Consider the following 60,000-nt stretch of genomic DNA (forward strand, 5'->3'; position numbering starts at 1 on the left):
CTCCACTGCCAGGTTCAGCAAGGGGGGTGGGGGGTGGGAGAGAGGGAGGGAGGGAGCGAGTGAGAAAGAGAGAGTGGGAGAGAGAGAGAGAGGGGAGAGGGAGAGAGAGGAAAGAGATGGAGTTGTGGGGGCACTCGGGGGGATAAGAAAGCAATTAGAAGGCAGCCCTCTTACTTCCAGACGGAATGTATAATGGAATTAGCTGGGGGTGGGGGGTGGAGGGGTGATGGGTGGGAGGATGAGGTGGGGCTGCCTGCATGCCTGCCTCTTGTGTTGGTGAGTCTAGCACGAAGCCAGTTTGGGTGATGAACGCAAGAGCAGGCGAGCAAATGTGTGTGTGTGTGTGTTTGCATTTGTGTGCAAGCTTGTGCGTTTGTCAAGCAAGCCTCACGCAGTGAGACTGGGAGAGAGAGAGAGAGCAAGAGAGAGAAGGGGGGAAGTCATGCAGAGGAGGGGGTGAGTTGGGACCACCTGCTTTAGCGTTGTCAGCCTCTCAGACGGAGAGAGGGAGGACGCCAGCTTCAAAGGTTGCAGGTTTGCGATCTCTTGCGCTCTTTTTACCCCCTCTCACTCCCCCGTGTTTGTGTCTGTGTCCTGCGAGAGAGCAAGAGTAGCGTATGGATGGAGGGGCTGACGGAGACTTGCTTGATGGTGCTGAAAGAGAACTAGGGACTTCGTCATTGTGTGTGAGTGTGTGTGTACGTGCTCGCGCATGAGAGTGTGTGACATGAATGAAAATAGAGAAGGCGAGAGAGAGACGGTCACACTAATCCAACCATCTTGCTCTCTTGATAACCTGATTCCTCATCCTCAGCCTCACCCTCCAGAGGACGGAATGCACGTCGATGCGTATAGCCGCCTAATGCTACATTCGGTTGTGGTTCCGACAATTAAATTCATCATTACAACTGCTTGTCAACAGTTAATCGTTTCCCTCTAGGCTACGCATTCGCCGGCGCACACAACGTTCACCGTTGCCTCTCACGTATCCCGTCTTGGCTAGTTAAAGAAAACTACGTTTTTAGGAAGTCGGTGGTGTCTGCCATTGATAATTGCTGAATATTAGGCTCAAGTGACCCTAGTTCATTACGTTTACGTTTCGACCTGTAATTCTGACACTTAACTAGCCTACGTCCGGCGTTTTAAGAGAATAAGAATAAGCTCTAACGCGTGGACAAGGCTATCCTTGGCTATATTAATACCAAGATGAAACAGAGCGGCGGCGTTTATAATTTCGGTGACGTTCACATAGCCTACACTTCTGTGAAGCAGGGGCAGTAAAATAGACGTCATGCGTCTAAAGAACAGGCCTGTCTGATAGATGTAAATGTATCGTAGCCTATACCAGTTCTAGGACTGGCAGTAGGCTACTTTACATTTTTCATCATCTGGCCAACGCATATCACTAGTGCCAATAAAGGATTTGCGAGTGCTGGGCAGGGACGTGCAGCTGACAATTTGCGACTGGTAGATTATCTTCAGTGCATGGGCTAGCCTACCCTGGGCGAGATCTAGTAGGCCTAATAGGCTACCGTTAAACGATAACTTAGTGACAATATTTGCATGAGTTATTTATGGAATAGCCTAATAAAATAGAGCTATAGTTTGGGGAAAATGCAGACGGATGTAGGGCTGAACAACTCAGACGGGTGTCGGGCTCAAGTCCGTGCAGTAGCCAATAGCAGGCCTATAACAACAAGCGTAATCAGCAGAAAACAATTTAGGATCAGGATAACTATTAAAAGATAACATAAGCCTAAGGCTATCACACATACGAAATGTTATAGCCTACTTAACATGGGAATTAACAGCAATAATTAAGCGTTTGGACGAGGTTGTTTTGTTTAGGCTAGCCTACTCTTGTAGCCTATAGCCTAGGACTAAAGGGCCCATGTAGAAGGCTGCTTACCAGATCAAACACGACATCTATTTTCCAGAAAGTAGGCCTACTTATTGGATTAGGCTATACTGTAGGCCTAGGTCACTGTCGCCCTCTTTGCGTGTTGGGCTCAATTCCTCTATTTTTATGGCCTTAGAAGTTTGAGGATTATGATGACCTTTCCCTTCTGCTGCATCTAGGCGACAACGACAGCCTGTTCTGTCTTTAGTACTATTTATTATCACTTTGTAACAATCAACGGAGCCTGCCTCTAGATGTTTTCAAAACCATTCCGTCGGGTAGGTACCAAATGTCTTCGGTTGTCGGGGAAACGGCCTATTGAGACACAGTGATAAAAAGGCACCCACCTTTGTGCCGGGTTTATAGTTGATGAGGCTATCTCGCAATTAAGGCTTGACTCTCGCGACTCTAATGTGCTTCTAATGCGGGTGATAAAAGCCATCAGCGCTCAGCTGCCTGGCAGAAACGAAGACATCCTAATGAGGAAGAAGACCACTCCTCAGATCCTATTGAAGTGGACAGGATACCTGGGGTCAGCTACTTCGCTGTAATCAGCGGTGTGTGTGTGTTTGTGTGTGCGCGCGCGTCTTATCTTCCCTTTGTGTGGGTTGGGGACTGGATGGGGGTGAGATAGGGAGGGCAAGAAAGGGGGATACAAAGGGTGTGGTGGTGGGGTGTTCTCACTGTTGCCATAGAGACGGGAGGACAGTGGTCTAGATTGTTGCCATGTTGCTAGGCAGGGAGAAATCCTTACTTAAAGTAGCCTAGGCCTATACTGCTCAAGCCTTTACATGCACAGTCCAATGCATTAATAACATGATGTCGATGTGAGAATTAAAATATATATATATAAAAGCAGTTCTCTGTTTATTTATGTTTAACTGTCACAGTACCATCCCCAACCCATCCCTTATTTTACATGTTTTGACTAGGAAAGGACATAAACAGGTAACTTTATTGGTGACCCTATGTCAATTGTCTGCCTGTCTTCCTGGTTGATTGTGAAACATGCATTTACTTTAGTGGTTGTGAGGGAGGCTGTTACTGCCATCTAGTGCTGACCTGCTTACACTGTTGTTTACCTGAAGACAGGCGGGCCCCCCTAAACCCTCTGTGCTAGTGGTACTACCGACAAAAACAGGAAGGTGGTAGGTTGCAGCATTGTTGTTATTTTTTTATCCTGATTCAACAGACATATTTACAAACACTAGGTTTAGACCTGCACCCAGGAGACAGATAGTCTGTCTGACAAGAGGGTATTGAAAGGCAGCTCATGATTCATTTCTCTTCGTTTTCACAAACAGAATTGTTGGACAGAGGAGTATGGATCTCAGGTAGTAGACCTCCCTAAGATGTACTGGATCTGTAATTTCACAAATATCATCCACGGACATGCTGCATCTAAATAAAACGCTTTGTTTGGATTATTTGGTTGTTAATACAATTATACAGAAATTATGTTCAGTGATGAAACATTCAGTGATGAAATAAAGACATGCATGATTGATGATAGTCTATAGTCATGAATCTTTTTTTTTGATTCTGTGAGGGAAATTTGGTCTCTGCATTTAACCCAATCGGTGAATTAGTGAAACACAAACAGCACACAGTGAGGCGAAGCACACACTAATCCCGGCGCAGTGAGCTGCCTGCTACAACGGCGGCGCTTGGGGAGCAGTGAGGGGTTAAGTGCCTTGCTCAAGGGCACTTCAGCCGCAGCCCACTGGTCGGGGCTCGAACCGGCAACCCTCCGGTTACAAGTCCAGAGTGCTAACCAGTGGGCCACGACTGCCCACTCGAATCCACTCTGAATCCACTCTATATTCACATGAATATTATTTTAATATTCTCCTTCTGATATACCCTTTGCTTCAGAACATAATTCGTATGCATCAGTAACTTACTTTAACATACTAACACACAAATTACTGGAATGACCTGTTATGAGATGGTACTTCATCCCAGTCCTCTGTACATTTCATGGCATTGAACAGTGCCTGAGAGGTGGGTTGCTGATGGCTGATGGTTGATCTGATCTGATCTGATCTGATGAAATAGCATAGTGGGCTCTGAAGGGTAAAGTGTACTTCCTGCGCATCCTGCACCACACAGTGACCTCAGGGATTCATCAGCCCTGCAGGACGTGTCTGCGCCTGTGTGTGGGAGAGACAGAGAGAGGGAGACAGGTGCTCCAGGCGCATGGAGTGGGCTTAGAGTGCCACCCTGTGGCCTGTCTAGTGAAATGCATAAAATCATAATACATCTGAAACACAGAGTAGTGTACCCTATAACTAAAGGCTAAAAGGCTGCACACAGTTGTCTGTAAATGACAACACACCCATGTTCTTTGGAGAGACTAGTTGATATAGAGTGTACTGCATATTTTCTTTAATGTATTTTGTTCAGAAACATTCAGGTGAAGTTATCTTACAGAATGTTAGGCCAACTCCCTTTGTTTGGATTAGTATTAAGTAAAAAAATCTGTAGTAGAAATTAACCTTGGAGTCAATATGATTTAATTCAGCAAACTGTAGCAGGCAAGCTGGCATATTTGGTGTGCATTAATGTGTTGCCAAAAAATATGACACATTTGCTTCCATAAATATTCATGTCACTTGGCTTTTGCCCGTGTTTCTCCCTCCCTTAGCACCATTCTGTCTGGGGGTGTGAACATATGTAAATACATTACAAGAGTTTTCATTAACAATATCAGAAATGACTCTGGCGTGTGTAAAATTATCCACATCATTGTGGTCAGAACATGGCCAGGAGCTGCCTAGGGCTCTGTGTTGCCTAGAGACGCTGTTGGCCATCCGGGGGCTTGGCTCTCCTGCCTTCGGATTTCTCCAGGGGGGTCGTTGGGAGGGTGGGGGGCAGCAGTGAGTCAGATCAGACTTGACAGCCCTGGCGGCTGACTGCATCCAGTCTCAGCCACTGCTCTGCACTCACAACAGCTCACTCAAGCAGAAGTGTGTAGTGGATGAACGTGCGCCTCAAACAAGCATCTGCATCTCTGAACGTGTTTTCCATAGGTTTCAGTAAGCTGATGAGTTGAGGGGGTGTCGGATCAATTAGGTTGGTTGCAGTTGGCTTGAGGCAAGTTTCCACTCTTCCCAATAGTAAAAAACAACATATTGGAAGGGTTATTTAACACCACCTTGTGGTGAAACACATTACAGCAGGCCATGTGTTCCAGTAAATTGGCTTCAGTCTGTATAGTATAAATACTCTTTTGATCCCGCGATGGAAATTTGGTCTCTGCATTTATCCCAATCCGTGAATTAGTGAAACACACTCAGACCACAGTGAACACACAGTGAGGTGAAGCACACACTAATCCTGGCGCAGTGAGCTGCCTGCAACAACAGCGGCGCTCGGGGAGCAGTGAGGGGTTAGGTGCCTTGCTCAAGGGCACTTCAGCCATGCCTACTGGTTGGGGTTCGAACCGGCAACCCTCCGGTTACAAGTCCGAAGCGCTAACCAGTAGGCCACGGCTGCTGTGTATTAGTCCGGGAAGCTCTGTAGTTCTGAAGAACACATAAGGATACAATGATCTCTCTATCTCTCTCTCTATAGAAGACATATGAAATATGGATGTTGAAGCTTATAGATTAGTACAAAGGGGACATAAAGTAGATTAAGTATTGTGCCTACAGCTGGAGGAAGACGCTCTGATAGAGCTAAGTCAAATGGAAGGCCTGATCTGCTCTTTGGGTCTGCCAATGTCAAGGAGGTCCTGGTCAGACGATTCAGCTGTCATCAAATATTACCCCAGATGGTGTGGATGGAGGCTGCTGAAGCTTCCACAACAGACACTTAACTGGCCACTGCACTGTGTGCAGATCTAGACACTATGGTTGATGTCCTGGTCATCCTCTGCTTGTGCCTAAAGGCTGTCTATGCTTTTATCTTGTCACACGTCGGAACACAGGCTGTTGTTGTAGTTTAAGTTGTTTATTTGTCTATTTTTTGTTTTTTTCCTTTTATTGCACCCATTTGGCAAACATGTTTTCACAGTACCAATGCAGAAGGGAAACAAACCATCAAACCAATAAACAAACAAACAAACAAATAAAAAGGACAAAAATAAACCAACAAGGCTTGTGGCTGACATGTTATTTATATATATTTACAGAGTCAGATTCTGCCTTTGTGATCATGGCAGGACTCCCTCTCTTTGACCCCCCACTGTCACTCAAAGCTCTCTCCTGGGACGAGCGTGTACTACAGAACCCCCAACAACCCCCCTGAAAAAAAAAAAAACATTCAAGTATTTCCTCTTGTTGCACAGGCACTGGGTTTGACTGGGACAGAGGTGCACAGAACGCTTTGTGTCATATGTATTCTACGTCCAGCTCTGCACTCTGCAGTATAGAAGTGTTCAGAACAAGGACAGCGTGAGACGGTATCCAAACAAACAAATAAAACAAGCAAACAAAGCAATCTCCATCTCCCTTCTGTCACTGTATTTTGGTACGCAGTTCAATAAATAATTTTCAAAAGCAAAACACAAGACAACATATTAAACTATCATGCTGCTTTTAATCTCAGTGTCACAATGGACATTTTTTAGCAGAACAGTTGGCACTGTGAGATCTCATAACTGGTGATGCCTGTGTGAGAACTCAACCCAAAAACTAAAGGCACTCTCCAGTTAAAGTAAATTATGTTTCATTGGGCACTGAAAATAATAATAATAATAATAAAGTAATTGCAGTAACAGTGACTTGATGAAATACAAACCCACTGAACCCTCTAAAGATTTCCAGTAAGCCTTTAGCTTACTACTAAACTCAACTACTACAAAATCAAAGCTAAAACACATCCATCTATCCCTCTGTAATCACCTGTATGGCCTTAATACCCAAGACTTAACATCTAATGACAGTCCACTAATCCAGCCAGGAACCTCCAAAGGATGGCTCTTTTGCAGTGTATGCTGTTTGCTGACCTGTTCACCAAGACATGGAAGTAGCATGAGGATGACAGATGATGCTGGTCTGCTGACTGGTTAGAAAAGCAGAAGGACCTGGCGGATTGGACCAGGCTGCTGGGTGTGGCAATGCGACACAAACAACCAAAAACCAAACCCAAGCAGATTAGACATCCCAGAGGTGGTGGTGGTGGTATGGGGGTGAGGTGGGTGGTTGTCAGCTTTTGGTCTGATAGGGAACAGATGAGAGAGGATGTCTGTAGTAGGAAACAACAGCTGATATAAGGAACCCGTACATGCAGCAGCTCTGGGTTCACAGAGCTGGGTGAAAACACTTACGGATGGATAACCACTGCACTACTATCTGTCTCTGTGCAGTAAGCTACAAGAGAGACTATGGGATATGAATGAATGACTATGAATGCTGGCTCCCTCATGAGTTGTTGTGAGGCTGAGCATGTAAGACACGCTATTTGTTCTACTCCAGTGGTGACTGCCTCCATCTCATCTCTCTTCCCATCAAATACACATTGAACTTTTTATTATTTCACTATTGTACTGCGTGACATTTTTCCAGTGGATACATGTGCAATTTTTAATTAATTGTGCTGAAATGTTGCTCTCTAATTATAAAGGCATAGTTTAACAAACACACACACTCACAGACACACACACACACACAGAAAAAAAGAGCAGCACTCGAATCTCAAATAAGCTTTCTTTGAACAAACAAAATATACATCAAGGGAGAGTCCTTCCTCCTTCCGGCGGCCTGTGTCAAACCGAAACATCTCACATTTGATTAATCTTCTGTGACAATTTCCCTCTGCCAAGGTTGAGCCACGGTCCCTCGTGTGTGTGCACACACTCAATAGGCACCCATAAGCACCCACCCACACACACACACACACACACACACACACACACACAGTGGCTTTATGGGTAGAGAGGCGGTTTACAGCAAGTCTTGGTCTGGAATTCACTGAATTCAGGATGGAGGCGGAAGGCTCGAGGTGCAAGGCTTCCCCCAACTGGTAAGCAAGTGCTTCCTCTGACACTGACACTCATGCAGTGTTCAGTTTAAGGGTTTGTTGAGAGGAGGAGGGGGGGGGGGTTGTTGAATGGTCGGTCCACCCTCCTCCACAACCTGGTGGCTAAGCACCACCAAAAAGAAAGCCGACCTGGCTGTGTAAGCCCAGTAGTCCCCTCTCGCTCTCTCCTGGGGCTCACTACCTCCCCCGGGCGCCTGGCTCATGATGCGGGGAGCCCCCTCGGGCGCGGTAGCCATGCGCCAGGTCATCCTCCACCACGCCGGTGAAGCCCTCCTTCTCCACGCAGTCGGACAGCACCTTGAGCACCACACGCACCCGGCGGTCCAGAGCGTCCAGGTGGGGTCGGATCAGCACCGGGTTCAGACGGTCCCGCATCAGCGACTCCTCCATCAGACCGCTCAGCTTGTACTCCTCCTTGGCCAGCAGCTGGAGGCGCAGATAGGTGGAGCGCTTCACTCTGTGGACAGGAAGACAGAAGACAGGACATAGAGTCACTATGTGCTAATGATGAGTAACGCTACTGAACTAAATCAATAGCAGACAAGTACCCTCCCTACTTGGGTTGTATAGAAATGCTACTTGACTGTGCATGTCATGAACTGCATCCTCTGCTGTGTCAAATGTGTATCAAACGTGACTCAGAAATGCCCCGTATGTTCAAGTCAAGTCAAGTCACTTAATTTATATAGCACATTTAAAATCAACAGTTGACCCAAAGTGCTTCACAGTTGAGACAGGCAAACTAGAATGATGTAAAATACAGAGACTTAGAGGGAAGAAGACTTAACTCAGCAGATAGATAAATACATGAATCATACGAGAAATAAAAGTAGCCCAGGGAGAAATCTGATAGTACAAGTTATATTCTACTTGACAGATCAGTATTTTACATATTCAATTTGATTCTAGAACCCCCCAGGATGGTGCCATGTTTCTGCTGGAAGATGATAATCACTTTATCACTTAGATGGAGCAAATTCTTTGCTCTAAATCCGCTCAGACGGAAAGGAGTGAGTCAGAAGAGAAGACAGTTACCTGCAGCACTGACTGAGGGGTACCAGGATGGAGAGCTCGTCGTGGGAGTGCTTCCCGAACCTGATGGGGGTTAGAAAACAAAACCAGGTCAGGACGTACGCACGCGGCTGCCAACATCAGAAGCGTCGCGGCGGGGCTGTGAGATGGCATCTCATGATCAAACGCAGCACCCACAGAAGATGCATGTCAGATTCTCTCTCGGAACGCACTGACGAGACTGGGTCAGCACACACAGAGCAGAGAGCAAAAGTTTGGGAAAGTTTTGGCGAGGCGTAGCAGTTTCCACAGAGTAAGCGGACAGCAACGTCTGAATCTAAAGCTAAAGATACATGGGACAGCATTTTGAGCTGGGCAGTGTTCCTCATTTGTGGTTCTGGCATGTTCCCATTGATATTGGGCAACAATTTCTGATGGAACTGGTTATGTGGTTGCCCAACAACATCGCTCAAAAAGTTGCCTCATGTATCATACCTTAAGACGAATCATTGATCTGATGTGGTATCTGGACCGGAGCCGGGCCGACACTCCATCTCAGATGCAACTCCTGTTCTGGGCACGCTCACTGAAGCATGTGCCGATTCGGAGCGTTCGCTGGAGAACAGCTCCCTGAGTCTGGCGCGTTAGCATCGCTGCTGTTGTGTGTATTCGATATGCATTTCCCTCAGGCCCTCTAACGCGCGCAGTGGTCTCCCTGGAACAGTCCGCCGCAGTGTGTCTCTCGCTTTCAACTCAGCTGCCTATGACAGTCAAGAGGGCGAACTTTTAAACTTGTATGAGAGCACATGGTGCCTCACAACGATTCTGTCGCAATGCTTTGAACGTGTTCCACTGCAGTTAAAGACAGCAGAGGGCGATGGGGGAAATGCAGCGTGTCGGCCAAGCTGACGCTCCAACCAAGGCGATGACAACGTGATAGGAGAAGAGATAATGAGAATGCGTCTCACTCACCCTCGGCCATTGTCCAAGTGGATGATAAACGTCTCGTTGCCAAATTTCTCAAAGGTTTCGTAGTGGTGACGATCCATGTTGCCTGAGAAATGAGAGCAATCAGAGTTCTGCTTGGCATTTTTATGACCATGGGGGCCTTTTCCGGTCTTTTTTTATTACGCCTACGCTGAACTGGATCGATCGGGTTGTAGAGAACTACGGTGGCATATCATTTGTAATATGGCATATAATTTGTAAAATGAGTCAGCGACCCACAAATCCTCTGTCAATCCCACAGAAGGTAGGTGCTAATGGAGATATTATACATGGAGATTAGTCTTACTGACCAGCGGTTTATCTGAACACCTATTCTACTCTCCACTTACCCATGAGGAAATCAAAGATGGTCATGTCCATGACATCCAGGAGTCGAGTGCCTTGGTCATACGGGGGTGTCTGCTTCACCTCGTCGCAGTAGTCAGGGTCCACCTCCCACCTAAACAAACACACAAACAAACAGCCTGAATCAGATTTGAACATGTACTTAAAGGCACAGTCTGTTGAAGGCACAGGTTGTAATGCAGTAGTAGAGTTTTGGCAAATTCAGTAATTTTCTCCTACACAAACAGGCTGGGATGGAGTCATACAGTATTCCAGCCAATCAACATGCTGCATCTGGAGCACGAAATTAAGGGCTGTCATTTGATGGCTGTTGGCTGTCAACAACCTTTTGACAGAATCACATGTTCATGCCCTCAGAGAGTTAGCGCTGTAGCTGCCTGGCCTCTAGGTGTTGGCTGTAGCAACTCGAGCTACGTAAAAACGATTGTTTTCGGGTCTGAGATCTATGTGAAAAATCACCGGATTTATCCTTTAAAGGTGAACTTGTCAACTATTTCAACATAATAAACCTGTTTAGAAATCATTTGGATGGTTAAATGACCTGTGAAAATGGTGACTTTCCCTGCTGCCCTAGCGTCCCCAGGCGGAAAACCAACCTTGCAACATTGAGACTAGTATAAGTATATATAAAATACTTTGGTCTCTGCATTTATCCCAATCCGTGAATTTGTGAAACACACAGTGAGGTGAAGCACACACTAATCCCGGCGCAGTGAGCTGCCTGCAACAGCGTCGCTCAGCGAACAGTTAGGGGTTAGGTGCCTTGCTCAAGAGACTGTCCCGGAAAGAGAAGTGAGAAAAAAGAAACTCGTTTTAATTCGTGTTTTTTTTACCTTGTAACATCCACATTGTTCTTCCGAACTTAAGCTAACCGTTACGCTAGCTTGTAAACAAATCCATGTGCTTTATCGTTACCTTTTTCCAGTTTGAAATAGCATAATGCACAATTTCTCCAGCAGAGGGGGAACTATAGCTAATCCCTTTAACAGTGAGTCATGGTAAATTGATGTAGCACAAACAGGAGGTCCAGGTGAGCTGGTTAATAGACCTGAGATGCACAGGGACACTCAGAGGACAAAGTGAATGGGACAGTCACAAAGTCAACGTCTACTCCTACTATAGATAAATAAATCCATCCCACTGATGCATCACAGCAGGAATAATCCGCTGCGTTTTCGAGCTGGCTGTGATAAGTGGCAGCTGGCTAACCAAACTAACTCTAAAATTACGCTAAAATGCCACCTTTTCTGTAATAGATGGGACTGTGTGGGAGTGTACATTTGAATGAAAAGCTAGGGATGTACAGTAACACTTTTTTTTTGTCTCTTGTTTGCTGGAGCCAGCCTGACACAAAGTCTTTCAGCTCCTCAGTCTCACACAGTGAGCTACCGCAGGAGAGACATGGTGCTGGTGCTGGGAAGTGAGTGGTTTCATTCATTAGATATACGTCTCTCTGCTCTTAATGGAGGTTGTGAGGGAGGTTAGGTCTGCCGTAAAAGGGCTCAGAAAGTCAGCAAGTGAGCTCTCATGCACTTCTCCATTTTACAGTGAGACAGCCCTAAGCCCTCACAAACTTACTGGGAACACGCATCAAAAGCCTGTGAGTCTTTGAGTTTGGAGATGAGACAGGGCCAGTGGCGGCTCTGGCTGAAGCTTGCTGAGGGGTGACATCATAGGGAGTGGAGGTGGGGAGGGTGGAGGGGTTAAAAGAAGAGGGGGGGATGGGGGTGGGGGGCAGAGGAACTGTCACTGCAGCTGAATGAAGTCTCCACGTTCTTCAAGTGAAGAGAAAAAGAGAGAAAGAGTATGGCTGAAGGAGAGAAGGGAGGACATGTTCCCTTGCCTATTGCACTCAGACATAATTACACCGAGAGAGATAGAGAGATAGAGAGAGAGAGAGAGAGAGAGAGAGAGAGAGTGATAGAGCGTGGGGGGACCAAGTGAGCAAAATGACAGAGATGGCTTGAGAGAGAAACCTAATGAGATTGAGGGAAGGAGAGAGAGAGAGATAGAGAGTGAGTGAGTGAGTGAGAGAGATTGAGCAAGACACAGATAAAGAGAGCAGAGAGAAGTTGAGTGAATCTTAAATGGGTCTGTTTTTTCCCCTCTCCTTTGAGTGGGGCTGCGCTCCAGGGCAACTCTATCAGCTTTACCTCTTAAGTAACAACGCTCCGGACTGCGCGGGTGGAATGAGGGATCTGATGGGACATTGTCTGCAGTCGCACAAAGATAATGTAATTTCTTTTTTGGCTGCCTCTGGAGGACAAAACTGCAGTGTCATTATTGTGATTGCGCCTGGGCAGCTCTCGCAGGTGAGGGGCTGAGGGAGTGTGTGTGTGTGTGTGTGTGTGTGTGTGTGTGTGTGTGTGTGAAGGTGGTGGTGGTTGAAGAACAAGCTTACTCGGCTTTCTTGCGCTTGTGGTAGGAGCGGCGCCACGGGTTCCTCCAGGTCTTGCGCTTGGCCAGGGCCAGGTCTGGGAGGAAGGCGGCCAGCGAGCCCTCGATCTGGTCCGGTTTGCCACACAGAGCGTGCTCCGTGGAGCAGTAGTAGGAGCACTCGCCGTAGAAACAGATGTTGTTGGCTAAACAAAGAAAAGGAGAGATAGAGAAAGAAGAACAGAGAGAGAGAGAAAGAGAAAGAGGTTTAACCCATTTCACCCCATCGGTCACAATTGTGACCGAAAAAAAAAATGTACTTATAAGCCTCTAAAACTGTAAATGGGGAATATCCCAATACTCTTTCAGTAAATATTGAAACAATAGAGTGTTTCAATGAAATGTGTGCAGTGTCAAATGTTTTGAGTAAATTGTCACATGACCAGAGCTGTTTACTTCCTGGTTGCACCTTGAGAAGAGGATGACGGCCTCACAGCTCCCAAATAAAAGGTTTTTAAAGTATGTTAAAATAAACATAGGACAAATATTTTTTGTACACATGGTCTTTAAGGTGTCTAGTTATGATATATACATTTATAATTATTCAAATGTCTTTGGTGTGTTTGCAGAATGAGTAAACATGTTAACGGTCACAATAGTGACCGGTGGGATAGAATGTTGTATCTAGATGCACACATACTTCTACACCTACAAACACACACACATACACATACTCATTCATACACACATACAGAGACATACACACACACTTACACACAGATACACACACACATACATACTCACACACATATACACACTCACACACACACAGACATACACTCACTCACATACACACTCACACACACACAAATATACACACTCACACACACACATACACACTCACACATACACACACACACAAATACACACATACACACATACACACACACACAGATATACACTCACATACACAGATATACACACTCAGACATACACACTCACACACAGACACAAACACACACACAGACATACACACTCAAACACACAGATATACACACTCACACACACAGATACACACTCACACACACACAAATACACACACACACACACACAGATATACACTCACACACACAGACATACACACTCACACACACAAAGACACAAACACACACACAGACATACACACTCAAGGGGACTTCACATTGCACGCGACATGCACTTTGCCTGCTGCTCACACACCCACCTGCAGATACACACACACACACACACATATATATATATATATATATATATATATATATATATATATATATATATATGTGTGTGTTATATGTGTGAGTGTGTATGTCTGTGTGTGTGTCTGAGTGTGTATATCTGTGTGTGTGTGTATTTGTGTGTGTATGTCTGTGTGTGTGCGCGTATATATATACACACACACACACACACACATATATATATATATATGTGTGTGTGTGTGTGTATATACACGCACACACACAGACATACACACTCACACACACAGATATACACACTCAGACACACACAGAGACATACAGTACACATGCACACACACATATATATATATATATATATATATGTGTGTGTGTGTGTGTATCTGCAGGTGGGTGTGTGAGAGCAGCAGGCAAAATGCATATATATATATATATATATATATATATATATATATATATATATATATATATATATGTATATATATATATATATATATATATATCTATATATCTATATATACACACACACACACACACACAATATGCACACTAACTCTCACACCCCATGCAGATACACACACAGAGACCATATACACTAACTCTCACAACTACATGCAGACACGCACGCACAGACATACATGTACACATTCAGGGTTCTATTTTAACGAGCCGAAGCTCCTAGTAAATAAACAATGTTTACATATTTTTCATATTTATTATTGCCAATGGTGTCAGTGTTCATATCAGTTTGAAAAGTCCTGTCAGAATACCTTTATTTTAACAAAAAAGCAATTTGAGCAACCTTTAATTGAGTATACGCATATTATCCCACCGGTCACAATTGTGACCGGTGGGATAATATGCGTATACTCAATTAAAGGTTGCTCAAATTGCTTTTTGTGACCGGTAATAAAACTCACTTTTTCATCTACTTTTATACATTTAAAAAAAAAAAAAAATATTGATTACTTCAAAGGGGTTGCTAATAACACATGATCTGCATATTTGCATGTCTGGGAAAAATTTGGGCTTAAATGGGTTAACACTCATTTATTGAACCTGTATGCAGGGGGGGGGCAGACAGAGAGAAAGAGAAGGTTTAGCAGGTAGGTTACACACTGCCATTGCCTGGTTAGCTTTTACAGTAACTTCTCAAGCTCATGCAAACCCTCCGACCCCAATGACACCCTAGTGCCTCCTGAAGCCAAACGTCCTGACTCAGACACTCAAGAGAGGTTTAGAGCTCAGCCAAGCAGCCAGCGGCAAACTGTTTCTCTGGCTAGGGATGCCTGTACTAAGCTGTGCACAAATCAGATAACATGAGGGCTGTCTTTGTCTGGGCTCCTGTAGAACAGCATTCTTTTATTTATGCAGGCCTGAGACCTGTTTCTTGAGTCTATTTAGTTTGTGATTTCATCAACTTGTAAATCTCATGCTCTCATCAGCTCTAAGGAAGTGCAACTTGAGAAGATGTTTGGAGCTGTGGTTGGGGCTGGCCTGCTCTGATACAGGTTGTGTTATTGTGTCTAGAAATGTTGGCAGGGTTGTAGTTGACCTTTAGAAACATTCAAAATTCAATGGTCGTATAGTTAGTAGACCAACATCTATCATGGTAAACAAATTTAAGTCATCTTTTTAATGAGGTTGAGCTCACATTAAAATATTTTTCAACACAATTTTTATATAGCTGTTTTCAAGATAAGGGACCTTTCATGTAATATTTTGTGTGAATTATCATTCTATTATCATATATGTCATGCCCTTGAGTTCATGAAAGATGCTTTTAAATTGAATAAATGATGTTCATAAATATTTAATTCTATGTTATACTTTACAGTGTGACACAACCCATGGGGACTGTTGGCGCGGGAATTAAATTTCACCAGCAAATGCAAATCTGCCAGGTTGACTAATTATATCCAATCCAACTCGGTTCCATTTGCTCGGCTGAAACAACTCTACACCCACTTTGTTTTAAAACAGGCCCCTTACAGCAGGGAAGGAACTGATGTGTGTGCAAGTGCTTTCTGATGAAAAGGTCAATGCTAGCCTCGTTCCCTTGGTAACTCTTGCGTGTTTTCACGCTTGACTTCTGCTCCGATTGCTTCGTGCGCGAGAGGAAACGCTTGGCTCCGGGGCAGCCTAAAACAGCCTAGGCCGCTCCGGCTGATGAGATGAAAGACCTTGGGAACGCTTTGGGAATGCCGCGGGAATATTGATACCGGCGGATATGTGGTGGTTCTGCCGCGACCACGGAAAAACTGTTGGTATCTTCAGGGTGTGTGTGTGTATGTGTGTGTGTGCGCGCGCATATGTGAGTGCGCACAGAGGTCCTGCCATGGTTATGTTGATACCTGGGGATATGAAGAAGGTTCTCCACAACTTCTTGTCCCGAGTCACGTCCCGGATTTCCCTCGTCATATTGACAAGGCGCCCGGCAACTGGCGGCACGCGACGGAAGTCCAGAATTCTGAGGAAGTGAGAGAGGAGGAGCTCTTAGTGGATGGGAACAGTGATGAAACACACAGTTTGGATGGTTTAAATTGACACATTTCATGCACAACACACTTCCAAATGTACAGTCCCACTCATAATGGATATTGTTTGTGTATCAATGTCAATGACGTACAGTAATAGAGTATACTGTATGTTAAAGATTGTGTTGAGTGTAACACATTGCAAAGTCACACATTACTGTGTACAGTAATGAGTACAGTAACTGTACTCATTACTGTAATCAAATTACATCTGCCTCTAACACAGTAATGTAACACATTATTGTTCCTAATTCAGTAGTCGCATACATTACAGGTACTCTTACAGAAACTGTACACATTATAGTTAGTACGGTGCTTTTTAGGCTGCTTTCTCCAACTTTGCAGCAATTACACAACAATTAATCTAGTGTAGATTAATGTAACAATCTAATATAACAAGAAGTCTAACAAAATACTTCCCACAGGGACTGAATAAGTAAACTGTAACAGATTACTTTTAATGTATCGACCACAACACTGGTTGTAGCACTGCGTATTTTGTTGCAGCGCTCTGCGGAGTGTAAACTATTGTTCTTTACAGTGTACAAAATGGTAACCCTACTGCACTGTGCCACATGTATGTCTGATGTAAAGTGCCAATAGTGGAAGCCCTTGTGTCCTGCTTTGCCTTGCCTCAAATGCAAACCCATTCATAATTCATTAGAATGAAGCCTTGTGCTCAGAGTAACTGCCCTTTCCACAGCACTACGCTGGCATTTCAAAGTATGGCCTCAGATTCATATACACAGAGAGTTCTCAGCCCACAAGAGATGCAAAAGTGTGATCCCCCCCGATTAACATGAAAAATACATGCTGCGTATCCTTAGGCAAACTGGTTGGCTTAAACGGAAATGTTTTGCATGGGAAATGTTTTAGCTTGCACAGAGCTTGTGGAAACACATTTCCATCCAACTAAACATCTTATTCTCTCTCTTTATTTTTCAATTGCAAACCAATCATGATTTGGTAATAAGTTCATTTATCATCTTAATAATTTGATGGTAGTAAAGATAGCAGATGGCTTGCCTTACTATCTAGAAGGAAGGCTTGGCTTACTATCTAACCAAATACCACTAAATATGAACTCTCTATAGAGTTACATATGAAATTCTCTATCACAACAAGCCTGGAGAAAGAGAGGCTTCTGTCATTCTCAAATTAATCTCTGTTTCTCTCTCTTCAAAATTGAAAGTAGAATAGAATAAATAGAATATTTGTGATGCCTGCACACCACTGAATCATTACTGTAAGGCAGATACTGTATGAAACACGCGGCTCAGTGCATTTTCATATGCTGCAGTCCTTTGTGACTTTACACATGTACTCGTTAATGTGCCGAGATAGCGCTGCTGATGAGCAGGCTGATCAGCTCAGGCGCAGCTCCTCGGTGACTCACGTTGTGGCCAATATGCAGCCGCACAATTAAACCAGATGCTAATTTCCTTCTCTCTCTCTCTCTCTCTCTCTCTCTCTCTCTCTCTCTCTCTTTCTCTTTCTCTCTCTCTACGTCTTCCCTCCGAGAGATTAACCCTGGGGAAGGGAAGCGTGGCCCAAGCCCCCGGGACCGAAACCTGAGCCGGGAGACCAAAGCACCGCTCTTGGGGGCTGGTGGGGTGGAAGAGGGGTGGAGGGGGAAGGAGAGGTGGTGGTGGTGTGTGTGTGTGTGTGTGTGTGTGTGTGGGAGGGGGGGCAGATCTGCTGACTCATGTCGCTGGCCAGTGGCGACAAAGAAAGGCCTTTGTGGGGAGGAGAACGACTTCCTGTAGGACACCGGGAGGGAGGGGTGTATGTGTGTGTGTGTGTGTGTGTGTGTGTGTGTGTGTGTGTGTGTGTGTGTGTGTGTGTGTGTGTGTGTGTGTGTCTGTGTGTGTGTGTGTGTGTGTCTGTGTGTGTGTGTGTGTGTGTGTGTGTGTGTGTGTGTGTGTGTGTGTGTGTGTGTGTGTGTGTGTGTGTGTGTGTGTGTGTGTGTGTGTGTGTGTGTGTGTGTGTGTGTGTGTGTGTGTGTGTGTGTGTGTGTGTGTATGACGTGGGTGAGGAGAGAAGGGGCACGTGAAGGACACTACATCTGCATGTCTCAGAGAACAGGGAGAATGCAACAGAGGAGCACTTACAGACACACACACTGTGCCAGTAGGGCCTGTTCAATGTGTGCATCCACACGCATCTGACACGACTGTCTCAAAAATAGGTTGAAATATTTACCGTTGTATAATAGTATGCATCTGACATATGCAGCACACGTGTCTAGACTGCTGTAGACTATTAAGAAAAACGTGTTCCTGACAAACACATGTCATCGGCTCTCTATGCGCCACATTTAAGGAGCAGAGAGCATGTCTGATGTCTGGTGGACGTGTTTGTACTGCACGTCCAGAAACAATATGTCCACCATATTATTTACTGTGGAAAAATACCTCAGGTTGAAAAAGGCCATAGACATACAATGTGTATATATACAGTGTTCATATAAAATGTATGTGTAGAGTATATACTTTGTTCTGGCGTGGAACATTCCACCCTTGTGCTATGATAAGGCTCAGACTGTGTTCTCTGCAGGCCTTTGTCCAAGAGTCACATAGGAATTACAGGAGGTTGCGAGCTCTGTGCGTAATCTAAGCGTTCCGGGCCTTGAAAGGGAGAAACAAAATGAAATGTGCTCTTTTTTGGACAACTGGAGCCTCCTCCTGTCTCAAAATTGATACCATGTTTGCATACTTTGGGGTTTTTAGGGTGTTTTTTTTCCCTTGACCGACCCACACAAAAATCCTCTGGCCAGACAGACTTGACATGGCATGGCATCTGCATGGGCTGCCGTCTGAGTGCACTTGGCAGCAGGGGAGGTCCGTGTGCTGTTCTGCTCCACCTAACAGAGCTGCGCTGTTCTCACCCTTCATCTGGAGTTACGTCGGCCTGACGTGCCGGCCAGGTAATGCAATATCAACCTCCACTGCTGTGGACTGAGGTACAGCAACCACCTCACGACCTCTTAGGTGCAGAAGGTACAAGCAAAAGAAGTACAGGGTACAAGTACAAGTAAAAATAAAATGCAAAAGTGCTTTTTTGTAGTACACTGGGGAAAGATATTAAATGACGGCGTCTTTGCCCAGTGTACAAAAGAATGTGTTTTAGACCTGTCTCTGAGAAATTCTTTGCAATAAATGAATGAATGATGATTGCTACAACTGGCTAGGTTATTTTTTGTAATCTTTTGAGATATTTCTCAACTGTTACAGTTACAGTTATATTGTGTGTGAGGAGGAGATGACATCTACTGTAATACATTTGAGGTTTAAATATATGTCACGATGAGAGGTTAAGATTTATGGGAAAAACTCACGTCCATGGGTCTCAGTAGACTCTGAACCCTGAAGTGTTTACACCCTTGTATACCTTTATTTTGACAGCTGACTTGTTGCTGTGAGTTAATGGATGTGAATGATATGTTTTTCAGCATTCCCATAAAGCAGAAGTAATGAGGTAGAGCTATTGCTAATTAGCATGCAGGGGACCAGTAGTCTCTTATGGCTGTAGTTCAGGCACCATGGGATCAGCACCAAGAGAACACGCACACCCCTCTATGTTTACACAATCCCATACGGAGGTCACGATGAACACCGAAAGAACGCACCAGGGTGCTCCACTCACCTGTCCAGGTGGAAGGCTGCTATCTCAGCATTGTGTCTCTCAAAGTCGGAGAAGTAGAAGAAGTCTGGAGGGGTTTCTTGTTCCCTTGTCTGCCTGCCAAAGAAAAGGATAAAAAGAGATTTGTTAGGTTCTCCTCTGCAAAGCTTGATCAGTTACTGTGAGGTCAATTCAAAAGGTCTGGTGTTAGGTTTGTGTAGTGCTGTTGCTGCCCCACTGACTGGCCATAGAGGAACACGCTCAAACTTCTATTTTTAACGCCTATTTATTTCTCAAATTAGATATGGGTGCTGTGCACACATATCTGCCCACATTTAATTCAAAACTACATTTCACACACACATCAGCTGTGTGTGTTTCCTGACACCAACCCTCTCTGATCATCACAAAACAAAGAAGCCTTCCACATGCACTAGGGCTGTTTCCAGATCAGTAGTTGGTAAGAAACAGTGTGTGCAATGTGTAAAATATGTGCTCTGTGTCCCGGAACTTAAATGACCGAAACAGAGAAGCACTATTGTTTCAGACTCCATGATGTGAGAAATATGTCATTTTCCCCCCAACGCCGTCATTTTCAGTCCATTTAGGGCTATGCAGATCATTACTCTACAAATGTAGCTAATTTGCTGCAGGGAAGAGCCACGAGAGCGAGTGTAGCTACCAGGCCTTTAGTAATGGCTGATCTGTGCTCCGGGGAGAGGATGAGAGGTTGCCGTGCTGCCCTCTCTACGAGCCAATCATCCGCACAGCCAGCGCCCAGTGCCCATGCAGCTACACCACGCCACCTCCTGCTCCCCACCTCCACCACCCACCACCACCACCACCAGCCTCATTACTGTAAGGGCTTCCTATCTCGGGAAACCTGTAAAAGCTTTCTCTCAGCATCCTGTCTTCAAGCTCTCCCGCCCCTTTACCCCCCCCCCCAACATCCACCGCCCGTCCATCCCCCGTCCATTCCATCCCGCCCAATCCATTAGCCCAAAGAGCAGTGCACAGCCCCCTGCTCTCTGACAGCATCAATGTGGCCTGAGCCGTAATGGAAAGGGCCCCTTCAGGTCTTTCTTATTTATTTATTTATCTAGCAGGGCTTGTCCGGGAAAAAGCAGGCTTTTCTGCGTCAATCCGGCCCCCGTTCTCCATTATGATCCATTCAATTTTCCCCAGCTGAAGGGGAGGCAAATGGGGTTTTTATTAGGACGGGGGGTGGGGATAAAGATGGTGCCGCTCTGAATCAGTGGAATGGAGCAGAATGATGGTGGTGATGGTGGTGTGTGTGTGTGTAGGGGGGAGTTTGCCCCCGGCTCACTTTCAGAGTGAGGCGCACAATGGGTTTTCGTAAAGGCCACCTGCCCTCTTATGAGCTCCACTCTCCACACACACACACACATACACAGACACACACACAGACACACACACACACACACACACACACACACACACACACACACACTCTTGGGGATGCAGCAGTGACTGAAATGCAGCCCTCTCTGGAGCATCAAGTGGCCAACACTGGCCCCCTACAGCTTTAGCTCACTCAGCTCCACAGCCATCGCTCACAGACATCACTGTTCATAAAGGGAAGACACACACACACACATCTGTGAGATTGGCAGACTAGTGTGTGTGTGTGTGTGTGTGTTTTGGGTACATGATAAGGTGTATGATGGAAGAGCGATGAGATGTATGCAGGTGGAGTGGAATGGCCTGCAGCTGTGATGAGGAAACTCTAAAATTATACATATCTGCACTTTATGTCCCTTCTGCCTCTTTTCGGGAGGGGAGAAAAAAACCCCAATGACCTAGAGAACCCGCTGCTTAGGCAGAACTCAGCCCCTGTCACAATGCCTCCCTCTCACCTCGTGATAACACGGAACGCTTTGCTCGGAGCTTTGCACCGCTTCAACTCCTCTTTTTTTCCCTTCTTCTTTTTTCCCTTTTTTCCGTATCTGCTAAACGCGCCAGCGCTGTCTCTCCTCTCCTCTCCTCTCCTCTCCTCTGGCACTGCGGCACTGTCAGCCCCCGCTGTTGCCGCGGTCACCGTGACCCCGTCGCCTTCTTCCTGTCGGCGAGGAAGGAAGTGAGCGAACAAGCATCGCGCGGGGCTCGCTCACTCGCCTGCTCGTTCCACCTCCCCCCCCACCCCCCCCCCTCCCGGCTGCGGTGATGGAACGGCGATGTGACACTTCGGTGCACTTGGGAAGCCGGCGCCCCAGAAGCCAGAGCCTGCGCCGCTTAATGTGCCATTGTGTCGGCAGTGGGCGAAGGCAGGGCAGCGCACAGTCAGGAGCCGGGTAATTACCTCGATACCAATCTATAGAGCGCACGCCAATAAAACTTTGAGACAAGTCGTTTGTGCGCTGTCTGACCCTGGCCCGACAGAGAGGAATGTCAAGATCGCTTCTGGTCGATAGATTTTTGTGAAAGAAAAAAAAAAACAAGGCTATGAAATAGGTCAGCACTTAAAACAGTTAAAAGCCACTTAACTCTGAGGGCATTTGGTGAAGGGGTAAATGAACATGCTGAACAAGACGTGGCCCATTCATTCAAACTCTCCTTATGGCTCTGAGGGAAATATTGTTCTCACATCAATTGACTTTCATTCAGTGTCAAGTGTATGACGTGTACATAGATGTCATATAAGTGGTTACATGCACATACACACACATGCACACATACATGCGCACACACGCACACTCAGACATACACACACGCACACACACACTTGGACACACACACACACATGCTCTCACACACACACACACACTAGGTTGTCCTTTAAATCAGCGCACTTGAGGGCTGGTTCACCACAGGAGTCACAGAGGAGCAGGACGGGAAAGAGGAGATGCTGCGAGCTGCTTTGTAGCCTAAATGTGCTGAGCGAAGCTGTTTAAAGGCAGCATTAACGTTAGCGGCACTCCAGTCTGAGGGGCCAACAGGCCGGCCTACTTGTGCTTTTGTCTTCTACGTGTCCTCCTTCTTACTGAGAATTAGTCGACCTGGTGGCAAAAGAATAAGAAGGAAAAAGAGTCTTCTATTCCCTATTCCCTTTTTGGCAGTGACGTCCTGCCTGTTTTTTTGTATTGAGGACACAGAGGGATGACAATCCTGGCCCACAACAATGCGTGCTCTCTTGGGAGTTTGCCTGGCTCCCCAGATGACAATGCAATAAAAAAGCACGTGTTTTGCATTACATAACGGAGTGGTGTTTAAAACTGTGATGAAGCTTTGCCTTTCTATCTGATCCTCAGAGAGGATTATGGGAGGTTTCTTATGTATAGAGAGAAAAGCCATCAAACGCTGGCATATTAAGACTTATTTTTAAAATAACTTTTTTTTTTATAGCTGCATGTCCCAGTTTTTTGCTGTTGAACTAGGATTTCTGTAAACTACATGTATGGCTGAACACACTGTTTTGACGCAGTGAGAACAACTTGACTCAAGAGTTACTGAGCACTGATGTTCAAAATTGAATTTGAAAAAAAATAAAAAATCTAAAATATCAAAACCAGATGAAGCAAATAATCTGGTAAGAATGTGTAACAATACGATAAAGCTAGAACAAGTAAAAATTCATTGTTTTGGGGTTGAAACAGGCAGCCCAATTCAGTCCAGTTCAGGCACTCATGTTTCAAGGCATGGCAACAGCTGCTAGCCCTCTGTCTGTGGTGCAGATCTGTGTCAGGACTCAGAAGAGAGAGAGAGAGAGAGAGAGAGCGAAAGAGAGAGAGAGAAAGAGAGAGCGAGAGCGAGAGAGAGAGAGCAAACGTGCGTAAGACCAGCACTCAACCAGCAAGCCAGCTGAAATTCCACCGATGGTACTTTGGCTCCTGCCTCTGTGGCTTTCTGCTGCTATCTCCACATCTGTAAGGCAGACAGGACCGCACTTGCCAAGCAGAGCTGCCACTCACTAGAACAAGGTGCTTCCTGTACATGCACACGGGACACCAGTGAACGCAGATGGGCTTTGGCTGATTACAGCTGCTTTCAATTTGGTCTACAGAGACATCAGAAGGAAAAAAGGAATCTGTGTAGCTCTCCCTTCTCCAACTTGTTGGATCTTGTGGTCAGATCTATAAGAGGGTGTGATGTGCTGCGTGAAAGGAACAGGGTGGACACTGGCTACTGTGAGCAGTGCAAAAGAGTTTGTCACAGCTCTGGCAATTTTTTTGCCATAATTTGTGTGTAATAACACGCAAAGAATCATGTCATTAGACAGTGTGTAAATCTTAGATATATGGTTTCCAATTAGTAAGGATGATTGATGATGATATAAGAACCTCTCCAACACCATGACTTTGAAAAATAAAGCAGGAACTTGGAAAGAGTTGATAGGAAAAGAAGACAGGATCTACAGTAGAGATCACCCAGCAATGGCCCCTGGAATTATTCAATGTCTAGCTTCAAGCTACATTTCTACACTTGCATAATTAATTAAACCCGCTTTCATAACACTGCACCATCTCTTTCAAGGATTAGGCAACGTTTGCAGTATATCTGGCGAGAATGCAAAAAAGCATTTTGCAACAGGGCCAGACTAAATTGGATTCGTTCATGGATCTTGATTACCATAGAGGTTGTTTATCTTCGACGGGAAATAAGTGGGTATTTTCAGAGAAACTTGTGTGTGCCAGGCTGCTGTGATAGAGCTTTATGGGGACACGGGAGAAGTGGTGAAGTAACGAGGCCACAAAACAGAGCTCTCCGCCCAAGCTGAAATGATGGTGGGGTAAAAAAGTATCAAACAAAAATAAAACAAACCCGGTCCCATAAAGACACAACTTCCTGTGTGCAAACTCTGCAAGGGGAGATGGGAGTGTTAGTGACTGTGTGTGGGAGTTCAAGTTTGGATTCTAGTGAAAGAAAACCAGAACATTTTCTTACAGAATCCACTGATCCACCCCCCCCCTTTTCTCTCTTTTGCTCCAAAATGTTTTCACACTTCGGTATGAAATAGCCAGCATGTGAAAGCTACATGTGTGGTTCTCAGAGAATGGGAAAGCAGACACATGAATGGTGAATAACACATTGTCCTCCATCTCCAAGGTAGTCACTATTTGTTAGATGACCAACACTTGATCACCTTTCGCCTGCGTTTGCATTGCCTGGAGGTTGTGCTCGTACCAAACAAGACCTTGATTAAACATCTAGCATGGCAAAGGTTGTGTCACTGCAGAAGACGCGGACGAATGCCACCCCTTATCAATTGTGTTTGTTTCCCTTTGCCCCGCAACAGGGTTGGCTGTTAATAAGAAAAACGCTGCGAATTACGACAGTAATTATATCAGTGGGTTGAAGGAATTACCGGTCATTGTGATTTTTAATTAGAACCACCTTAGGGGGCGCCGGCACAAGATTACGGTGCATTGATTCCCTCTTCCACTGCCTCTTCCTTCTCACCCCCCCCATTCCTCTCTTTCACCCACCCCTGCTTGGGACAGTGTCCCTAGGCAGGCTCCCAGTGTGGAGCTGAGAATCTGCTCGCTCTCACTCTCTCTCTCTCTCTCTGTGTGTGTGTGTGTGTGTGTGTTCACTCAGGCATTCTTCTTAGGCGGCCTCCAGCAGGTTCCTTCTGCCACGGCAGAGCATGGTGGCATTGTGCTGGCATGAAACCTAATCCCCCAGCCAGTCAGTCCTCCTCTGTGTGGCTTTCTGAGCAGGTTTCACTGAGCAGGTTTCTGTCTCTTCTCTCTCTCTTCTCTCGCAGCCTGAGGGATGGTTTTCTTTAAGACCGCTCAGCACGCGGAGTTCTCAGGGCATACACACACACACACACACACACACACACACACACACACACACACTGTTCTGATGTAAGTTGATGAGGCAACTAAAGCAACTCACACATAATAATCAAATAATCAATAATCAAAATAAGCAGCGGGGATGGTTCCTCTCATACTAATGGTTCTCAAACCTCACTCTTCCATCCAACATTGTAATATCCATCTGCACCATACTAAGAGGGGTATATTGAAAACACTCTTTTAAGATCCTCCAGGGGAGCTAAATGTCTTTCTTCTGCAGTGCTACAATGTTATCAGTGGTGTCTCAGGAATGGGCTGTTGTGTGGCGAATAAGACGGAACAGCTGAAATCAATACAGTGTGCCATGGCACTATTGATATGAATGACACCATGCCAGGGGATTGAAATAACTCACTTCATTCACAGCTCACTCCTGCCAATGGAGCACTTATGGCTGAGACAAAACTGGATTCACTAATAATTATGAGAGTGGGACACACACACACACACACACAAACACACACATTAGTTCAGCATATACAGTTCTGCCAGTCTTTCTGAGTCTCTGCTTCAGAGACAATGACGGGAATTCGCGACACCGTCTGTCTGGCTCTTCCACTGCTGTGGAGATGACGTTCAGTATATTTTTCGCATGGGTCTTTACATAATTTATAATCCCTCTCTTAAAATGGATTTCTTGGAAGGCGATGTCGGTAAATTCTGGTCTTTTTTCCCTCTTAGCCTCTCTCATCTGCCAGGACATGAAACGGGAAGAGTGGTGGAGCTGATCTGAATGAGAAGTGACACTTTGGGAGGAAGGTGGGGTGGGGGGTGGGGTAATGATGGGGGTGTACTGAGCCTCATCTTGTCATCACTCTTCCTCTGGAACAGGAGGTAGACCATGCGTCCTTCAAACCATTACCAATGAGTTACTGTAGTGAATGACAAATGCTACATGCTGGGTGTCTATGTATCTATCTGTCTATCTATCTATCTATACAATTTTGAATATGATGTCAACTCATTCGAATGTCACTCAGCAACCGTAGGATGACATCAGAAAAATGTGCAGTGGTCTCTTAATTTTTTTCCAGAGCTCTATATCTATCTATCTATCTATCTATCTATCTATCTATGATCATCTCAAACATCTTTTACTTTCTTTTGTCCTGTGGCTGACCACGATAAACAGTACATTACAGTTATAGGACAAACAAAGGTGCTTGGATTAGTCCCAGGAGGGTAACAGCAGCCTACTTTGGCTGAAAGTCTCTATCTGACTTGCATGCTATGCCTGCCAGGCCATATGACCTAGTAGAATGAGGAGCGAACAATGGGAGCCATTTTAAGTGCATAGACTAGGTGCTTTTCTGTTTACCAACAGCGGGGGATAAGCCTCTATCTTTGGTAGGCTTGTATGCCATTGGTTAGAACTGTCAGTAAATGTAAACTTCGTGTGGCACCCTTATGCAGGTAGTCATAATGCATTGACATTTGAGCACAGGCATACAGTAACTGCTTCTATAGAGGATTACATGCCTCTCCCTTTGTTACGTAGAGATGAAAACATCCTAAGACAAGGCACTCATGCTCTGCTGTCGCAGCTGCTAGGCTAACAAAAGAACGAGCTTCGACAGGGTGAACCATAAAGCTGCCTTTCATGTTGTAGAGGTGAATAGGCACAGACTGCTGACAGGAGCATGTGGAATTGAGATGTGATCTCAGACCTTCGCCAGTATGGAAGTAGAGAGAGAATGCATGAAAGAGTTAGAGAGAGAGAGTGAGAGAGAGGAGAGAGAGAGAGTGTGTGTGAGAGAGAGGAGAGAGCAAGAAAGAGAGTGTATGTGAGAGAGAGAGAGGAGAGAGAGAGAGCAAGAGAGAGAGAGTGTGTGTGAGAGAGAGAGAGAGAGAGAGAGAGAGAGAGAGAGAGGAGAGAGAGAGCAAGAGAGCGATTTGGGAAAATGCTGATCGGTCTCTTCTCCACCATCCCTTCATTGCCTTTGTGCTTTCATTGGACAGATGGGCTCAATGCTCTGAGGAGAAAACAGGAATCTGTCTTCAAACCGGGGCCTACAAAAACAATGTCCAGAGCAGCATGATAGATAATGCATTGTTCCCAGCTGAAGGGATGGACAGTGTATGTTACCTGAGTACCATCTGTTACAGAGGGGAAAGGTACAAAAGAGTGCACATCTACCTCTCAGACTTTCTTCCCTTGGTCAAAAAGAATGCATATTACATACCTCTCAAACTTGATTATTTTTCCCTTGTAAAGGGGGCTGTAGGGCTTTTGGAAGTCTACATGGAGAGGTAGAAATGGAATATAGATATGCTTTTGCAAGCCAATGGGCCACCACCAAATGTGCTGAATGCAGATGGAGTGTCTTGAATGAGAACAGACGGTGGCACCTTCCTGTAAAAGTGATTCCAAGCACTTTCCCCTCTGTCTTCCAGGGCTTACAGAAATCAATGGCCATTTATCAAGTCCTTGTTCTGATCCGGCCGCGTGTATCGAGCCCTCACATTTAGCATGCTCCACGCGGGTAGCTGTTCATCAATGGGCAGTGTCAGCTTTAACAAGTCATTACCTCGCAGGATTTGCGAAAAGGTTTCACTGAGGTCTTGTCAGACACGGTGGGCGAGAACAGAAAAAAAAAAAACTACAAGCAAAGCTGGCTCTCCCCAGCCCGTCTATTCATAGCACATATTGAGTGAAAATGACTTCCCTTCCTGCCTCTGGAGGGTGGATGTCTGCACTGCACCATATTAAAAAACAGCTCCAAACAGACACTGGTATATTATATTTGTAACAGCTGGAAGCGGAGATCTCACTTTATCTTCATGGCCACATCTCCAAACACACAGGGGACAATGTCTGGTGTCTTTGGACTTCTGCTTTTATTTAGCATCTCTCTGTCAAGACACAACTTCAACCTGAGTAAAACAAGCTGAGAGGGGCAAAGACAAAGATTTCCACCTACACTACACACACAGAGAAAGGGCGATGTGTGACTATTCTATGAAGCAATAGGATGACAGGGTCTATGGTTTTGGTCAGTGGCATCCACAACAAATCTCCTACCACTGCCCAGAAAGCTGAGCACCAGTCTGATTGACTTAGACTAGTTTCACCATCCTCTGGCACTTTTAAAAGAATGTTCTAGTATAATGCTCCTAGAGCAAACCAAGTGTCAGCCTGGACAGCTGATGCCCCAGAACCAGAGAGAGTACTGGGAGGGAGCAGGGTGCAGGGCCTCCCTCCATCTGTGTGTGCTTAGAATAAGAGGATCCTCTGGAAAAAGAAATCCACAGCTTTTGCTTTGCTCACCACTGAGTCAGCTATCCCAGAATACACTACGGTTTTCAGCACAGCTTCCATTTTCCCTAATTAAAACAATGTGAGTGTCATTAAAGTTCCATTTGCAAGTGTTGCATGAGTGATAGTGGTGTTGATTTAGAAGTGCTGTCTTCAGCTTAGTATGTTAATGGATTTGGTTTACAGGCCACTTTTTAACCTGAGTGACAGACATGGCATGGTACATTTAATCACACGGTGTTTAGACAATCAACCCACAGGGCTGAATCATGGTTAAAACAAAATGGGTGATTTCCTGTTCCTGGCTTCCTGGCTATTATTAGATGGTCATAAGCACCTGCACCAAAAATCAACAAGTAAGCTTTCGTTGCATGCAATGTCTTATGATGTCTTATGATTTGATTACAATAGATGATGATGAGACCAAGCTGGAGAATATGAGGGAATTTCATTACATAATGACAGTCAGCTGGTACTTCACCAAACCACAGTTTTGTGCAACCACATGCTCTGTGTTTGTGTCTGTAACCAGTGCCACGATTTAACCCTGCCCTTCTTCCCCTAACCATCAGCGGTTCATGGTTTTCCGTTTTTAAATGGAATGAGCGCACAAACATCAGTTAGTGGGCTGTGGGCTCCTGATTCCCCAGTGGAATGTGAGTGGTGGCGGTGGCTGTGGTTGGTGAGGAGGCAGAGGAGCAGACGTGTCCTCCTGGGGGCCTGAGAGGATGCTTCACTCCATGCCCTTGCCTCTTCTGTAGTAATGGTCCGGGTGTATCGGATGAAAGATAACGCTGCTGTAGTGTTGTGCCGTTCATTCGGGTTGAGTCATTCTGGGGTTATGGTTCCGTAAGATTGCAATTTGTTTGATGTATTGTAAATGTGCACTGTGTTTGGACACTTGTTGATGCGTTGTAGCTTGTAGTGTATCGGGTTTTCCACGGACCGCAAGAGACAACTCAAGTGAAGATGAAGCCACCCATGAAAGGTGTTCTTGGTAGTGCAACACAAATAATCAGATATGTTGAGATGAAGAGGTGCTGGGAAGCGAGGCCGCCCAAATCCATGCAGGTGCTGCTGAATCAGAAATGAGTAAGCGCTGCCTGGCACTGCTGCCTCTGTACCTCCAGGCTGAAAATGCTTTGGTCTCCCATTTCTGTTGGCAACCAACACCCCAATTTTCGCTTGCTTCTGCGACCGACACAAAACAAAACCAAAAGCGACCAACACTGAAGCCCTACACCAGGAAAGCATCCTGGCCACAGATTAAGCCATTTTTTCCCGAGGGTTATGCTACGCTGCTGTGGCATGCATAATAGGACACCGCCGGGGCAACACCGTGACCCGGCCATCCACAGGCTCCACATTCAGCCACGGCAGGGAAACGGGGGCGCATCCTGCCTGTCCCCTCCCCTCTCCCCTGGGGCAGTTTCCTCCAGGAGCTCCTCGGAGCCAAGCTGGCCGGAGAACAGCCGGCGAGAAGGCTCCCGCACAGAACCTCTTCTGTTCGCGCTGTTGGGTCATGCCAATGCGAGGGGCAGAGAAAAGGCGGGTACCGGGATCGGGTAACGCCTGCCGCTGACCCCAGCGATACCTGACCTGCTCCTGAGAGCCCCACATACATCCTGCACTGGCCGGAGTGGGGGTGGGGGGGCGCAGGACCGGGGCCTCTAATTTAACGATCAGACAAAGGAGCCATCTTTGTTTCCACTCCACCGAGGGATGCAATGACTCCACCTCCTCTGGGACTATCACCCTCTTTTCCTCTCAGTGACTTCCAAGACATTTTTTCTCCTCATTGTTCCCAAGGTGGAGACGGCTACCTTTGAATTCCTATCAAAGGGAACCCTCCTGTGCTTATCGGCTAGGGAGCTTTTGCATCATTCAAATCTCCCTCGGCTTGCTTGATTTCCCTTTTCCCTGGGTTTGGAGATATGGAATCCCACATTCTCTTACGTTTTGCTTCATGTGTCATTACAGATGAAGGTTTGAGATAAAATATTAAAGTCACCAAGGAAATGACTGATTGACTGAATATCAGCTAAAAGGCTTGACATTTGGTACCTGGTGTGTTGACTGAACGCACTCCAAAGATTGAACACAATCTTTCCTGTCTAACACTCAACCATGGAAATGAAAACAATTACTCCTAAATGACTCCTAATTAGAAAAGAATAGCCTAAACTATAGATCTTAAGTACAATCTCTCCCAAACACACAAGGTTGTTTGTCAACCGATATGTAACTAATTGCACACACACACACACACACACACACACACACACACACACACACACACACACACACACACACACACACACACAGTATAATAGTAGCCTTTGAGACCGCTGTTCTACCTCAGTGGCCAATTTCCTTATGTGGCTAATAGCACTGCGGGTCTCGAATGAAAGAAAAAAACACCCTTCTCTCAAGGCGGTGTGACGGAAAGCAGTTAGTCAGCATGCATTATGGTCAGACAGACAGAGGGGGCTAGTATGGGACTTTTCTCTTTAAAAGCACAAGAATAATAAGACCAAGGGCCTCGCCAACCTCTAAAAGTCTTTGGGGACACACCCCCAGAGCTCAACGTTAGACAAATGCATCAGATGTGAGATTTGAGATCCGTGCTCTGAGTGCTTGAGTTGACGCGGGGCTATTGTACGTTTGTACAAAGGAGACGCACAATGCATGTAAAAAACACCAAAAAAGAAATGCGCGCGCACACACACACACACACACACACACACACACACACACACACACACACACACACACACACACAGTCTTGTGGGTTTTTTTACATCATGGGAGGTACTGCATTTTTCCATCAGCGAGGTAAAAGAATAGAACAACAGGCCATGAGACTAGAAGCAGGAAGACATGAACCCCGCCATGTTCATCTCCTCCTCATGAATTTAAAAAGGGAGAGGCTGCCGCTGTCTTGGGGAACAACACAGTCTACAGCAGTCTTCCATTAGAACTGTGAACACTACCTGACTGATGCGAATGTGCCCATCCACACATCTAATTAAGCTGTGCTGTTGTGAGCAACTACGTGAGGCTTTTATTTGTATGTGTGTGTGTGTGTGTGTTTGTGTGTGTGTGTGTGTGTGTGTGTGTGTGTGTGTGTGTGTGTGTGTGTGTGTGTGTGTGTGCATTTAAAATAAGTAATAGTTTTCCTCTTCATGAGCACAATCACTTACTACAGTGAACCATGGGTTTCTGTTGGATTGGATCACAGTACACAACAGCTCAGGCGCGTTGAAAGCTTTGCGTCCCACTGCGAGTCTTAAGTTCTTCTCTGCATAAATAATCACCTGCATCTCATTGTGCTCCGGGGTAAAGAAAAAAGAAAACAGTGTCATTGTGCACCTTTGCTGATATTTGCCTTTGATCACAGCACCATTCAGCTGTCACGCACACACAGGTAGAGAGAGGAGACTATGGAAGAGGGTGAACGAGAGAGAGAAGGGTAAAGAGGAAGGGAAAGACAAGGGAAGGGTTGACTGGAGGGGGAAAAAACAACACATGGGAGAAAGGAGAAGTGGAGAGTGGAGAGAGAGAGAGAGAGAGAGAAAGAGAGAGAGAGAGAGAAAAGGAGAGGTATAGTGGGAAGTGACTGAGAGCCATGCCGGGCTCAGTGCTGTTATCAACTTGTATTTTGACTATGCAACATGTTTGGAGACGGCCCTGTGGACGCAAGGCAACAACACACAGGGGCCGGGTGGAGGAGAGGTGGGGTGGGGGCCGGGTGGAGGAGAGGTGGGGTGGGGGCCGGGTGGAGGAGAGGTGGGGTGGGGGCCGGAGATGGAGTGCAGGAGGAGCAGGTTGTCTCAGATGAGCGATCCGTATCAGATCAGCCAAAGGCCCAACCCCAGCATTGCCATACAGAGTCAACAGAAAACAAACAACCACAACAAAAACAAGTTTCCGGAAGGTGGCTGGTGAGGGTGAATGGAGCTGGGGCAGCGATGGCACTGAAGATGAAGTCTCTCATCAGAGGCTTAAGTCAACAAGCGGTCACGGATAGGCCACAAAATACACAAAAACGCCAGGAACTGTGGAAAACAGAGACGGACCGCAACCAACAGTTATCTTCAGCCCCAGGCCATTTGTGCCACACAACATAAGAATGTCAACAGAGAAAGAGAGAGAGAGAGAAAGACAGAGAGAGAGAGAGAACAGAACAAAACGGACTGCCTCTGATTCCACAAATGAGAGGGCAATGCAGTCAAATAATAAATGAGCGGTCAGTGCGTTTGTTTTGATGTGTTCTTTCTCAAATGGTGCTCTTGTCCAGTTGTCATAACAAAAAAGTCTATTAAAAAACTGGAGTCATCTTATAAAAATGCGTGCAGCGTTCTCAGCCGCCACAGACTGTGGCTCAGGGCCAGCTCTTGTAAGTGCCTAAAAGGCTGTTACCTAATGCGGAGGGACAAGTCATCAGGGTCAGCCTGGTTTGCTGGCATTGAGCACGGCAGCATGTCTTTACACTGAGCAGGTATTGAAATTGCAGCTGACCGTAAAAGACAGGTCTTCCCATTGTCTTGGGTCCACACACACACACACACACACACTCACACACACACACTCACACACATCGTGTCTGTCATACGAATGGCTTGTGGATGGGGTTGGAGGTCTTGTCCATCACACCCGTGAAGGACAAAAATTCAGAGGATGGGGTAAGTGCAACAGCTTGTGGGTCAATATCGGCTGTCTATTAGTTAAAAAGAACACAAAACTTCAAAAAGATGTGGAGAATAGAACACTTGAATAGAACACTTGGACCAAAAAAGGTGTTGCCATAGCTTTAATAATAGTCCAAAAGAAAGCTAGTCTCCTCCCATGGGAGACACTGAAGAGGCAGGAAATGGAAAGGATTTACATAACATCAGTGTTTTTATCTGAGAGACTAAAGTCATCAGGATGTCACATGATGGCCCTCCTGATGGGATTGGCGGATGCGCTTCTGTCCTCAGTCCAAGACCTGTGGGCAGCTGTCCACTGTTTCCCATGGTGCTTAGTTGATTTATTCTTAGAAGATCTGGACAATCAGAGTTATCTTTTCTCTCTTTAGACACACAGTCTTTTTTTTTTTTAAATGAAAAATCCTATTAAATTGGCACACCTCCCCACTGTTCTGCTTGGTCCAGCTTGGTGGGGCCCATGCTGGCCTGGACGGCAGGCGGGGGTCAGTCCTGCAGTGCTGTGAGCTGCTGCCCCGCTGGCAGCGAGCACCGGCCGCCTGCTGCACCCCGTAGATAGACCACCGCACACCATCACTGCTGGACATCATCACCAACACACACACAAACGTGCACACACACGCATGCATGCACACACACACACACACACACACGTACACATAAACACACAAAACCATATATCCTCTGGTGTGTTTTAAGTCTAGTAAGTAAGTATTTTTATTTTGTTTTCCTTTTTTATATCTATTTTTTTATTCGTCCATCATGCTTTTATTTATAATGATCTGCTATTCTCCCTTTAAAAGCACATTTGAGTTGCCATGTGTATGAAATGCGCCATACAAATAAAACTGCATCTCTCATTAGTCGTCTGGTCTCTCTTGGCTCTCTAACCTGATAATCCAGACTGTCCCCATGATTCTTCATCTATTAATTTAGTTCTTCTTTCTCTTTGTGACTTGCTCTTTTTACAACCTTGCCATGCCCTTTCCATATCCATTTCTTTGTATCACTCTCTTTATCACTCTTTTCTCTCTCTCTCTCTCTTCTCTCTCTAATACTGAGGGGAGCTCATGGCTCGCCGCCCCCTGCTGCAGCATAATTAAACCGTCGGCCGAGTTGAGCACACAGCCCTTTTGGCCAGAGCTGGAGCAGCACGTCTCTCTCCCTCCGCGTCTCTCCTTCCTCCCCTACTCTCTCTCTCTCTCCGCGTCTCTCCTTCCTCCCCTACTCTCTCTCCCTCCGCGTCTCTCCTTCCTCCCCTACTCTCTCTCTCCCTCCGCGTCTCTCCGTCCTCCCCTGCTTTCTCCCTTCGAGTCTCTCCTGCGTCTCTCCTTCCTCCCCTACTCTCTCTCTCCCTCCGCGTCTCTCCTGCCTCCCCTACTCTTTCTCTCTCCTGCGTCTCTCCATCCTCCCCTACTCTCTCTCTCTCTCTCTCTCTCTCTCTCTCCGCGTTCTCCTTCCTCCCCTACTCTCTCTCTCCGCATCTCTTCTTCCTCCCCTACTCTCTCTCTCGGCATCTCTCCTTCCTCCCCTACTGTCTCTCTCTTTCCGCATCTCTTCTTCCTCCCCTACTCTCTCTCGGCATCTCTCCTTCCTCCCCTACTGTCTCTCTCTTTCCGCGTCTCTTCTTCCTCCCCTACTCTCTCTCTCTCTCTCTCTCCGCATCTCTTCTTCCTTCCCTATCTCTCTCTCTCCGCATCTCTCCTTCCTCCCCTACTCTCTCTCGGCATCTCTCCTTCCTCCCCTACTCTCTCTCCGCATCTCTTCTTCCTTCCCTACTCTCTCTCCGCATCTCTTCTTCCTTCCCTACTCTCTCTCTCCGCATCTCTCCTTCCTCCCCTACTGTCTGTCTCCGCATCTCTCCTTCCTCCCCTACTGTCTCTCTCTCTCCGCATCTCTCCTTCCTCCCCTACTCTCTCTCTCTCCGCGTTCTCCTTCCTCCCCTACTCTCTCTCTTTCCGCGTCTCTCCTTCCTCCCCTACTCTCTCTCTCTCTGCATCTCTTCTTCCTCCCCTACTGTCTCTCTCTCTCCGTGTCTCTCTGGCGCTGCGTCTAAGTCCAGGTTCCTCGCCCTCCTCTTCACACATTCAGCAGCACACACATGGCAGGCATGCTGAGATCGGGCACGCAGCAGGCCTCTGGAGCAGCTGTGGTACCCGCACCCAGGCACACCAGCGCCAGCACCAGCGCCTGCCCACCCCCCATCTGCATTCTGCTCCGAGCAGGAGCACATCAAAGACACGTTCATGCACAGTGGCACACTGGCAGGTGAGGGGAGAGAGAAACACGCCATGTTTACTCATCGCTTCCGCCATGGAGGTTATGTTCCCCAGAGTGGTTTGTCTGTCTGTCTGTCTGTCTATCTGTCTCTGAGCAGGATTATGCGAAACAACGACTATCTTTACGATTATTAGTTTGCATGTTTTGCATTAGTTTGCACTTTACACCCATTTTGATTCACTTTTACTGACATAGTGAGTAAACATTTGCCCCTCTAGTGTTTACTGGTTTTGATGTTTGCTCAAAGCTGGGTGAAATAAGTAGCTATGAAGGGTGGGGTCAAGGTAATGGGAGCTCTATATGGCATAATAAGATTTCATAACCAAGAGAAATTACACATACTGGCTTTGTTGGCATGTTTACATGTTTTGCTTACCTATCTATGGAGATCAATGTGGGCTATGTGATCAACCTTTCCTTCATTTACCACGTAAAACGAACTGATGTGAGTGACCATGCATGTGTGGTGTCTGGACCAAATCTCTTTTGTTCCCACTGAAAGAAGAAGAGGAAGTCAAAGTGCACTTTGAGAACTTAACATGTTCCTTTCCTCCTTCCTCTATTCACCTGCTTCCTTGCTTTGCTGCCATAGACTGTGTTTACTTCGTTTCGAGGGAAGTGAATCTGCTTCCTGGAAGTGCACCCACCCCACCACTGTATTGTGCTGTGGTGTGTCATCTGGTGGTCTACCTCAGAAAAAGAGTGATGCTTTTTTTATGCGCGAGCGTTTTCAAGCATTGCCAAGTGCTCCAGACTGCCGTAGACCGGAGGCACATCTCAGATGTGCAATTTGAATAGAAACGTCTCATTAAGGCGGCAAACAGTCTCGCTTAACCATAGCTTAACTCCTAGACAGCTGTCTGCTGGAGTTCCTGGTGCTGGCAGTGCTTCGATAGTCACAGCAGATGGGGGCTTCATTTTTAAAGGGAAAGTGACCACAGAATGTGATTGAGATGAGGCAACAGCTGTGCTCAATAACACATGCCCATATGCACGTCTGCACACACACACACACACACACACACACACACACACACACACACACACACACACACACACACTCACACTCACACTCACACTCACACACACACACTCACACTCACACACAGACACGTCTGATTACATTTTCACTTTCTCAAACTATTACACAGTGATAAGCTGCAGTACAAGCTGAGCTGGCATACAGTCCTCCGAAATGTCCAGCGGGTGACACACTCAAGCATCTGTTGTTTCTGGACATGATTCTTGCTTCCGAATCTGCCCATCAACAAAAAAAACAACAACAACAATACACGCACACACACACTCACACACACACACACACACAGACCTGACATATCCTGCCCCGGCCGGGCCACTGTCTATGACCAGCCAGCTCGTGAGGCATCCTCATGTGCAGTCCTGCTCCATGGCAGCCCAGTGCACGGCTCCAGCGTAGACACAGCTGCACACCGATGTCAGGGTAAACAGGAGACAGAGCGAGAGCAGGGATGACAGGGCTGGTGTGGTGCCATGTCTCTGTTCCCTGCTGCCACCCCCCCCCCCCCGGCATTTACTGGGTATGTTAGACTGCCCGCTGTGCCCACCCTTCTGTGTCTGGCTGGGCTAGGAAGTGCGCCCGTTGAACAGCAACACAGACACACAGCACAGGCCATTACAACAGAAGAAAATAGGGTTGTATATCACGGTGCCACTGCACAACACAGCCCTGGGTAACACAGACTAGTTCTTTGCAACAAAATGGTACCATTACCCACTCACCATGAAAACAACATCTAAAGTCCAGTTCCTTTCAGTTCTGAGGTAAAGTGCATGAAGTGTATGAATCCACCAGGTGGCTCTTAGCCATTATGTGGCCCATAGCCTATTCAACTGTGTCCAGGAGTGCCTGTGCCTAATTTCCACTCTTTCCTTTTATAAAGGTGGTGGTGTGTGTGTGCATGTAGGAGGGGGACTGTACAGAATTAGGTAGCAGAGAAGATGACACTTCAACAGAAGATCTATGAGAAATAGAGAAAAAGTGTGTGTATGTGTGTGTGTGTGTGTGTGAGAGAGAGAGAGAGAGAGAGAGGGGGGAAGAGAGAGAGAGAATATGTGTGTGTGTGTGTGTGTGTATTTGTGTGTATAAATATATAAATGTATTCAGTTGGCGGTTTCATAAGCTGGACTCGGCTGAAAGAGCTGCTGGCGAATATCCTCCAGGCACTTGTGACAGCTTTCTTTTCTCCTCCGCTTTTTAATTAACACATACGCCAGGCTATGTTAATTAAAAACAGGATGGTTATTACCCACCAAGAAAGTGAGAGAGAGAGAGAGAAAGTGAATTAAAAAAAACCCACAGCCCGCTGCGGGAAAGATCTGACTAACCCAAGCCATCAGCCGCTCTGCGTCTCATTGTGCCTGCTGCTGTCTCTTCCCTCTCTCCACATTGAAAACAAATCAAAAGCATTACTATTCAGCAGCCAGCAAGCACTGGGCTGGTTAAAATGTGTGTGTGTGTGTGTGTGTGTGTGTGTGTGGGCAGGTGGGCTCTCAGTGGGACTGCACAGAGCAGGTACCACGCCACAGTGATTCACTAGCCACAGGACGTCGACTTCAAACAGGCCCCAAACGCATCACAAGAAAGAATTCAAGAGTGGGTGAACAAGTGAATTCATGTGCAGTTGTGAATACATGTGTGTGTGTCTGTGTGTCTGGGTGTGTCTCTCTCTCTCTCTCTGTGTGTGTGTGTGTGTGTGTGTGTATTTGTGTGTCCATGCATGAGAATATGTAAATATGTAGATATAAATAGACAGATGACTTTATTGATCCCCAAGGGAAATTGCAGAAAATGTACTGTACATGTACAAGATATGTACTACAAAGTGCAAGAAATTTACATGGGTGGAAATGCATTTCTGAACATTACTGCAGGACTTACTTCATAGGTTTGAAGAGGGCTTGTCCATAGTTGTGGAAGGTCATGATGAGCTTCAGCTGGGTGCCTCCTGACTTCATGGCTGAGAAGGGAGACATAGCGAGAGGTGGATATGTTAGATCTAACATGAGCTACAAACAGCTCTAAAACAAAGTCTCTCCTGAATACAATGTTATGTTCTCCTGAAAACAATGTTATGTTCTCCAAATCCTGCTTTCAGCTTAGTGTGCTCATGTGAAAGTGTGTGTGTGTGACGTGTGTGTGTGTGTGTGCGCGTGCGTGCATGTGTGTGTGTGTGCATGTGTGTGTGTGTGTGTGAGTAAATGTGTGTCCGTGCGTGTGTGCGTGAGTGGGCGCGTGCGTGTGTGCGTGCGTGTGTGTGTGTGTGTGAGTGAGTGTGTGTCTGTGCGTGTGTGTGTGTGTGTAAATCTGCTGAAATAAGATCAGCAGTGTGTGCAGCAGCACCAACACATCATCTCATTACAAAGTGATAATTAAGCTGGTGCAAAAATGACAACAAAAGTGCAAAAATGACAACAAAAGTCAAAAGCAGAAATAAATGTGCTTTCGGCACTGGTGGCTACATCTTCGTCACACTGCATTCAGACCTGAGATTCACCCTTGAGATGCTTGTCTGTTTGCATGAATGATCCTAGTGCTGTTGACAATTCAAATAGGGGAGCAACACCAATGCATGCAATAAATACTATACCATGTGTAGAGCGCTGTATAGTGGAAAATAATGCTTTCTGGCTAAAACTGTGAAAACACATTAGGGTCCGATTTACATCCCAGCAGAATACACAGGGCTGCTGTCCCGGACATGGATTAATCCTCATCCAAGATTAAAAGGGAACTTGAAAATCAAGATTTCCACTGAAAAAGAGATCATGTCTGGAAAACTGGCCCATAACATATTAACAAGCTCCTAATTAGTCTTGTAATAACATAATTATTGATCTCTTTATCATGCTCACATGATATCAATCAAATTAATTATGATCTTAATCTGTATGAATAATTAAATAACCTTATCAATCTTTTCAAATATCCTCCTTTTGAAAATGTCTGGCAATAATGGCCTTTGTGGACATGATTCCTGCATCGTGTCCAGTGATGTCAGCCACAAAGCTATCGCGCCTCTGTATTTCTCCTATTCATAGGTAATGCCAGCCTGCTATCAAAGCATTCCTTGTAAGAGGGATTAAAACGTCTTTTCACTCCCCCCTAAGCCCTGAGCGACGTTGGAGGCCACTCTTTTTGCTAGATGTGTGCTTCGAAGCCATTTTGGAGGCCCTCCAGATGTGGATTGGAAAAGGGTTTTAAAATCGTCAAGGTCACTGCTCACATAACACTCCCTTAAAAGGCCTGTTTGACCAAAGTGAGGGGAAAGACCCAAAACTCCTGGGGTTTACGACAACACTTATCTCTATTGTGGAGGAAAATCTGGCTCTCTCGTGCAATCCTCGCCGATTTGATCTCGCCAACAAAAGGGGAGTTAGAAACATGAAACTACGTTTTTGGCTGCCCACCCGGCTTTCTTGGCACAGATTTGGCTTTCAGAGGATTTTCCCATCTAGAGTCTTGCAGTGACTAACCAAAAACAAGGGAGCACAGGCTCTGCCCAGGCGTAATATCCATATCTGCTTTCTTTTGGCAGACACACCTGATTCAGACTACACATAGTCAACCTCCAGCAATGCAGACAATCCTGTCCTGCCATATGCCTGTTTGTGTGCAATGTGTGCCTTCAAGCTGAATTTCCTGATTGAAGACTTCTTAAAGTAGGGCAATTGCTGAGAAAGGTGAATGTCCAATTTAACAATGCTGTTATTATGTTGATGTTGTTTTCATGTAAGTGGCTACACACACACACACACACACACGAGACAAGACTGTCATTACCAATTAACATTCTCTGTCTAGATACTGCATGGCAGCCCTCCGCTTCATGTCAACCCTGCCCTCTGTGTGCTCCCTGACCACACCCCCCGCTGTGCTACATGCTATAAACCACTTAGCATGATTGCCTTTTGCGACATGACAAAATAACATTTCAGCACTGCATCATGGCCTTACGTAACGCTGGCATATGGGCCGCCCAGTGGCACATGTGTTGCCCTGCTGCTGCTGCTGCTTGCTTGCTTACCCACACTGGTGATGCTCTGGGACACCAGGTCCTTGAGGAGCGCCTCGACGGCGTGGTTGTGGCGGGCGTAGAGCTCGTATCGGTTGATGCCCACGTGGAAGCGCAGCCAGTTGGGGTAGGACTCGGCCGCGGCTCCCCCTGTGGGACTGTACTCTTCCTCCTCTGCATTGGCCTCGTGGTGCCTGGAGGTTTGAGGCGGAGGGAGGGAGGGAGGGAAAGAGGAGAGACACAGGGGAGAGGAGAAGAGAAGAGGGGAAGGAAAAAAGGGAGAGGGGAGGTGTAGGTTGTAAAGGGAAGAGGTGCCGGTCAGGAGAGGAGAGGTGGGTAGAAAGATGAGTGGAGAATGGGGGGATAGAGAAAGGAAGAGAGGGGACAGAGGGAAGGTCAATATCTGTACACTCATCTGTCTGAATGTGACGTCTGCTAATGGCTCCAGTAGCCATGCAATGCAGTCTGGAGACTAGCAGGTCTAGTCATGCAGGTCTAATACCACTGGATGAAAAGGTTCATTTGAGGATTTACTGAAGAATTAGTTTTCAAAGAACATCTATCTTACAGATTGACAGGCCAACTATGTTCTTTAACCTTTACAAAAGGCAGTCAGTCACTTCAGTCTCTATATGTCATTTGTGCTTGACACCTATGGTGGACTTTTAATGGGATGTTATATGTACAGAGATATTGTCATGATAATCCAAGCCCAAAAAGGTGACAATAGACTTATAACTGAAAGTTAGTGACATACAAAATTAAAAATCACATTTAATTTTAACACAAGACAATTCCACTCTGGACATTCACTGTAACAGAGAATTCATGTCTCTTTCAGCGTTAACACAGCACATGTTAAACAAATAAGTAATGTTGACAATCAAATGTCCTTCTGACACCTTTCAGCCATGCAATCCTGCTTGAATCATAGCCTTCTGCTAGAGCTGCAATGACCTAATCTTATTTCCTCCTTAGGTTATGATTAACCTAAAGCTTAAAGAAAAAAACACTTTCCAGACTGGTGATAAAATGTAGGATAGATAATAATTACTTCAGCTCTGCATGCCACACAGGTATTAATCCTATAACCTACATTGCCTGGGCTGAGCTTCATCAGGAATACGTGTTTGGTCTACAGATTCATTGTGTCATAGGTTACTTTTATTGATGTTTATCGTCTTGCTTATAATGAGCACTGTTACCTGCTTAGCCGCAGATCTAATCTAAATAATCACTATAGTATCAAAGCAAATTGCACACACCCAGGTTGTTTAAAATGTTATAAAGCCACCAAAAATCGACCTTGTCGCTGTCCCGTTTGTCACAATCCTTCGGAGTAGATAGGCTACTGTCATAAACCATGAACATAAATTCACTCTTCCACAACACTCATTCCCGACACTCTTGACGAGTAATTGAAGAGATGATTCATTGGTGAAAAAAATATTGCGAGTTTTAGCCCGAAGTGGCAATTAAACACGTATATAAATATGATTGAACATTGACTCACTGAAATAAATAAATAAAGAAAGAAAGAAAGAAAGAAAGAAAGAAAAGATGCTTCGAAAGACCAGCAGCGCCTCTGCAAGTGTTTCAAAGATATTAGATTGAACAAACGAAGTTGTTTAAATAAACTAATTAGTAACAATCAAAGCACCTGTCCTAATGTTCCCGTCAGTTTACTTGTTTACTTACCATTCTGGATTCCCAGCAGCTTTGGGATATAGTCGGATGTCAGTATTGACGTTGAACAGAGTGTCATCGTCTGTGAGCGAGGGCAGGTCAATTTTGTATAAAGGATGATCATACAAAGCTGCTAGGCGTGATAAACTTGAAGCATATGCCTTCTTTCCTGCACCGGTATCCTTGATGAGTGGTTTCTGGTTTTCGGCATTCCCAGGGACCTGCCTCGTGCGCTTCATGGAATCAGCTTTATCTGCTGTCCCCGTGACCTTTTCCAAAGAGTGAGAGGTGAGGTTGGAACTTGGCTCATTGCTGAAATCTTGCAAAATCCTCAAAGTATGTTTGTTAGGCCAACCCGATTCTGGTCCCGACCTCGCTTGTTGCTTTGCCCAATTCCGTGGTTCTTCGCTCGGATTATGGGAGCACGAGCAGCCTCCAGTGCCAGAGTTCGTTCCTACGGCGCGTTTCTCCAGTTTCGGTAGTAAGTCTATCATAATGTGCATGGTGCACGCAACCAGAAAAACCATGAGAATGAGTACACGGAATTTACGAAACAATATCATCTTTACCAATCCAATTATATAAAATGTCCTGATAATATTGTGGGCTTTCACAAGATAACACCACCAGCGCAAAGAAGTCAATTTTGTACGACATGCAATATACACCATTCGGTGTCCATTAGAAGAATATCTATAACTATTACGAAAACACGTAACGTTTTAAGTTAGCAACTCCATGTTCAAGAAGTCGAAGAATTCTATATGTGCTAAGCCTCTTCGGGGTCTTGTCTGTGTCTATATCTCACGAGACACACAATTGAACTAGTCGGCATTGACAGTGTGGCTCAGGGATATTTGTCAATTTGTCAATTATATTATATATTGACACTATTCTCCAAAAAACGTAGCATGAAATACATATAAACAATACTATCATCAAATGTAGCACAATTGCGCGATGCCCATGTGCTGCTATTCCATTATCTGTGCCCGGTCTTCACTGCGTCGCCGAATATGACAACCAAATAGAGAAACTAGTAGGTATTAATCCAGATTTACATCCTGGGTTCACTGAAGATAGAGCACATGCCCTCTTAACCGTCACTGTCACCATATATACTTGTTATTCGTAAACAGATTAAAACATTGTCCAGCGGATGGGTGACCCATCAAAGATCAGAAGTGGAGTGACGATTTTAAGACAATAAGTCGTTCTTGTGAAATAAAAATAAGTTCAGACTGAAGGGGTGTATCAAAGGACACCAAACGATCAGCGCATAGCAGGCGTTTTAGTTAACGCCTGTCCTTGTCGCATTTTCAAAACAAGACGCCGGAGAACGTTTGACAGGTGTAGCCGTATCTGCTTGCACTTGTTCCAGTGATTGTCTCCTGCCCATTCCGTGGATCCACACTCGAGCGCTTACAGGGTGGGTGTGTTAAATATTATGATCAAGCCTCTCTGAATCCTGCCTCAACCAGCGTCAGCGCGATGAGATTGGCTGAGTCCACATACAGGCAGCGATTGAAACTGGGAGCGAGCTACAAAACCTCCCTTGGATTGCTATACCAGCAGCTTGCAATTCCCTCAAGAGCGAATGGGGGCGATGGCGCATTGGAGTCGCATCCTATTTGAGAGTCCTGGTGCTATGGCTGTGTTTTTGGATACTATGTTGTCCCAGACACCACGCCAGTAATTTTGCCCCAGCTACCTACCACTCATGAGGTTGCTGCATAGGTCTAAAGATTTGAACATAGTAGTCTACAATATGGCTGAAGTAAATAACACAATGTGGTTGGAACTAAGTTATATCTAAGATATCTAAGAGATCAGGTGTGTGTGTGTGTGAGTGAGGGAGAGAGAGAAAGAGAGAGAGAGAGTGGTGCATGTGAGTGTGAGTGGGTGTGTGTGTGTGTGTGTGTGTGTGTGTGTGTGTGATTGAGAAAGTGTGCAACCATGGGACTGACATTATAACATTATGAATCAGGAGGGGCATGAATTACATGGAGTAATGAGACACCCTGTCACTACACCAGTGGCAAGCATCAGTGGACTTAAGGATTACAAGGACTTGCTTTCCACATGGCCCAGTCAATATGCCAATTACAGTCTTTAGGGATTTGAATTGCATACATTTGTCTTGTCAAGTGACAGCTTTTACACTACAGTGTGCTCAAGCTCTTAGACAGGAATACTGAAGGCAATGAATAAAAAACACACCTTTATGTCAACAAATAAATCATGTATCATTTAATCTTAGAGCAATAACTAATCTTTGAAAGGGTGTACTTTATCATCCTAAATCTAATACATTATTCTGAAAGAATACAATCTCATAATTAATATCATAAAATATTCTTAAACAATGACATAAGAATTACAATGCATGCTGTTTTTAATGTATATGTTTAGTTGTGAAAAATGTATGCCTCAACATTATAAGGGACAATTGATTTCAGTTGTAGAAATAGCTAACAGTAACAATGAGTCATGAATGGGTTGGAAAATGTCAAGTCAAATCAAGTCAAGTCAAGTTTATTTATATAGCGCATTTCATACACAGAGGTCAATGTGCTTTAAAAAACAAACAATAATAAGTGTTTCGTAGTCTATCAAGCTGAACTCTGACATCAAGTTAAGTTTCCCTCTGTTTGTTGCTGGAAGTTCAGGTTGTTGAATTAGTAATTGAGCAGATATGTTGAGTCTGATTTTGTAAATTTTACCTTTAAACAAAGATGAAAACTCATTGCATTTATTAGTTGAGAGAAGTTCAGGCGCTAATTGTGAGGGGGTATTTGTTAACTTATCAACTTATCATCAGTTGAAAATAGAATACGAGTGTTATTTGAACTTCTATTGATAATGTTAGAAAAGAAAGACTGTCTTGCTTTGCATATTTCAGAGTTATATGTGCGGAGCATTTCTTTATGGATTTCATAGTGGATCTGAAGTTTGTATTTACACCATTTTCTTTCCGTCTTCCTACAGTCTCTTTTTAAACGTTTAACTGCTGGATTTTGCCTCCATGGTGCTTTCTGTTTATCTTTAACTTTCTTGAATTGTAATGGAGTAATGTCATCCATAATGTTTGCCATTTTTGCATTAAAGTGATCAAATAAGTCTTCTACCGAGTCTGACAGTTGACTTCAGTGAAAGTGCTTGCTCAAAGAGAGTCTGATAATTTATGATTCTCCTTTTTACCATCATAGATGTGTTTTGAGTGTGTGGGGACATAGACACATGAAATAATGTGTGGTTTCACTTGTACATAGAGACAAGGTTTCCCAAAGAAAAGCCCGGTCATGTCTATATGTGTGCACATGTGTAAGTATGTGTGGTGCTATAACTGAGTTTGGGGGCTGATTCATGGATGATGTTTATTAGATGACTTGAAGGAGAATGATCACTTCCAGATGTAATGGGCAAAGCCTGCCACAATGCTCATGCCAAGTAGTGTGTTCATTCACAATTCCTTCCAGAATTATATTAGGCACATTTAGAATTTAAATGACTGGTAAAATAAAAATGTCTCTTGACTTCTTTGACACCTTCATTTAGCATCTTTCTAATTGTGTGTCTGCGATCAATCATAGTCCAAAGGGCTAGTATGGTATGGATACTCAGTAGAGTGACCTAGTATACTCTGTAGAATGACTTAGGGGACTGTGTTCAAAAAAGGTCAGGTGGGCAGGTATACAGTATCTCTCTTAGTTTCAGGACAGCGCCACAGTGATCCCAAAAAAGCGTTTTGTTGAACACCTGGCTTGGTTCAGGAGTTATAGCTTGTATGATTTTTTTTCATGGTGCATCCATGAAAACTCCTCTTCTTAATCATAATATCTAAGTATACTTGCTATACTACAACACCACAACCAATGATATATTAGTTAAACCACCTATACTGGTGTTGAAGACAAACTACAGTGACCAATTATATTTTCTATTGCAAGACACATTGTGGCTGAACACTTATCAGGCCCACACAGAAATGATGTTGATGAGGAAACACTTTATTCTGCCTCAACAAGTTTAGTAGGGTTATTTTAGGCCATGGTTAAACTTCCTCCTGCTGACTGACAGTCACAGCTGTGGTTTTCTTTTCAGGAAGTAGGAAGAGATTTGAGGGATAAAAAACATGATCCACTGAACTGACATTGCACAATGCGAGTGACTCTGAGAGAAAACAGGTAAGCTCAGGAGATTTAGGCTACGTTTATACGGTGACGATGAAAAGAGAAGACGCAGAAGTTTATTCGCGTTTAGACGAGCATTCTCAGGGGGAAATCTTTGTTTATATGAAGACGCAAGAGTATGTGACATTCGATTGGATATGCATTCCAGATTGCTGGGTGGTGGTGTGATAGAACCCCGGTACGTCACGCGCAGACATTCTAATTTGACAGTTTAGCCCATAGACTGTTCTATATATACAGTCTATGGTTTAGCCAGAGAGGTAATCAAGGATCTTTGGTTTAGCCGTTTAGACGGAGACGCAACCTGGGTCGTCTTCAAAACTCTACACTCTGGAAGGAGTCTTCAGATTTTTGTGTCTTCAAGCCCCGATGGCGGGGTCGCCGTGTAAACGAAAGGCACTTATGATAAAATACTTTGTCGTCTTCCTTCGCAATCGTTCTCGTATAAACGGCCCCTTAAACATGAGTCTTAACAAAAGAGTGTGTGTTCTAAACATTAGCTTGCTAGAATAGGTATGTAGAGTGGACATTCACTGCATGGGTGTACTGCAGTATTTGTTTTTCATGTATTTTTCCCTCTCCCACTAATTATTGTCTCTGAGTATTGAGTGCATCCTCTATATCTTGCCCTATATCTTAATTAGAACAAATGGCCCTGTGCTCTGTGGTGCTGTTCTCACACACATGGAGTCACACATGTAGACCCATTACGTTCTAATCTACTGGATAAATGAAATGCAAATCAGCTCCTGGCATCCGATTCTTCCAGAAGCTCCCCACACCCTTTGTAGCATGTCCAGTTGCAGAATCTTTTATTTCTGACTGCAAAAACATCACACAGTCAGCCAAGTCAGGAAGGTTAGTTTTACGCTTTCTGTGCTGCATGGTGTCATTCCCATGGTAATTTGCCGGCATCATATTTATATGTTTGGTGGTTGCATTGTCTGCTGCTTGACCTTTGCCCTATAAGTCAGTAGGACCGCAGTCTCGGTTGTGTGCACCACTGAGGGAAGGAAATGATTCCCACCACCGATCTGCATGACTGGACTCTCTGTGCTTGCCAAGCTTATCAGGTATTTAAGGAATGAATGGCAAGAGAGAGAGAGAGAGAGAGAGGAAGAGAGAAAAACCATAGGGGAATGCTACACAAAAGATCTACACCTTTGTCAGAGGAATCGATACATATTCTGCATTCCAGCCGGTAGTTGTCTGCCAGACTGTCTTGGTCTCGAAGGATTGCTTTGGTCACTCTATATGCATTAATAAGGACAGAATTGCCTCACTTCAACTCTACGTTGTTGAACTGGAAAAAAGTAGAATCTTTCTTTTGACTAGGTCCTTTATAGTTCTTTGACTGTATTCGTCAAATTGACTTAGATTAGATAACTATTAATAGGTACTCATAATATGGCATCAGAAAGGAGTGTTTTTGTCTCAGGTGATTCACCATTCAATGCACTAAATATAAAGACTGTGAAGATTTAATCAGTCACATAAAGCTCCTAAGACTTGGATGTTAGGAGGCACCGTGGTATTAAGTGCAGATTTGATACTATGAGGACCAGGAGGGACGGTCTTATTTGGTCGATCTCCTCACACAACACAGCAGCCCCCCTGGAGAAGATGTGGTACAGGGAGAAAGGTGAAAGGAGGGTGGGGGGAAAGTTCTGTTGCCAGTAACTGTGTGGTTGCTGTATTCCTGCTTGCTTCAGTGGAAATGACACAAAATAAACACACACACAACAATGTACACACACACTCGTACACACTGAAAACCTCTATGTCCCTCATGTTGTCTCCTGATGTAGGAGTTAAAAAGTGCATTGCTCATCAGTTGTGGCATTTTACTGGCCAGTCTGTAAATGGCAGTTGTCCGTGTGCATCCCTCGCCAGGCATATGAGCCCTGTGCATTATTAATGGCCAAGCGCTGGCTGACCTTTTTCATGCCCATGGACACCATTGACGAAGCTTTCATTATTAATATGAAAAACATCACTTGAAATTGAAAGAAATAGAGCGCGGCATCCTTCATACTGAAGGAAATGCACGCTGCTGTTTGGTAAAGTGATTGTTTGCCCCAACCCTTGAGCTTGAAGCTGAGCTCTCCTCTTGTACTGTGAGGTTTATTCATACAAGGGAAGAGTTTGACCTTCAAGAGCTGTGTGTGTGTGTGTGTGTGTGTGTCTGTGTGTGTGTGTGTGTGTGTGTGTGTGTGTGTGGTGTGTGTGTGTGTGTGTGGTGTGTGTGTGTGTGTGTGTGTGTTGGATGGTGCTGGGGTGCTATGCCATCGCTGGTCTGCATATAATACTAATCACTTTAACATCATTTTATACATTTCTAATACATATTTCTCCAGAATGGATTCGTTGCTCTTATTGCTTGAATCTTGACTCACTAAAAGCTAGGTGCATGTGTTTATCTGTTTTTCACATGACCAAATGCCATCAAAATGGATTTGGGGGAAATCCGTCCTAACTGGATGCAGGAATCATCTAAATTCAGGGAAGCTGTTTTCCACTTGCTGGTGTCTCGTTGTTTGTATGGCCTGTTGTAATTGCTAACACAAGAGCTTCTGAGGATCAAGCCACCATCATGTGTTTTTTTTTTAGGGGGGGGGGGGGGGCAAAACAAATACTGGATTTGGATCAACACCAATACCATGTGTTTGAGAAAAAAAAATAACTGAACCCTTTGGCTCATCAGTACAGAATGGAGGGTGAATCATTAAACCTGCCTTCATTGCACTACAAACATCCATGCACCACTGGCTGCTGCTCAACGGTGAAGTCAAACAGGCATGATTCATCCAGCAGTGTTGTCAGTCCCAGGTGCAGATGAGATTCAGTAGGAGTGGCATGAAGGTCTCTAATTGGGTCAGCTGACAAAGACGGGGCCATATCTATTTAAAGAGGTATCATAGCAAACACACAGTCGGTCCCATGGTGATTGTTGGCTCTTGACAAAGAGATGGAGGCTGATAGTCAGATTATATCTCAGCTCATTGATAGCTGTGCCATGAGAGGCAGGAACGACTCTGACTGGAGTACACTGTATTTCAGTGACACTTTCAGGTGTTTATTCAGTTTGAACAGACATTAAATTACGCGCTAGAATTAAGTGAAATTTCTGAAAAAGGGTAGTTTGAATTCAACATTTAATTTTTTTCCTAAAGTCGTCTTTGAGCAGGGAAGGCAAAATCAATATGCCTTGAAGATACACACAGGTGTGCAAGACTCTAAGAATATAGTAAAATAATATAAAATAGAATAAAACAAATTTAAAAAGATCAAAGTCAAAGTCTGCTTTATTGTCAATTTATTCACATGTCAAGACAGACAAAGACGTTTCCTACTATCCCACGGTGGAGACAAGACATATTTTACCAATTAGGTCCACAGACAAACATAACATTCAAGTGAACAATATAAAAAGTAAAAATAAGAAGGCACATACAATGAAGAAATAAGAGCAGCAAAATTGGGTTGAAATTGTGCAACTGTGCATACAGTAGACAGTCAATATAATAGTGCAAAAGTCAGGCCAATGGCTGAGGTAGTTCTGTTTGACCTAAGTATGCAAGTGGCATAGTGGTGCAAGTTATGTAAGAGCAGCAGAAGTGTGTTCAGAAATGTTTTCAGGACAGCAGGACAACAACAACAAGTTGCAAAGTGTGCAAGTGTACAAGTGGAGTAGTGCAAGTGGAGTAGTGCAAGGCAGCCATTGTGGGTCCAAAAGTCCAGGATGTTATGTAGCTGAGGGTGGAGGGGGAGAGGGGGGAGAGAGTTCAGCATCATAACAGCCTGGTGTATGAAGCTGTTGGTGAGTCTGGTGGTGCGGGAGCGCAGGCTTCTGTACCTCTTCCCAGAGGGCAGTAGATCAAACAAATTGTGAGTGGGGTGACTTGCATCACTCACAATTGTGGTCGCCTTGCGGGTGAGGTGGGAGGTGTAAATGTCCTTCAGGGAGGGGAGTGAAGCACCAATAATCCTTCCAGCTGTGTTCACTATGCGCTGCAGGGCTTTCCTGTTGTATTCAGTGCAGCTTCCGCCCCACACAGCGATACAGCTGGAGAGGATGCTCTCAATGGTGCCTCGGTAGAATGTGGTCATGATGGCTGGTGGAGCACTTGCTCGCCTGAGATTCCGCATGAAGTACAGGCGGCGCTGAGCTTTCTTCGCCAGTGATGCAGTGTTGGTGGTCCAGGAGAGGTCTTCACTGATGTGCACCCCCAGGAATTTGGTGCTGCTCACTCTCTCCACCACATACACAGCACCGTCGATGGTCAGTGGCAGGTGTTGGGTGTGACCTCTCCGGAAGTCAACAACAATCTCCTTGGTCTTGCTGATGTTCAGCAGGAGGTTGTTGTCCCTGCACCACGTGGTCAGAAGGTCGACCTCCAACCTGTATTGAGTCTCGTCGCCCTTGGTGATGAGACCCACCAGAGTTGTGTCGTCAGCAAATTTCACTATGTGGTTGTTGCTGTAGGTTGCAGTGCAGTCATGTGTCAGCAGGGTGAAGAGCAGCGGACTGAGCACGCAGCCTTGGGGGGCCCCCGTGCTCAGTGTGATGCTGCTTGAGATATTGTTGCCAACACGTACTACTTGAGGCCTCTGACAGAGGAAGTCCAGTAGCCAGTTGCAGAGGTAGGTACTGAGTCCCAGTTTGTCAAGTTTGCAGATGAGTTGTTGTGGTATTATGGTGTTGAATGCAGAACTGAAGTCTATAAACAGCAATCTCACATATGAGTCTCTTTCTTCCAGGTGGGTGAGGGCTGGGTGGAGGGCAGAGCAGATTGCATTCTCTGTGGACCGTTTGGCTCGGTATGCAAACTGGAAGGGGTCCAGGGTGGGGGGGAGAATGGATTTGATGTGTGACATGACAAGCCGCTCAAAGCACTTCATGATGATGGGTGTCAGTGCCACGGGGCGGTAATCATTGAAGCAGGATGGAGCAGTTTTCTTCGGCACAGGTATGATGGTGGCAGCTTTGAAACATGATGGGACGATGGCTTGCTTCAGGGAAGTGTTAAAGATGTCTTTGAAGACATCCTTAAGCTCCTCAGCGCAGTCCTTCAGCGCACGACCTGGGATGTTGTCTGGGCCTGCTGCCTTACGGGTGTTGATAGCAGCAAGTGTCCTCTTCACGCTGTCGGCAGAGAGGCACAGGGGCTGCTCGTGTGGAGGGGGAGGGGTCTTCTGTGGGCAAGTGCTGTTTTGTGCTTCAAAGCGAGCAAAGAAGCGGTTCAGATTGTTGAGCAGAGGGATGTTGCTCTCACAGCTCTGTGGCGCGGGCTTGTAGTCCGTGATGGCCTGAATGCCCTGCCATAGGGTTTGTGCGTTCCTGCTGTCTTTGAAGTGGGTGGTTATCTTGTGAGTGTATTCCTTTTTTGCTTCCTTGATGCCACGGGACAGGTTGGCTCTCGCTGTTCTCATGCCAGCTTCATCCCCAGCTCTGTAGGCTTTGTCTCTGGCCCTCAGCAGCCTGAGGACATCCCCTGTCAGCCATGGCTTCCAGTTAGCCCGAGTGCTGATGTCTTTTGTGTGGGTCACATCATAAATGCACTTTGTGATGTAAGAAGTTACAGTGTCTATATACTCCTCTATGTCTGTCTGGTTGTTGTAAGTGGCTGCCTGCTTAAACATTTCCCAGTCTGTTGTGTCAAAGCAGTCTTGAAGAGCATCAGAGGCTCCCTCAGGCCACACTTTTACCTGCTTGCGAACCGGTTTGTTTGCTTTCACTCTTTGTCTGTATGCGGGCATTAGCCTAACAGTGATATGGTCAGTAAGTCCAATGTGGGGGAGGGGGTGGCTTTGTATGCTCCTTTGTGTGTAGTGTAGACCAGGTCTAGGATGTTGTCTCCTCTTGTTGGAAAATCAACATGCTGGTGTAGCTTTGGAAGAACAGTTTTAAGATCTGCATGGTTAAAATTTCCAGCGAAGATGGTGAAACCGTCTGGGCGTGCCGTCTGTTGTTCACTGACAGCCTGGTACAGTTCACTAAGAGCCGTGTTCCTATCGCTGTTATTGTTGGTAGGCGGGATGTATACTGCGACTAGCAGAATCGCAGTAATTTCCCTTGGCAGGTAAAAAGGACGGCACTTTATGATCATAAACTCTAGAAAGAAAGAAATAACTCTAGAAAGAAATAATCCTGAATAATCTTCAAACAATGATTCAGTGTTTGTACTAGTCTCAGCCACATCTTCAGGGACACTGAGTCCAGCAACTCTGGTGTGCTTTCAGTCTAGCTGTAGATATAGTGATAAGTCCTCTTCACTTACATGGAAACCTTATGGCCCTTTTCCACTATGGGCCGGACCGGGGTTGCGCCCAGGTGGCCTCAGGTCAGCCCTGGAGTAGTGCAGGGCCGAATCGGGGCTGAACCGAGGACAAACGATCTACATATATAATTATTGCAAAATAATTAAAGATACAGGTACTTGTTTAAATGTCCTTGTAATAAATTTGACGTATGCTCGCGGTATCGTTGCTAAGTACTAAGTACTAAAAGTTTCTAGCATTGTTAGCTAATGTCTCCGATGTTACAGCTCCTTATGGAAACACAACACAGAGGCCACCCACCAGTGTTTAAGACCGGGGAAAAGCCTTGGGTCAGCCCCAATCCCTAATGGAAAAGAGTCACAAGATACAAAGGACCGTAGATATCACCTTGGTCATGATGAAATGACCTGTCCCCTTTAAACGATATTAGATTTAAAACTGGAACAGATTTTGATATGGAAGCAAGTCTGAGCTACAGCTCTTGCCCTCTGAGTTGGATCTGAATACAAGCAAAACATATGGACACTTAAAAGACTATCACACCAGAGGAATGTTGCTATTGGCTGATCTGGTCTAATGGAGAATGTCCTATATGGACGGAATGAACTGAGAGGTTGGGGGATGCCAATTGAATTGAGAGACGAGATGGCAGCAGAGAGGTTGATGAGCCAGGAAGAGTAAGAAGGAAGGGAGATGAAGGTGAGGCAGAGAGAGAGATAGAAAGAGAGAGAGAGATAGAAAGAGAGAGAGAGAGAGAGAGAGAGAGAGAGAGAGAGAGAGAGAAAGAGAGAGAAAAAGAGAGGAGGAGACCAAAGGGAATGGGGCAGGAAATGTCGCCAGCTACATCTCCCAATAAATGAGGACAAGATTGGAAAGCATTGGGGGAGCATTACAGAAGAAAAGAGAGAGTGAGGAAGAGCTGAGAGGATAGAGTGAGACGAGAGGGATGCCGGATGAGGAGCGGAAGAGAGCGAGCGGGAGCGGAGAGTGCGGTGGCTGACCTCGCTGGCACTTCCTGCTCGCCCACGCCTGTGACAAGTGGCCACCGCGAGGGGTGCCTCTCTCTCCTGGCTCCGTCCCCGGGACCCGTGGGCTGCCACTTCCTGTCTGCGTGTCCCCTCTTATTTACGCCGAGGTCACCCGGGGCCGGCTACACCTACGGCCTCGCACCGTTAGATCATCACTCAGGCGTGTGCTGACAGACGCAGCAAATAGAAATAAGCGTGGCTGTGTGTGTGTGTGTGTGTGTGTGTGTGTGTGTGTGTGTGAGTGTCTTCATTCTGCTGCCACGGCACAGCCTGCTTATGTTGTGCTTGGCTGCCAGTCCCTCCGCCCTCTGCAACCCACAATTACAACGGAAAAGGATCTGCTACCAAGCAGGAAGGGTTTATATGGGTATCTGCCTGTTTGCCTTTAGGGTGTTTTTATTTGAAAGGAATGTGAGTGGTAGCGCTGAGCTTAGCCACCCTTTGCACTGGATCCCACTGGCCTGTAATTAAGACAACACAGTCACAGGAAATGATCGGAGGTCACAAGCAGGAAATGGGTGCATGCTGAGATGGATGGACTGGAGAGAATGGTGAACTGTGATGCCTCATTCCCACTTTGGGAGACCTTTGGAGCTGGAGCTATAAATAGCTGTGCGCCATGTCACATCTGCACATTCATCCACATTTCATTAGGTGGGTGCTGAATCACCCAGGAAGCTCTCACCAGATATGATCAAGAACAGGCCTCTTGAACAGCGCCCTTGAAGCTAATGGTCATTTCTCTTTGATGGATACATTATTCATACCTGGGTGAAAGCAATTCCCCATGAATAATAAGGCAAGAAAAGCTGGTATTCTTATTGAAGATATCGTCCAAGTACATGATTCTTTAGAGAAATGCAGCTAGTCTGTTATCATCAGGATGCTACATAAGTCATGCAGTAATATGTTATACTCTTTAAGGCCTTATATGACTGTATTTATGTAACCAGCGAGTGACACTGGTGACTGCACTTCCTGGTCAGGTGTATTTTTATTATGCTATTTTGTCAGTTCACTGTAACAATCTTCCCATTTCTCACAGGTTTTCCTGCCTCCACGATTAGCTTGATAGCTGCGGGGATAACATCAGGAAGTTGCATTCGGTGGAGGACGAGCTCACCCAGCTCCATGCCGTGTCTCGGTGGCCTTTTACCGGTGATGGCTCAGCTTAACGGGTGTCTAAAAAAACAATCTAACGGAGTAATCAAGGATCTTTGGCCTTAGTGTACTCATCTTTCCACTTGTGAATGCAAGCAGCACCAGTGTTCGGAGCTTACTGGTTGGTGGTTCCCTTTCTGCACTGTATGTGGTGAACTACGTGTCAAATTAACAAGCACCTTGTATTGTGGTTTGCTGTGTGTGATTGTGATAGGCTGTTCTAGATATCGGAACACTTGGGATGAGTTTGCTATGTTGACCTCCACTACTTCTCAAGTTAACTACTTTCATTGGCCCCAACTGATCCGCTGTCTCCGTCTCTGTCTCATCTATGCAGCTGATCTGTGTCTTTGGGGAATTCCTAGATGAAGTTGGTGTTACAAATCTTAAGGTGCAGGGCCTTAGATAGCGTAGTCTGGTCTGGTCTCTATACTGTGACTACATGTCCACCTGGTCTCATTAGACATCTCAGCCCCAATAATGAGTTCTATTTGTATCTAGCTTACTGTATACTGCATACTTGCATTGAAGTTTTCTTTATTGAAAGTATCACACACAAGATTCCCCAAGCAGCATCAGTGTTGTCAGAAAGCCTTTTTGTTGTTTTTGTGTTTTCCTCAGCATGAGTCCTCATTAGTGAAGGACGTCTTGCCTGTTTCTCCATTGTTGAGGATGGCTCAGACATGAGTAATCTGCCATTGTTGCCTAAAGCGACTGCCACAGTGCTGATTGCTAATGACGAAATCACACTATACTCAACCACAAAGCACACACAGTATAGGGAGACTATCCCAAGCTAGACAGTTAGTTATGGAATGCTAATTTGATAAATGTATGTATTTTCCTTTTTAGCTAGATTAGTCCGAATTTGCGCAGCCTTCTCTATTCAAGCAGAGACATCAGGTATCTTGGTGACATTTGGATTGGACTCGAGTGCAGATGGCAAGTCTGCACTGTCACACTAGGACCCTGCTTAAGATCTTCACAGCAAGAGTGTGATAAAAAAAAAAAGCTAGCTAGCACTCAGTTGGCGAAAATCCTCACTGCAGCTTATCCTGTATTATTGGTACACATCCCCCCCGTCTCTTTGTGTGTGTGTGTGTGTACCAGTAGCTTGCGCCAGGGCATGACACCGCTCCAGGCCCGGCGTTGGGGGAGGGGGATGCCCCGACTGCTCTCTCCCTACACGCTCTCTCTTCATCTATGTTATGTTGGCCAATATAGTGCCACTTGCCATCTGTCAGTCGGGTTAAATAGAGAACAAAACAATAGTGACTTGGACTGTAGCTAAGAAACTACAAGGTAAAGACCAGGCTTGTAGCTAGAGGGTTAAATGTGATAGACAGGATATTTTTCAGCTCATGTGACTGCTCAACACAAAGCACTATTTATTTTAGATTAACCTGCTCGTACAACGTCACTCTCAGCTGTCTCAGCACACACTGCCACAGGCAAACCTTTATGCTGCGCTTGATCAATTAATTAGCCTATGACCTTGGGGGTCACTGCAGGTCACCCAATCTCCATCAGCAGGGTCTATAGAGTGTGTTGTATTGCCATATCTAGCAAGTCAGCTGGCTAGTTCCCCCTTTCTCAGAGAAAGAGAAAGAAAGAGAGACAATGGGTACAAAACAGAGGCTTCCTGGAACAGCTGTCTGGGACAATAAGCTCTAACTCATTGTGGGCTGGGGATGGATGCAATCAGGGCTGAGTGGCATGTAGCCATAGCTGTAGGCTTTCCTCCCTCTCTCTCTCAGCCATCGTCCTCCCACCACACTCAGGCAGGCCGGCTGGCTTGCTGGCGGTTCGCCTCTCTTATCAGGCAAGCTGGACGACCGCAGTGGCGTGTCGCCATGTCCCCGCTGGTCACGCCGCCCCAAACATGAACTCCTCTGAACAAACAAGTGGGTGGAGGTCGGCCTGGGACACTCCAGCTCGTATTTTACAAGAGGTCACTGGGCGGCAGCTCACCCTCTCCATGTTCCTTGTCATGTACAACTGCACAGAGAATTGATGTTCCCCATAAATCATGCATGTGTCACATGGAAGCATTATCAGCACATTTGCCAGTTCAATTCTCTGGGTAAGGGTTTCTATCTCTCAGGTCCCAACATATTAATGTATTCTGCATATTGATTCATTAAGACAAAACAAACATGTACAAAGGAAGTACAATAGATTGTCTTTTACAGTGAAGTTGCTTTTCATTAATGTTTTCATGTTTTTCAAAGGTTGAATTGAAGCAACATTTATTTCTTTCACTCACCCAGATATGTTGCATTGCCTGCATTGTGCGGTATGTATAGTATATGACATGACCTCCACATGCATCTCATGTCCCCATGGTGACTACCCAACTGGGTCTCTACTGTGCTGTTCCATAGGCATGTCTCTGTGGCTCAGCCCCATTCTGTGTCAGAGCAGATGGATCTCATGTCCCAGGGAGAGTCGCCTTACGCAGATGAACAGGCTGCCCCCACCAGGGGCTGTCACTGCCATCACCTCCAAGCCCCCCGCGGCTGTCCCCAACACCCCCCACACACACACACACACACACACACCCCTCCCCCCACCCCCTGCCATATCGCACGTCAGAAAGTACACACACTGAGAAGCTGTTATATATGGTGCATTCACCCTCACAGGATGCATTACATTACTGTAAGTGGGTGTGTATGTGGATGGGGTCAGAAATGCAAGGGTTAAGAGTAGAACAAGATTGCTACGGTTATACCAGACAGCTGAAAGGATATGTCAGTGATAAATGACTGACAACTCTGAGAGTTGTATTAAGTGCAAAATCGAGTTTAGTAATTAGCGAAACCAAATCAAAGCTTTGACGTGAATTTCTAGACAAAATGAATGAGCCTTGAAATGCTTATTAAACACAGACCATTGATAATGAATAGCCTGAAGTCATATATCATTAGGTCCAGGTTAGATATGACACAATACCAAGTCCTGCCAGTGCTGCGTATTGATTGCTGGGTAACTCATTAACTCTTGGGTCACATTCCTAATGTGACATGACAAGGGCACGAGTGTTACATTACCACTTTTTGTCAAGATAATTGAAGTTCCAGAATGCTACCAATTTCCTAGGACCCAGGGTAAACCCCCTTACCAAAATAGCACACAGCATGTAGCATTAACTTAAACAGCTGAGTCGGAAAAACAATACATCTCTAGGACATGTTTATCCTGGGGCAAAACTCTCAGAATACAAAGCCATGTGGTGTGATTGTACTACAGATATTAACAACCCAAACAAGTACCGTATGTCCTATAGTTTTTTTTAGTCTCAGTCTTCACTGGTGATGTGTTATTAAAATAGTCAGTCTTCATTTGCAGAGAACCCCTTAGTTAATGCTGAAAGTGACTATTGCCAAAGTCCTTTTAGGCAAGTCCCTCCACTCGGCGGCCATATAGCAACGCTTTTTGGGTACTCATCGGGCATCCTATTCGGCAGAAATGCGCGTGCGCAAGGCTTCACGACACCAACCGTGCTGCAGCGGCGAGTTCACAACACATGATTGGCACGATGTCTGCACAACACAGCACATAATTGGCTCAATGTAGTCACATCACACCACATGATTGGCTTAATGTATACACATGTCGACGTTTTGGCGAGGAAGGGGTGGGATATGTGTAGACAACGGCCATATTGGCGTTACAAACTAGCCCCATGCATTTCTATGGAGGATTTTTTGAGTGCTGTGTCTCCTCATTAGAAAGTCTCTGCTATTGCTCATCGTACTCTTCCAGTACAAATATGACAAGTTTTTTTTACATGATTACTTTAATGTTCTCTGTTGAATCTTCAGATGATTTGTGATATATAATATATATAATGCACAAATAGGCTGACACCAGACATCATTTCACTGCATTTCTTACTTCCAGTAACTATATGCATGTGACAATAAACTTCCTTGTATCCTTGTATCCTTGTATATTTGGGTTTATCTTTCCGATGTTCTGTGATTACAGCACAGCAGTGAAGACACTGTACACATCCCCGATAAAGTATCCAGTTTATACCAAAGCCAACGAAATTCCATTTCAAGCAGCCTTATGAAGAAATGTTGCCTTATGATAAAGGCTTCAGAACCATGAATGGATTTTACTCACACAATCTTCTTGAGACATTGGATTCTATTAAAATGTTCACTGGACTACCCATATTGAACAGTGACAACAATATAATACCAATTCTCAAATTATGGGGCTTTAAGAGATTACGGTGAGATTAAGGTGAGACTAATGTAACATTGTACATATGCACAGGAATGGAGTACCTTTACCCAAGACGTTCAGTGTGGGATTTTCACAATTTTTCTATACATACCATTTCCCTCACACAACATTTGGAATATTGATGAGGTATTCAGACAGCTTTTAAGTTCACTCTACATGGTAGGCATGGAGGCTCTGCGATATTAAAAAAACATCACCCTGTCTGTGCAGCAGGTGCAGGCAGCGGAAGTTTTTCTAAGGATGGTCTCAAA

At 45.4% G+C, this 60,000-nt stretch overlaps 1 protein-coding gene across 1 annotated transcript; it reads right to left on the bottom strand.

Annotated features, from left to right (window-relative positions):
• Positions 1-5,835: 5,835 nt before the first annotated feature.
• Positions 5,836-44,261, bottom strand: fam20ca (FAM20C golgi associated secretory pathway kinase a). The gene is made up of 10 exons (XM_076265160.1): positions 42,838-44,261; positions 41,152-41,333; positions 39,006-39,084; positions 20,040-20,132; positions 16,212-16,327; positions 12,651-12,831; positions 10,234-10,343; positions 9,869-9,950; positions 8,921-8,980; positions 5,836-8,342 (listed from the first exon to the last, which is right to left on the bottom strand). The coding sequence occupies exons 1-10, from the start codon at positions 43,494-43,496 to the stop codon at positions 8,063-8,065; spliced, it is 1,842 nt and encodes a 613-aa protein (XP_076121275.1). The 5' UTR covers positions 43,497-44,261; the 3' UTR covers positions 5,836-8,062.
• Positions 44,262-60,000: the final 15,739 nt, after the last annotated feature.

Source organism: Alosa pseudoharengus, unplaced genomic scaffold (assembly GCF_046254945.1).
Source record: "Alosa pseudoharengus isolate Yale_2024_CS ecotype anadromous, Long Island Sound unplaced genomic scaffold, YU_APseudo_1.1 YU_APseudo_1.1_scf_4, whole genome shotgun sequence".
Lineage (NCBI taxonomy): Eukaryota > Metazoa > Chordata > Actinopteri > Clupeiformes > Clupeidae > Alosa > Alosa pseudoharengus.

Bases quoted from the DNA above. Each gene is read 5' to 3' on its own strand.
- fam20ca (XM_076265160.1), bottom strand. From the start codon at position 43,496: ATGGTGTATATTGCATGTCGTACAAAATTGACTTCTTTGCGCTGGTGG. The intron at 16,328-20,039 runs GTGAGTGGAGCA...TCACTTCCTCAG, and splicing joins GCAGCCTTCCACCTGGACAG to AATTCTGGACTTCCGTCGCG. The intron at 12,832-16,211 runs GTATCAACATAA...TTCTTTGTTTAG, and splicing joins AACCTTCTTCATATCCCCAG to CCAACAACATCTGTTTCTAC.